At 46.2% G+C, this 72089-nt stretch overlaps 1 protein-coding gene across 1 annotated transcript; it reads left to right on the top strand.

The window, feature by feature from the left end:
- Positions 1–24570: 24570 nt before the first annotated feature.
- SPDYC (speedy/RINGO cell cycle regulator family member C) lies at positions 24571–71816 on the top strand. Its single transcript, XM_068260128.1, has 7 exons — positions 24571–24655; positions 33578–33816; positions 35474–35532; positions 52399–52484; positions 61061–61232; positions 68424–68718; positions 71509–71816. The coding sequence occupies exons 2-7, from the start codon at positions 33612–33614 to the stop codon at positions 71547–71549; spliced, it is 858 nt and encodes a 285-aa protein (XP_068116229.1). The 5' UTR covers positions 24571–24655; positions 33578–33611; the 3' UTR covers positions 71550–71816.
- The last annotated feature ends 273 nt before the right edge of the window (positions 71817–72089 follow it).

Here is a 72089-nt window from a genome sequence, read left to right as displayed (position 1 = left end):
GTCGCAGCTGCCGCTATAATTGTTACAGGATGCATCCTTGAGCGCTGTCAATTATTTGTCTGTTTTGCTTTATGAGATGTTATACACTCTGTAGTCAGGAGGAGCTCCACACCAGAAAGAAGATGAGTGTGCCTCGACCTTCACCTCTGCGTCCACTGAGGTGCTCAAAGCATTCAAGTAGTAAAGAGGTCGGCACCACTCCAAGCATCAGGAAAAGCTCTTTTATTGCATCACCATTGTGGCTTAACAATGACAAACGTTGTTTCGGGCATAGCCCTTTTTCAAATTGCAACAGCCATATACAAACACACATGTGCAGTGCCTTAAATACCCCACCTCCACTAAAATCACCAATCGGTGACTAACTGGGCGGAGACCAGTGGTGGACCTGATGGGGAACTGCAAAGGCTAATATGCAAATCACAATTAACCATTTACCTGCTGACAAAAAGAGTCAATGTAGAGAGTAAACGTGCCTCCATTGATCAAAATGGACAGATCATGTGACATCCAAAACACTTCCTGGCCCTTTCTGGCCAATCAGGAAGAACCACATCATCCAACGGAACAACGCGTCTAAAAAATACGCATGCATGCATGATCATACGCGTAAAACGCCAACCAGCCGCGATGTAACCTCAAAAACGCGAGGAGGGGAAAAAAAAAAAAAAAAAAAAAAAAAGCGCGAAAACGCGAGAAAACGCGAAAAAAACGTGAAAACGCGGGAAAAACGCGAAAACAACGTGAAAAACGCGGGAAAAACGCAAAAAAACGCGAAAAAAACGACGGCAAAACCGCTTCAGAACAGTGCGTCATAAAATACGCATCCCAACATGGCGGTACGCATGGAACACACCCCAAACGCGGAGTGCGCTCCCAAAAGCGTACGACTGATCCACAACGCGTCAAAAAAAAAAAAAAAAAAAAAAACGCGAAACATATGGTTATACGCGTAAAAACCGACAACAGAACACTTCAAAAAAATGCGTCACAAAGTACGCATCCCAACATGGCGGTACGCATGGAGCGCGCCACAAACGCGTACAGCGCACTCCGCGTTTGGGGTGTGTTCCATGCGTACCGCCATGTTGGGATGCGTATTTTATGACGCACTGTTCTGAAGCGGTTTTGCCGTCGTTTTTTCGCGTTTTTTTGCGTTTTTTCCCGCGTTTTTCACGTCGTTTTCGCGTTTTTTCCCGCGTTTTCACGTTTTTTTCGCGTTTTCTCGCGTTTTCGCGCTTTTTTTTTTTTTTTTTTTTTCCCCCTCCTCGCGTTTTTGAGGTTACATCGCGGCTGGTTGGCGTTTTACGCGTATGATCATGCATGCATGCGTATTTTTTAGACGCGTTGTTCCGTTGGATGATGTGGTTCTTCCTGATTGGCCAGAAAGGGCCAGGAAGTGTTTTGGATGTCACATGATCTGTCCATTTTGATCAATGGAGGCACGTTTACTCTCTACATTGACTCTTTTTGTCAGCAGGTAAATGGTTAATTGTGATTTGCATATTAGCCTTTGCAGTTCCCCATCAGGTCCACCACTGGTCTCCGCCCAGTTAGTCACCGATTGGTGATTTTAGTGGAGGTGGGGTATTTAAGGCACTGCACATGTGTGTTTGTATATGGCTGTTGCAATTTGAAAAAGGGCTATGCCCGAAACAACGTTTGTCATTGTTAAGCCACAATGGTGATGCAATAAAAGAGCTTTTCCTGATGCTTGGAGTGGTGCCGACCTCTTTACTACTTGATTGCTTTATGAGATGTTAATATGAAGGAATTTGGACCAGGATAGAAAGGACCAGTGTGATTTGCGTTATTAAACTACATATTTTTCTTATGAAATGTTTATAGTATGCGTGATTGGGCGTGTGGCAGGGCGTGGTTAGAGGTGTGGCAGGGGTGTGACTTAAAGGGATATGTCACGGACGGTTGCGGGGCCGCAGGCGCGTCCTGTAACCGCCCGTGAAGAAAAGCGATCGCACTCGATTCTCTGCGTCGATTGCGCTTCAAATCGATAGAATCTGGATTTATTGTGTAGGAGGTCTGCAGTCCTTTCTTAGCAGAGGAATAGCATCACCTTAACTGCAGGATGGCTCTTTTGATATGCTAATGAGCCTGGGCCCAGAGAGTCCCTGGCTTCAAGCTGTGCTGATGGCCCATCCATCAGGTATAAGGTGACAAACACCATGACAGAACCAATTTAGAGTGAGGAAACTCAGACACTCCGACTCCTTTTCCCAGCAGGGAGCCGACATGTGGCTTGCTGCTGCCAACTTCAAAGAACCTTTGCCTGGGAATGACCTGGTATAAATCCCAGGGGTCTCTCATATTCCATAAATTGCTATATGTATCATATTTTCTGTGTTGCCAGGCTGGCAGACCCTCCAAACTAACAGAGCAGGTAGGGCCCTGCCTGGCGTTGGTTCTGAGAACATTTCAGAACCTTCTGAGGTAAAGACTGCCCGTTAGGCAGTCCAACAGTGCCCTAATGGTACCACAGGGGTCCCACCCCTCATGTTTGGTATCAGACTGCTGGGTACATCGAGGCAGATCTGAAAATATTAGTAAATCTGCCCTGACCTGTACGGTTCTGTGAGATAGAGCCCATATATGGGTAGATATGATTTCTAGCCCCAGTACAAGAGGAGGGCTCATCTCATCTTTGAAGGAGGTGTATAGCTCCCCGCCCTCACTCCCTCCTACTGAAGCAGGGGCATAAGAATGGCTGAGGACCCAAACTCAGGGTCCTCCACACTGAACCATCTTGCACTCATCAGATGCCAGCTTGAGGATATGCTGGTATCCACCTGGTCTGAACTCTGAACTCTGGACTTTGAAACCAAGGACTTTATGATTCTTCCCACAATAAGGACATCTTTCCAGGAACTAAGTATTTTTCTCCCTTCTTTTATTTTTCATACTGGCTATTACTGTTTAATAATTGTCTGTATATATTAATTATTTATATTGCGTGAATAAACGACTTTCTCCAAGTCATTCACTTTCCGCTACCCTGCTTATCAGCACACACAGAAATGATCCCGGGTCTCTGAAGATACGCTACTGTTTGTTTGTTGTTGGCTAGACAGAATATCGTGTGTTTAACCGTTTTATTCGCAGGATTAGTCAGTCAGTTAGTGGGCCCCACGGTCCCATGATAACCGCGGTGGTGGCAGTTTACTCTGAACCAGTGGGTGAAGTGGTAATCACCCGTGTCTCACAGGCTCCCTTCTGAGTTGTCCGCGGCTAATTCTTAACGGTTCCTGCGCATTGACTGCGACCAGAGTTCGCACGATCTGTGCGCTGGCACCGTTTAGAAGGCTAAGTGCGGTCAGCCACTGAGGGCTCCTGTGACAGTGTTAGGCAGCGGTTGGGACCTGTGTTGTGCTGAAAGTATCTGCGATAGCGCTAGCGCTATCGAGAAACGAACTAATTCGTTGGTGTAGCTGGAAGGCAATATATTTTTTATATATACAGAGAGACTGTGTAGCCAGTACCCCTCCCCAAAAGTTTTATTTTATTTGGCATGGAAATGTCCGGGAACTACCAGAACATGTGCCTAGCAGACCTGGAAAATCTTTGCGAAGAGAGGGGCATTGGCATCCTCCGCAAGAACAAACGGGACCTGATAGCAGACTTGTCCAGATGGGATGCCCAGCAACTGCGGGAGCCGGGAGTGTCCGCTGAAGTGGATACCAGCCCATCTGACAGTCTAGGGGAACCAGAGACTGAGACTCCTGACCGTACAGAGGTTGTGCATCCTGAGGGCCCTGCATCAACAGTTACGCAGGAGAATGTCAGTGTGGACCCCAACCCCAGAGTTTCTGAAAGTACTCGCCTGGAACCTGCCAGTACTGGACTGTCCGTTTGTACTGATCCGCTAATGCAGCAGGCATTACAAAAGCTGATGGACACTGACCTGGAAAAGTACATGCAGTACATGGAAGCACGAGAGGAACGGGAGCGCCAATCTGCAGAGGCACGGGAGAGACGACAGCATGAGCTCGACATGGCAAAGGTTCAACAGGCCAGCCGGAGTTCACCGCCCAGCCTCCCTGCTGAAGGAGCTGCAGCACCCGTAAGTGCAAAATTTAAATTTGCTAATATTGAAAAAGACACTGACATTGACTTGTTTTTGCGGTCTTTTGAAAAAGCATGCCGTCAGTATCGTCTGTCCCAAGACCAGTGGGCCAGACATCTGACACCATTGCTGCGCTACAAAGCGCTTGATGCCTTCGCAGAATTGCCTGCGGAGAAGGATAATGATTATGCTGCTATAAAAGACGCTATCATTACTAAGTACCAGCTGACGCCAGAAGCCTATCGGAAAAAGTTCAGGGCCTGGCAGAAAAAGTCTTCTGATTCGTACCGAGATGTGGTCAGCAGCTTGCTCACCACACTCCGCCAGTGGACACTAGGCCTCACCAAAGGGTCTTATGGCGTCCTGGAGGACTTGATAGTCCTGGAACAATTTCTGAACATTTGCCCTGCTGATGTACGACAATTTGTGCTAGAACGCAAGCCGGCTTCAGCAACTGTCGCTGCAGACCTTGCTGAGACTTTTGCAACTACCCGGGTGGCTGATACACGCAGAACTGTCCCATCCAGCTGGAGAGGAGGTCAGCCCAATACCTCGGCAGACTCTCCTGCCCCTGTGAGCCGTCAGCCACAGAGGCCACCCAGCACAGCTTCTGCACCCAGGGCTGCAGCCTCTGGAGAGGTCACCTGTCACTACTGCCACAAGACGGGACACATGAAGTTCACCTGTCCGGAGCGGAGGCAGACCACCCCAGCACCTGGACCACTTGCACCTCGCCCGCGGCAGACACCACCCGCCAGTGTACCCCAACCAGGAGCCGCATCCAACCTGATGTTTGCCAAGGGGGCAGGAAACTCCCCCATCACCAGCAATCACCAGCTGGTTACTGTGAATGACCAGCTTGTCACGGGTTTCCGTGACACCGGAGCAGATGTCACTCTGGTGCGTGCACACCTTGTCCCCGCAGAGGCCATCATTCCTGACCAGTACCTCACCCTCACTGGAGTGGGGGGCACTCTTTCTCACATTCCCCAAGCTCGGGTGTCCATCGACTGGGGGGTGGGGGTCCACGAGAAGGTTGTTGGGATCCTGGACCAACTGCCGGTCCCTGTTTTGCTGGGGACCGACTTGGGCACGCTGGTGTCGTACTATGAACCTGCACCAAGCCCTGTGGAATGCCAGGACAGAGACGGACTCGCTGCCCACACCCAGGTACTTTGCACCCAGGGGCAAGAACAGGGGGGAGGTGGGTTGAACGTGCCTAGTTCACGGGTACCTGTGTCTGATGTACCAACTGTCTGTGATGAAAATGTTCCTGTTACTGTTATTAATGCTTGTGACAATGATGTAGGTAATGCCAATATGTGCCATTCTGAAGGGATACCTGTGCTAGCGGTAACACGCAGCCATACTGCTCAGACCCTGAGCTCAGAACAGGTAGAGGAGGTCCCGGCCTCCTCCCCCTCCTCTGACCACAGGGATGGTACCCTTCAGCCACTAACCTCATACGCCACGGGCCAGCTGGCTGAGAGTGAGAGTGCTGCATTTGTGCAAGCGCTCCAGACTGACCCTAGCCTCGAGGCCCTCAGAAAACAGGCTTCTGAGCCCCTCACAGACGAGGCTACATTCAAGGTATACTGGGAAGGTGGGAAGTTGTACAGTGAGCCTGTACACCCCACCGAAGGTGAAATGGGGATGGGTACCAAGTTGCTTGTGGTACCTAGTGCCTTCCGGGGGCATGTGCTGAAGTCCGCACATGACATTCCCCTGGCCGGGCACTTGGGGATCCACAGGACACTTGATCGTATCCGGGGACATTTCTACTGGCCTCGAATGCGGATAGATGTGACGAACTACTGCCGCTCATGTACCATTTGCCAAAAGGTAAAAAGGGCTGGGAATCCCTGCAAAGCTCCCTTGTGTCCACTGCCAATCATAGGTGAGCCCTTTCACAGAGTGGCAGTCGACATAATTGGACCGTTGCCCACTCCCAGCAGCAGTGGCAAAAGGTACATCCTGACGGTGGTGGATTACGCCACCCGCTATCCTGAGGCCATGGCACTTTCCTCCCTGAGGGCGGACAAGGTAGCCGACGCGCTACTTAACATTTTCTCCCGAGTCGGGTTCCCTGCGGAGATGCTCTCTGATCAGGGAACCCAGTTTATGTCCGGACTCATGGAGGCCCTGTGCAAAAAGATACAGATGACGCACATTGTCTCCAGTCCCTACCACCCGCAGACCAATGGACTGTGTGAAAGGTTCAACGGGTCGCTGAAGCAAATGCTGACCACGTTTGTTGAGTCGCAAGGTGGGGACTGGGAACGATACCTGCCTCATCTGTTGTTTGCCTACAGGGAGGTGCCGCAGGAATCTACCGGGTTCTCCCCGTTCGAGCTCCTGTATGGTAGGAATGTCCGAGGACCACTACAATTGATGCGGGAGACGTGGGAGGGCAAGGGGGACCCCACAGATGTCTCTGTAGTTGATTATGTTCTCAGGTTCAGGGACAAGATGGAGTCCCTCACAGAAATGGTAACGGAAAACATGGCCCAGGCTCAGGCCAAACAAAAACTCTGGTATGACCGCACTGCTGGAGAGAGGTCATTTGAGGTAGGTGACAAAGTGTATGCCCTTCTTCCAGTGAGGCAGAACAAGCTGCAAGCGGCCTGGGAGGGACCCTACACTATAGTGCAACGGTTAAACCCTCTGACATACCTGGTGAACATGGGAGGCAGGAAACAGAAAAGCTTTCATGTCAACATGCTGAAGGCCCACCATGACAGGACCAAGTATGTGCTGCCAGTGTGCAGCCGGTTAGAGCAGGGAGAGGCAGACCCCCTATTAGACCTGCTGGCTGACATACGAGATGTGGACAGCGACCTAAGCGTCAACCCACAACTCTCCTCGTCCCAGCAAGAGCAGTTGCAGGAGGTGCTGGGTCCGTACCAGCACACCTTCTCCGGTGTCCCGGGGCGGACCAGTCTGGCAGTGCATAGGGTAGATACGGGCACCCATCCCCCCATCAGGCAATCCGCTTACCGCGTCTCCCCAGAGGTGCAAGCGGACATGCAGAAAGAGGTGAGGGAGATGCTGGAGCTAGGGGTGGTTCAAAAGTCCTGTAGTGCCTGGGCAGCCCCTGTTGTCCTGGTCCCCAAGAAGGACCAGACAACTCGGTTCTGCCTGGACTACAGGAAGTTGAACGCCATCACCACTACAGACGCCTACCCCATGCCTCGCATCGATGAGTTGTTGGATACGCTGGCGTCCGCCAGGTACCTATCAATCATGGATCTGAGCCGGGGGTACTGGCAGATACCACTTGCACCTGACGCGAGGCAGAAGTCGGCCTTCATCACCCCTTTTGGCCTCTTCGAGTTCACGATGATGCCCTTTGGGATGAAGAACGCTCCTGCCACGTTTCAGCGGGCCGTAAACGACCTGCTGGAGGGGCTGCAAGGGTTCGCTGTAGCGTACTTGGATGACATTGCGGTGTTCAGCCCCACCTGGGAGGAACACCTCAAACACCTGTCCCAGGTACTAGAGAGGCTGGCCGCAGCCAATCTGACAGTTAAGCCGAGTAAGTGTCAGATTGGTATGACCGAGGTGCAGTACTTAGGTCACCGGGTGGGGGGTAACACCCTGAAACCTGACACGGGAAAGGTTGACGCCATCCTGGCATGGCCTCGGCCTATCACGAAAAAGCAGGTCCAGGCATTCCTGGGGACCGCCGGCTACTATAGGAAATTTGTTCCAGCCTATAGTACCCTGGCGAAGCCCCTGACCGATGCCACTAGCAAGAAACACCCCAAGGTCGTTAGCTGGACCCCCGCTTGCGAGAACGCCTTCCAAGCGTTGAAGCAGGCACTCGCGAGTGCCCCTGTGCTTCAGGCCCCGGACTTTAGTCGTCGGTTTGTTGTGCAAACCGATGCCTCTGACTATGGTCTCGGCGCAGTCCTCAGCCAGGTGGATGGAAAAGGAGATGAACACCCTATCCTCTACCTGAGCCGGAAGCTCCTGCCCCGAGAGGTAGCCTACTCCACAACTGAAAAGGAGTGCCTAGCGATCGTGTGGGCCCTACAGAAACTACAATCGTATCTGTACGGCCGCTCCTTCACGATCATTACCGACCATAATCCCCTGAGTTGGCTGAACCGCACTGCTGGGACCAATGGCAAGCTCTTACGTTGGAGCCTGTCATTACAGCAGTATGACTTCACGATTCAACACAAGGCAGGCAGCCGACACCAGAACGCCGACGGGCTATCCCGTTGCAACGGGGAACTAGATCAGATATCGCAGGTTAGCGGCAACGACACACATCTTGCTGATGCATGTCTATCTGCCTTCTCCCCAGGGAGGGCTGTCACGGACGGTTGCGGGGCCGCAGGCGCGTCCTGTAACCGCCCGTGAAGAAAAGCGATCGCACTCGATTCTCTGCGTCGATTGCGCTTCAAATCGATAGAATCTGGATTTATTGTGTAGGAGGTCTGCAGTCCTTTCTTAGCAGAGGAATAGCATCACCTTAACTGCAGGATGGCTCTTTTGATATGCTAATGAGCCTGGGCCCAGAGAGTCCCTGGCTTCAAGCTGTGCTGATGGCCCATCCATCAGGTATAAGGTGACAAACACCATGACAGAACCAATTTAGAGTGAGGAAACTCAGACACTCCGACTCCTTTTCCCAGCAGGGAGCCGACATGTGGCTTGCTGCTGCCAACTTCAAAGAACCTTTGCCTGGGAATGACCTGGTATAAATCCCAGGGGTCTCTCATATTCCATAAATTGCTATATGTATCATATTTTCTGTGTTGCCAGGCTGGCAGACCCTCCAAACTAACAGAGCAGGTAGGGCCCTGCCTGGCGTTGGTTCTGAGAACATTTCAGAACCTTCTGAGGTAAAGACTGCCCGTTAGGCAGTCCAACAGTGCCCTAATGGTACCACAGGGGTCCCACCCCTCATGTTTGGTATCAGACTGCTGGGTACATCGAGGCAGATCTGAAAATATTAGTAAATCTGCCCTGACCTGTACGGTTCTGTGAGATAGAGCCCATATATGGGTAGATATGATTTCTAGCCCCAGTACAAGAGGAGGGCTCATCTCATCTTTGAAGGAGGTGTATAGCTCCCCGCCCTCACTCCCTCCTACTGAAGCAGGGGCATAAGAATGGCTGAGGACCCAAACTCAGGGTCCTCCACACTGAACCATCTTGCACTCATCAGATGCCAGCTTGAGGATATGCTGGTATCCACCTGGTCTGAACTCTGAACTCTGGACTTTGAAACCAAGGACTTTATGATTCTTCCCACAATAAGGACATCTTTCCAGGAACTAAGTATTTTTCTCCCTTCTTTTATTTTTCATACTGGCTATTACTGTTTAATAATTGTCTGTATATATTAATTATTTATATTGCGTGAATAAACGACTTTCTCCAAGTCATTCACTTTCCGCTACCCTGCTTATCAGCACACACAGAAATGATCCCGGGTCTCTGAAGATACGCTACTGTTTGTTTGTTGTTGGCTAGACAGAATATCGTGTGTTTAACCGTTTTATTCGCAGGATTAGTCAGTCAGTTAGTGGGCCCCACGGTCCCATGATAACCGCGGTGGTGGCAGTTTACTCTGAACCAGTGGGTGAAGTGGTAATCACCCGTGTCTCACAGGCTCCCTTCTGAGTTGTCCGCGGCTAATTCTTAACGGTTCCTGCGCATTGACTGCGACCAGAGTTCGCACGATCTGTGCGCTGGCACCGTTTAGAAGGCTAAGTGCGGTCAGCCACTGAGGGCTCCTGTGACAGGATACTTAAGCCAGAAAACAAATAATGAGTTTTGCTCACCTGGGGCTTCTACCAGCCCCCTGCAGCAGTCCAGAGCCCTCGCAGCCACTCACTAATCCTCTGGTCCCCCACTGCCAGCTAGTTTCGTTTTTGCCAACAGGCCCGTCAGGACTGGCCACGCGTAGCTTTCTCTGCATCCCGGACCGCAATTAGCGCTATTGCGGACCGCAACACGTACAAAGATACGCGTTGCTGCATTACCTACGCATAGATATGCGGCAACGCGTATTTTTGTAGGCGTTGCGGCCCGCAATAGCGCTAATTACAGTCGGGAATGAGGACAAAGCTACGCGTGGCCAGTCCTGTCGTGCCTGTCTGCAAAAATAAAAACAAGCTGGCAGCGGGGGACCAGAGGATTAGTGAGTGGCTGCGAGGGCACAGGACTGCTGCAGGGGGCTGGTAGAAGCCCCAGGTGAGCAAAACTCCTTTTTTCTGGCTTAAGTGTCCCTTTAAGTGTCCCTGTTTCTGATCTCAAAATGTTGGGAGGTATGCCCTGAAATCCTCCTGGTCCATCGCCATCATTCCGCACTACTCCCTTCCTTCGCTGTTTCCCTTGGAATGCTGCATGCGCTGCCCCATGCCATGCGCCTCCTCCATCCTGATCCCGTGGAGTGTTATGCGCTTCTGCAATAAGTAAAAATTACTACTCACATGCGCAATACGCTCCAAGCTATGGGAGAACAATTGATGAGGCGTGCAGCCAGCACTAAGCTTGCGCAGTGGCCTGAGACTGGCCTAGTTGGCTGGCTTATAAAGGGGGACGCCGGGGGAAGGGAGAAGTGTGGAATGATGGCGAAGCACCAGGAGGACTTCAGGGGGCTTGAAGAAACCCCAGGTAAATAACTTGCAACATTACTTTTCACTTAACCCGCTTTTATTCAAAGCCTGCATGCAGAGTTAGAATAACGGGCTAGTTATCGGCTGATACCGGCACTGTACAAGCAGCCCCCCCCCCCCCCCATGGAGTCACATCTGAGCATGGCTGCAACTGTGCTCAGACATGACATGGGTTCTTTGCTGCCGGGTAACACCACCACGTGTCAAGCTCTGATACGTGTTGTGTTATAAATGCTGCTAGTCAGCTGCATTTTAAATGCAACTGAATCGCAGTCGTGGGCGGCAGACGTGACATTAAACTGCCCAACAAGCGCACAGTTCAAAGGTGAAAATAAAGTAATGAAATAAACGATCCCGGGACACCGGATCTTCCTTCTCCTAAAAATTACTGTTTATTTTATGTTTAAATCTACTTTTTAAGTTTTAACTGTTTTATTGTTTTTGCTCAATGACACATTCATTGAAGTATGTCGGAGCTAAAATCTATGAACTATTGATCCTTTTTATCTCTTCCCTGCTCTCAGAAGCCATTTTCTGCAAGGAAAGTGTTTTATAGTTGGAATTTCCTATCAGTTAGGGTCACACTGTAGTCACTTCCTGTCTGAGTCAAGACTGAGTCAGCCACTTACATACCTGATATTTAACTCTTTGAGGCAGAGAGAATAAAAAGGAACACAGCATAGTTATTTGTGTGCTTGGCACTGTACATACCCATGTCTATCTCATCATGTCACATGTCATCTCGGGTATCCTTTCAAGGATAGCTGTAACAAGAGGGATATGGAGGCTGCCATATTTATTTCCTTTTACACAATACTAGTTGCCTGGCTATCCTACTGATCCTCTGCCTCTAATACTTTTAGCCATAGTCCCTGACCAAGCATATGCAGATCAGGTGTTTCTGACATTATTGTCAGATCTGACTGGATTAGCTGCATGCTTGTTTCTGGTGTTATTCAGACACGGCTGCAGCCAAATAGATCAGCAGGGCTGCCAGGCAACTGGTATTGTTTAAGACTGGGTGCACACATAACATAACATGAAAGACTGCGTTTTATGTCATGTTTTCATTTTATGTTGTTGTGCATTTTTGGTGCGTTTTTACTGTGTTTTTGGTGCGTTTTTCAAGCATTTGATGCGTTTTTCAAGCATTTTGCCTGCGTTTTAATGTGTTTGGGTTTTAATGTGTTTTTTATGCGTTTTTATATTTTCATCTATGCAAATCACTAGGATGACAACAGGAAGCGGAAATACATCACAAAACAATTTTTGGGGGAAAAACGCATATGAAAACGCATACCTCTGCATTCCCATTGACTTTCATTATATGTGTTTTTGCTGCGTTTTTGGAGAACATGCAACAAAAGCAGCGTTTTTGGAAACGCACGCATCAAAAATGCATATACATTTTTTTATGTGGTCTTTTTCTGCGGCCCATAGACTTCCATTAGCGTTTTCCACAATGCTAGCGTTTCTGCTTTCTGTGCACCTAGCCTAAAAGGAAATAAATATGGCAGCACCCATATACCTCTCATTACATTTGTCTTTTCAGCCTCCAGTTTGAAGGAGGCCTAATTGTTGCTGCATATTGCGCGTACATATGTAATCGCCGCCTTGGGCGCAGGATAAAGATGAGACTTGGGTGCAGGATACAGCCGGTATATGGCTTATCCTGCTTCTGCACAAGTTCCCAGCGACGTTAATTACTATTCCCCCTCTAGGTCCACGTGGATAGTGGGGAATGATATAATTCAGCTTCCAGCTATTGCTGGAGGCCGAATTATTGGCTATCATTCATAAAGCATTCCCGCATGCGAAAATGCTGAAAACAGCTGAATTTACCGAACACTTAGCAAGTGTTTATTCATAAAGGCTGTTTTCACATGAAAAGCTGACATTCCCGAGCAGAGCGATAAATTACCGCCTTGTGCGGTGATTATCTTAACAAATGTAACAAAATGTCAATTCATAAAGATTAGAGCAAGCGGTATGCGGACGCGGAATACCGCACCCTTGGAAGTAGCGATAAGCATGCGCAATACATTTAAGTTAATGGAGACAGACCTCCCAAGCAGCAGCAGTGAGAGCAGCACACGGAAGCTTCTCCTGTTACGCCAGCCTACCGACAGCCTAGTTCGGGAAATGACCACACTGCTATCGCAACTGGCAGCATTTTTATAAATGAGCACCCAGAAGTCTAAAATACCGAAAGCAGTATTTTCCCGCACAGATTTTTGTTACCGAACTTACTTTTATGAATGATAGCCATAGTGTTTTAACATGTAACCTCTGTTCCGTCTTCTGACGACACTGAAGTTACTCAGTGGGCGTCCAAATCTCCTGTGCTGTGATTACAGTGCTCAGCATATTGCTACCATTTTATTACCACTTGTATAAATCTATTGATCTGAAAAACACTTTTTTTTTCAGACATTAGAAATTAGAAGAGGGTCAGAAATGGAACTTTTTTCTTTTTAATATTTGGCCTACAAGTCAAATGTATTTCAATGAAACCATAGGCCACCCACACTTTTTAGTTAGCAGCATAGTCCGCCTCCACGTTCCAGCTGTTCCCTATGTGACTTTGTCAGTGCCATAGTGGCTCTATAAAGTGAGAAGCATTTGGAGAGGGTGGGGTTTTCACCTGGCCGCCCTCTACGTGTTTGGCACCGCCTTGGCTGGCTTCTGCCTTTGCTCAGGTCAGTGTGAATGGCTGCACAGGCTGCTACCAGTGGTGAGTGCTTCCTGCAGTTACATGAGCACATGCTGCTTGTGCTGAACTTTAGGTCTTCAGTTTTTTGAAGTTTAATGTCAGCTATAAGGGCTGGTGCACACCGAGTGGCTTTTTCAGCGTTTCTGCAGCCGCTTGGTCAATGTATCTCAATGGGGTGGTGCACACCAGAGCGGGAGGCGTTTTTTGCAGAAACGAAAAATGCCTGGGTGAGGCATTTTTTGGATTGCGGGTGCGTTTCTGCCTCAATGTTAAGTATAGGAAAAACGCAAACCGCTCTGAAAAACGCCTGTTCAGGCCTGGTGCACACCAAAACCCGCTAGCAGATCCGCAAAATGCTAGCAGATTTTGAAACTCTTTTTCTTATTTTTCTATGGCGTTTTGCTAGCGTTTTGCGGATTGCTGCAGTGGATTTCAGTATAGTACATTTCATATATTGTTACAGTAAAGCTGTTACTGAACAGCTTCTGTAACAAAAACGCCTGCAAAACCGCTCTGAACAGGCGTTTTTCAGAACGGTTTGTGTTTTTCCTATACTTAACATTGAGGCAGAAACGCACCCGCAATCCAAAAAATTCCTCACCCCGGCATTTTTCGTTTCTGCAAAATGCCTCCCGCTCTGGTGTGCACCACCCCATTGAGATACATTGACCAAGCGGATCTGCAGCCGCAAGCGGCTGCAGAAACGCTGAAAAAGCCGCTCGGTGTGCACCAGCCCTTAGAGCGGTTTTGCCGGCGTTTTTGTTACAGAAGCTGTTCAGTAACAGCTTTACTATAACAATATATGCAATCTACTATACTGAAATCCACTGCAGCAATCCGCAAAACGCTAGCAAAACGCCATAGAAAAACAAAAAGCGTTTCTAAATCTGCTAGCATTTTGCGGATCTGCTAGCGGTTTTTGGTGTGCACCAGGCCTCAATGCATACTTGCCCCTGTTGCTTGCTGGTCCCACCGCTAGCTCCTCCTCCTCTGTTGGGACTGTGAGCTGTCTCTGCTGCAGGTATGCAGCCCAGTTTCCAAGCTTCTCTCCTAGAGCGTCATCCACTACTTCCACAAGTCCGTATACCAATTTCAGGCTTTGCTTTTGTGAGAGGCCAATTTGAAAAGTGGGTTTAAAGCAAGCCGTATAGTGCTCAATGTGGCTGCAAACTAGATACCCCTATCAGGTCATAATCTGATCAGAGAGGGATCTATCTGGTCCAATGCTTCCACACACTGTATATCTATCAAACTGTTGCATTGTACAATGCTGAATGATGTCTTTGGATGACTGATTTTATTGATTCTGGCTGAAAACTAATGATCAGGCAGTGCTAGTTTAACTAAGGGACCCAGCAAGAAACCTCATAGGGAAATTTTGTTAACCTGTTTGTGTGGACAGCCTCATCTCAAGGTTTCCGAGTTTGCAGTAAAGCCCACACTGGCCAATCACAATGCTTTGTGTTGTAATTGGAGAATTGTTTCCTATGAGGCTTCCTGCTGGGGCCCCTAAACTAGAATAGTGCCAATCAATTAGGCTGGCATGTTGGGGACATTGATTTCTAGCAAATTTGAACAAATTGTTTGGAAAATGATAGGCAAAATCAATAATTGTAAAACTGTCTTGCATGTATGGGTATGTAGTTGCATTGTGTTATTGGTGTTCTGGGAATTATCTGCAACTTTTTAGTGATGCTTGTTTGTTAATCTCGTTGGTATAAATGTGAAATTTGGTTTCCCAGGTTCTTCACGCTATAATTACTAGAATTGGTGTAAAAAGTTTCAGTTGAGTCTCCACTTTTTCTAGTAATGTGGCAGGGCTAATCAGATGCAGAACACTTCATGGCAGCTTGATTAATCAAGCTGTCAGTCATTTGGTGACAAATCGGATTAATCCTGGGCAAAAATCTATGGGTACATTTTGAGGTCCTAATTGCTTTGCTTTACTATGGTGTGTCTGGGCTGGGAAAAATGGGTAATGCACACTTGGCCTGTGTTGAAAACTGCCAGGTAGTATGGCTGGTTAGTGAAATACAAATAAATCTGAGTTGATTCAGGTTTGTGCAAATCTTTAATGCAAATCTGTGCAACTTGAAAGTGGACAAAGCATATCTTGCTGAGGTGAGATTTGATTGCTCTAATTGCAAGCTGAATAGATTTGCATAATCCTGCATCAGCTCAGAATTATCTGAATGCCAGTGGGCACTCCCGTCTCTTAAAGTGTGTGTGTGTGTGTGTGTGTGTACACAAATTATGTTGAAGAAAAAAGTACTGCAAGCTGTAACTACTGCAGTTTTTTGTTTCCCCCCCCCCCCCCTCCAATTTTAATGAACGCAACTAATGTTCCTATAAAAGATTGTGGTAACATTGTGTTGAGTAAACGGTAAAAGTGTCCAAAAAATCCTATATTTTACATAGTCCTGCAAACTCCGCTCAAAACTCTGTACACTACATCTGATCGTTTGTGATGTGAAAAATTGCGCCAGGTACGAACATGAGGGGGGAAAAAAAAAATCAGTAATAGACGCTAAATCAATGTGTTCTTTTCATTATGAATTTTTTTTATTTGCTATATTTGCCTCTAAAATGGCACTAATTTCGGGTGGAAAATATTGTGGATTTGAGCATACTGCATTCAGTAATTTACCAACCTTCTGTTACTGACTGCAGTAACTCATTGAGAATGGAGGCCATTGTAGCCATATGTGTCCCCTGATGTCTAAACTTGTTGTTGGGCATGCTGGGAAATCATGCTATGCTGCTGATACAGTAGTTGGGCTTGCACCAGCCTTTTTTTCCATCCAGCTAAACCGCACATTTGTATGGCAATCCTTAAGGCTACTTTCACAGTGGGACATTGCGTTTTGATGCGAATGTTAAAGTCGCAACGCAAACTAACGAAACGTCCCAAATATGTCACAATGCAACTCTATGCCCTGGTATTGTCGCATGCAGGCAATGAAAAGTGTGTGCTTCCAGGTCATTACTGAGCATGTGCAAACATTCCAATGCAGCTAATAACGTGTAACGCACTGCATGCAGCACTTTCTAATAATGCTACACGTTACACACAAACGCAACGTGTGCACTGTGAATGTTGCACAGACTTAGTATTGCTGTGCGTTAGTCCACGTTAAAACATTTTCGAACGTGCGACTTTAACGTCTCACTGTGAAAGAGGCCTTAAACCCTAGTTCAATAACTAGGATATAACTAAGATAGTGGGGTCAGTGTGGCACTCGCTATGTTTAAAGGTGAACGAGATAAAGGTTGGAAGAAATCTCATCGTATATAGGCGGCGGCGCTTTCTCCGCTCACTTTACTTGAAATGGTTCATTGTTGTGCTCCAGCCATGTGGGTAGAAGGAAGGCAGAACATAAGATACACAGAAGCAGAATGCGGGCACCATCCAATGCAAAACTATCATTTATTGCAGTGTCAGTCTAGGAAAATTCAGCTAAACCAGACAGTCATACAGTTGCCAACAGAGGCATGTCACTGTGCCTTTAACATCGGTGCGGTGGTGGGGCACTAGGATGGCCTGTTTTTGCATCTCTATGGACGCTTGGTCATGCTGCTTCAAAGGTCCAAGCATCCGTGGAGGTGTGAAACTGCCATCGCCAGTCATCCTAGTGCCCCACCACCCACCTCCGCACCGATGTTAAAGGCACAGTGACTCAAGCACATGCTGCTGCTGGTAACTGTATTACTGTCTGGTTGAGGCCTCATGCACACTACATGCAAAATTTTTGATTATAATTAAAAAAAAAAAGTAGCAGCATGCAGTACTTTTTTTTTTTTTTTTTTCTTTCCTTTTTTTTTTTTTTTAGAGTGGAATCAAAAATCGGATTGTATTTTAAAAAAAAAAAAGAAAAAAAAAAGAAAAGCAGAATTGCATGTAGTGAACAAGAGGCCTAAGCTGGATTTTGCTGGACTGATGCTACAATAAATTATCGTTTTGCATTGGATGGTGCCCGCATTCTGCTTCTGTGTATCTTAAATCCTTTAAACGCTATTGCTTGGAACATTTTTGTAAAAATCCTTTGTGGTCAAGAGCTTTAAAATGTGTGTGCCCTTAATGAGTTAACTTTTCCGAATCCAGCATTGCTTAAAGGGATACTGTAGGGGGGTCGGGGGAAAATGAGCTGAACTTACCCGGGGCTTCTAATGGTCCCCCGCAGACATCCTGTGTTGGCGCAGCCACTCCCCAATGCTCCGGCCCCGCCTCCGGTTCACTTCTGGAATTTCTGACTTTACAGTCAGAAAACCACTGCGCCTGCGTTGCCGTGTCCTCGCTCCTGCTGATGTCACCAGGAGTGTACTGCGCAGACACAGACCATACTGGGCCTGCGCTGTGCGCTCTTGATGACATCAGCGGGATCGAGGACACGGCAATGCAGGCGCAGTGGTTTTCTGACTTTAAAGTCAGAAATTCCAGAAGTGAACCGGAGGCGGGGCCGGAGCATTGGGGAGTGGCTGCGCCAACACAGGATGTCTGCGGGGGACCATTAGAAGCCCCGGGTAAGTTCAGCTCATTTCCCCCCGACCCCCCCCCCCCCCCCCCCCCCCCTACAGTATCCCTTTAAAGGCTGTTTTACACTAGCAGTTAGCTTTTCAGCAATCCAGGTCGATTTTCTGTTTGGGTCAATGCCAAAACAATGTTAACATTTGTTCAATGGGTCATCCCTTCTTCCAAGCCTGTTCTATAAAACGATGGTCATTTCATTTACACATACACCCAGTGATATATGTGCAGGAGCAATTGAGCGCAGCCCATGGGACAGGATTTCTCATACACTGATGGGCATTCTAATAATTTTGGTTGGGCGTAAATGTTTTGTAAAGTTCTAGGCCTACAGGCCCATACATGTTTCCAACCTGGTTCAAGTGAAATGATCATAACTTTCTAGCGCTTTCAGATGTTATGCTGGGAATAAACAATAAGATTTTTGAGCAAATTTACTGTTTGTTTTGCATTCACTTCTATAAAAAAGCGATCAGACCTGTCAAATGATCTATTGAACCATCTATCTGCCAAAAATCTCATGGTGTATTCCCAGCATAAGGAGTCCATCAGTGCTCACAAACTGCTCATTACTTTAGCAACTGGGCATGCTAAATAATCATGCCTGATAGCTATTGTAAACCACTGCAGATGCCAGCAGCTTGCTTCCCTTCCACCATACAGCAGGAAGCTCTGCTCAGGAAATAACTGAAGTTTTTAATAGTGAAATATTGTCTGAAACTATAAAGCACATCTGATGTGTTACTACAACAGTAATAGACTGCAGGGGTCACACTTGCCAAAAATCGCATGCATGTTTTTGCAATGCGAAAAAGCACATAACTCTTCCCAATGCACAATCGCAATGCTGTGGGAGCAATGTCCATTTTCCCAGTGTGGGGAAAAAATACTGGCACTGCTGCTTTTATCCCCACACATTGCGTGCGATTCCGTATTGCCATCAGTCAGCTGCTCTCACGCGTTCTAGTGTTAACAGAACTGAAGACCCAGGCGATTGCCGGCGATCAGCAAAGTGCTGCTACTAATGTATCCCCATGGATGCATTCACACAGCAGCGCTTGCGATTTAGATCAATTGCAAACGCTCTGCATGCAGCATTTTGGGGGTGATTGCGATGCCTTGTTCTAGTAAATGGGAATCACAAGCGCAAATCGTGACGAGATTTTGCCTGAAAATCCTGATTGCTGAGCAAACCATGATCGCGGCCTCCAAGCGCAGAGTGTGAACTGGCCTTTAGGCTTGTTAACATTGCGTTCCATGTGCGTGTCCGTCCGCGTTTGGTGATTTTTCTTTCCGATTCCCGGCAGTTACCTGCACGCTTATTTTTTATTTTTTTTTGTAAACCGCTTTTTTAAACGGTTTTGCCGAGTGATTCCGTTTTTTCCATTTCCTGACGTCAGTCAGGAAATGAACTCTTTGATCTGGAGAAGAATACATTGTATGTATTCTTAAAAAAAGCGAACGCAATCGCTGCACAAGGCGATTTTGTGAGCGTTTGCAGTTTCCTATACCTTCCATTGAGGCAAAATCGCCTCAAAAATGGCCCACGCACCGCTTTTCTGAGTGAATTGGAAACAAACCGCTGAGATGTGAACTGTCTAAAAGAGAATAATGGTGTAAGTACTTTCAGGGCGATTTTTGAAAAAGTAGAAAAATGTCTCAAGTGTGAACAAGCCCTTATGCTGGAGATGCACGGTATGTTTCTGTACCGTGTATTGACCAGCTCAGTCGGCCAGCTGATGATCCGCGCACGCTCGATTCCCGCCGGCGGACAATGGCAGGGAATCGAGCGGCGAATCCATCCGCGGGGACGCGGCGGGGGTCGATCCGGCGGCTAATCGGCCGCTGGATCGACCCGTGTATGCCCAGCATTAGATCTAGAATTTGGAAAACTCTATTTAATCCAGCTATTAACAAGAGGTCCTATATAGTCCAGTTGAATACTGAACACCATTATCTGTGTCAGGCCTTTAGCTCCTTAATAGTGGACCAATTGTGATACTGTCACTTTCAACTGGAATATTGGGCTAACAGTTTTTAACCGTTCATGTCTTTTTTATTTTGTGACTTGATAAGTTATGTTTTAGGACCAATCGGGCCTCTTGTTAGTCACAGGAACAAATAGTGTTTTGTAATTGTTCCCCTAGGTCCATCTGGACTGTTTGTGGATCATCTAGCATTTGGAAAAGCATTGTAGCATAATACTATACTTATCAAGAGTAGAGTGTTTGACTTGGGGCTGGTTCACAATGTAAGGGCTCAAACCCACTAGCAAGCTTTTCTAAGCGCTAGTGATTTGAAAAAGATCCTGCTAATGCAATGCTATGGGGGATTTTTTACAAAATCACATCCCTCAAGTAGGATCACACCCATAGCATTACATTAGCAAGAGCTTTTCAAATCACAAAGCGCTCGTGGAAGTAGTGATTTGAAAAGCTCTTGCTAATGTATTGCTATGGGTGACTTAAAGAAAGAAAAAAAAAAAAAATCACATACCTTAAAGAGAATCTGTATTGTTAAAATCGCACAAAAGTAAACATACCAGTGTGTTAGGGGACATCTCCTATTACCCTCTGTCACAATTTCGCCGCTCCTCGCCGCATTAAAAGTGGTTAAAAACAGTTTTAAAAAGTTTGTTTATAAACAAACAAAATGGCCACCAAAACAGGAAGTAGGTTGATGTACAGTATGTCCACACATAGAAAATACATCCATACACAAGCAGGCTGTATACACCCTTCCTTTTGAATCTCAAGAGATCATTTGTGTGTTTCTTTCTCCGTCTGCTCTCATGCACTGAAGTTTCAGGCTGTTTCTTCCTGCAGAGTGCAGACAGCTGTGCCTGTATGTAATTCCTCAGTATGTGAAAGCCCAGCCAGCTCAGAGGAGGATTTATCCAGCTTGTAAAAGATAAGAGAGAAGAGAGAAGCTGCCCTTATCTAAATAATACACAGGCAGTGTGCATAGAGGGGGGAGATGCATCACAGAACCACAGCACTGAAGAACTTGGCAGCCTTCCAGACACAGGCTGACAAGTCTGACAAGAGAGAGATAAGTTGATTTATTACAGAGATGGTTATAGTAGAACGTGCTGCAGTAAGCCAGAACACATTAGAATAGCTTTTGGAACTTGTAGGATGATAAAAAACAGGATGCAATTTTTGTTACGGAGTCTCTTTAAGTCTGATCATATACATAGCCGTACATTGACAAGATTTTTTTCAAATCTCAAGCGCTTAGAAAAACACTGCTGCTGGGTTCCAGATCTAGGGCTAATTAACACTGCAAGAACTTTCTAAACGCTAGTGATGTGAAAAGCTCTTGCTAATGCAATGCTATAGGCGATTTTTTTTTTTTTTTTTTTTTTTTTTTTTTTTTACAAACATTGCTCCAGTGAGAACACACACTTGCTAGCTAGAGCTTTTAAAATCACAACATGCTTTGAAAAGCTCTTGTAGTATGAACTAGTGCTTTTTCTAAGCGCTTGTTGTTTTAAAAGCTCTTGCTAATGTAATGCTATGTTCTCACTTAAACGATGTTATTTTATAACAATAACCCATTGCGTTAGCAAGAGCTTTTCAGATTACTAGCCCTAAAAAAGCTCTTAGTGTGAACCAAGCCTAAAGTAGAACTGTACTGAAAATAATGTAGTTGATAAAAGAAAATCTTGAGGAAAGTAATATTTATATAGCAAACGCAGGGGGGGAGTGGGGGGGGGGGGGGGGGGGGGAGGAATTACAGCTGCCCAGAATTCCCCCCCCCCCCCCCCCTCAGACCAGGACTGGTGCAGTGTCTGGGGAGAGGCACAAGTTGAGACACCAGAATGTCTGCAGGCATCCTGCAGCTCACAGCACTACCCCCTTTTCTTTCCCTCTTACAGTTGACTTTGGATGTAGCCGGGCCGCCATCGTTAATTTTGGGGCCCCTCACATCAAGCCTGGGCCCACCCACTGGTTGCTGTGCCCGCCCACTAGCCACCCCACCCCTGTGTCCGTGACACTGAAGAAAGCTGCATGCACAGTGTGGTGCAGCACAAAAGTGGGCGTGGCCATGGCATGTTGTGGGTAGAGCCAAATACTAGCAAAATACAGGTAGTCCCTGTTAAAAAATTAGATAGGGACTTGTAGGTCCATTCTTATCCTTCATCCATTCTCTTTTGTCCCCCTCTTTTCTTCCTGTGCCTTTTTGTCCCCCTCTCACCTCAGTTTGTGCCTCTTTTGTGTCCCTCTGTGTGACCTAATTTTCCCCTTTTCTCCCAGTGCCTTTTTTTGTCCGCCTCTGTTCCCCCTGTGCCTATTTTATCCCCCTGTGTTACCTCTTGTCCCCTTCTGTCTTAGCTTGTCCCCCTGCCCTAGCCAGGTATAAGTGCCCCCAGTATAGGTATCTAGGCATAGGTGCCCCAGTATAGGTAGCCAGGTAAAGGTTCCCCCAGTATAAGTAGCCAGCTATAGGTGGTGGCCCAGTATAGAAAGTCAGCTGTAGCGGGCTCACTCACAAGCTCCCCATGTTCAAGCACTGTAACTATTCTCTCAGTGCTGGAATGCGGTGTGCTGATTAGTGAGCCACAGGCCCGCAGCCAGCACATGCGACCCTTTCAGCGCTTGGGGGGGGGTCAGGGCCCCTCACTGCAGTGTCTGTAGACATCCCCCCGATGGCTGCCCTGGATGTAGCAGAAGTGTGTGTACTGTGCCCTTGCTGTGTGAATGCTTCACTTTCCCCTTTATTAGCAATGTCGGCTGTCCTCATTATTATCTTTATCCAAATTGCTTCTGATCAATCCTGTTGTTGATCAGGAGCAGATCGGACATTTAGGAAATAATCGGCAGATCCTGTCAGTCGGCTGTGAACATGCATTATGTGTACAGAGTATGATGTCCTACCATATTATTAGGCCCTGTTCACACCTAAACTCGCAGACCGCTAGCGATTACCGCTAGCGTTTTGCGGGAGTGATTTTTTTTCATGATTAGCGCAGAAAAATCACTGGACACTGTAGCATTTTGTGAGTGATCGCGATTAGCTGTTGTATACATGCTAATCGCGCTTGCTCCAGAATCGTCGCTAAAACGCTGCATGTAACGCGTCTGCAATAAAAGCTGATCTCAAAACTCCTGCGATCACAGCAGTGAGACACTGCCATAGGGAAACATTACCACGCGGTTTACAAAACCGCTAGTGGTTTGCGGTAAGCGGGAATTGCGCAATTTCCGCTCAAGTGTGAACGAGCCCAAATACTGTATTGTGCGTGGCTGAGGGAGACCTTTCAGGAATTCCCCCATCCTAAAAAAATTTTTTAACCACTTCCCGACCGCCGTATAGACAATTGGCGGCCGGGAAGTGGACCCCGCAAGGACCGCCGTATAGACAAATGGCGGCGGTCCTTGTAGGGGCATGGGCGGCGCGATCGCGTCATTCGTGACGCGATCGGCCGCCGGGGACTGGCTCCGCCCACCTCACGTTGTAACCCGCCGGCCGTTCGTCAGCGCCGGCGGGTTACTAGCACCCGGATCGCCGCATACAAAGTGTATAATACACTTTGTAAGGTTTACAAAGTGTATTATACAGGCTGCCTCCTGCCCTGGTGGTCCCAGTGTCCGAGGGACCACCAGGGCAGGCTGCAGCCACCCTATGTCGCACCCAAGCACACTGATTCCCCACTGATTCCGGAAGTGACGTCAGCCGCTAGAGGGAGAAGTCTCCGATGGAACGCACGGAAGCAGGTATGTATCTGCCCGCCGCTCGCTGCCCACCACAGCCCCACAGACACTTACGAGCTGGAGGGGAGCGCAGAGGGGAGAGCCCCGAGGTGAGGGAGAGGGGGGAACTACCCCTCTCCCCGCCGACTGTGGGCAAGGCTTTCCCCTCATGCTGCCACCCCTCCAGCACCCACAAAACGGCCCGAGCGGGCCCCGGGGGGGGGGGGGGGGGGGGCCCGCGGGCGCAGGGGCTGCAGGGCCTATTCCTACGCCCCTGATTTGTGGGGTTCCTATACTGTCCTGGCATTTTAAGGGCCCTAAACCGTGAGGAGTAGTCTTGAAACAAAAATGACCTGTGAAATCCTAAAGGTACTCATTGGACTTTGGGCCCCTTAGCGCAGTTAGGGTGCAAAAAACTGCCACATGTGGTATCGCCGTACTCGGGAGAAGTAGTATAATGTGTTTTGGGGTGTATTTTTACACATACCCATGCTGGGTGGGAGAAAGATCTCTGTAAATGACAATTTTTTCATTTTTTTTTTTTTTACACACAATTGTCCATTTACAGATATATTTCTCCCACCCAGCATGGGTATGTGTAAAAATACACCCCAAAACACATTATGCTACTTCTACTGAGTATGGCAATACACCGGCGTACCTACCGGGGATGCGACCCCATCAGCCGCAGGGGGGCCCGGGGCTGCTCGGGGGCCCGCTCACTGTGCGCGGGGGGAGCGCTGCCACCTGCCCGATTCGGCCCCGCTCCATCAGCCTGCATATTACTCCGGCAGGCAGAGCAGGGCTACGGCAAGATGGCTGCCGAAGCCCTGCCCTAGTGCCCTGGAGACAATTTGTGTCTCCAGTACAGGGCTTCGGCAGCCATCTTGCCGTAGCCCTGCACTCTGCCTGTCAGACTCAGCGCGGGAGATGTGCTGCAGTCACAGTGCACAGGAGGATCGTCGCTGGAGGAGCTGCGCACCAGAGGCCGGGAGAGTCTCCTGACAGGTAAGTGAATTGTTTTTACAGGGGTATTTTTCTTTCTGGTGACTGCTGTACACATTACGATTTTTTGGGTGACTGCTGCCCACATTACCATATTCTGCTAACTGCTGGCCACATTGCGATTTTCTGGTAACTGCTGCCCACATTACGATTTTGTGGTGACTGCTGCCCACATTGCGATTTTCTGGTAACTGCTGCCCACATTACGATTTTCTGGTAACTGCTGCCCACATTGCGATTTTCTGGTGTCTGCTGCCTACATTGCGATTTTCTGGTAACTGCTGCCCACATTACGATTTTCTGGTGTCTGCTGCCCACATTGCGATTTTCTGGTGTCTGCTGCCCACATTGCGATTTTCTGGTGTCTGCTGCCCACATTGCGATTTTCTGGTAACTGCTGCCCACATTACGATTTTCTGGTAACTGCTGCCCACATTGTGATTTTCTGGTGTCTGCTGCCCACATTGCGATTTTCTGGTAACTGCTGCCCACATTACGATTTTCTGGTATCTGCTGCCCACATTGCGATTTTCTGGTGACTGCTGCCCACATTACCATATTCTGCTAACTGCTGGCCACATTGCGATTTTCTGGTAACTGCTGCCCACATTACGATTTTCTGGTAACTGCTGCCCACATTGCGATTTTCAGGTGACTGCTGCCCACGTTGCGATTTTCTGGTGACTGCTGCCCACATTGCGATTTTCTGGTGACTGCTGCCCACATTGCGATTTTCAGGTGTCTGCTGCCCACATTGCGATTTTCTGGTAGCTGCTGCCCACATTGCTATTTTCTGGTGTCTGCTGCCCACATTGCGATTTTCTGGTGTCTGCTGCCCACATTGCGATTTTCTGGTGTCTGCTGCCCACATTGCGATTTTCTGGTGTCTGCTGCCCACATTACGATTTTCTGGTGTCTGCTGCCCACATTGCGATTTTCTGGTAACTGCTGCCCACATTGCGATTTTCTGGTGACTGCTGCCCACATTGCGATTTTCTGGTGACTGCTGCCCACATTGCGATTTTCTGGTGACTGCTGCCCACATTGCGATTTTTCTGGTGTCTGCTGCCCACATTACGATTTTCGGTACTTATCCGTTAGCCGGGCGCATCCGGCAGGTGGCGCTGTTGTAGCGAATTTCATTCATGCTTAGTTAACGTTAGTGCTGTGTGAATGGAAGCGCCGCAGGTGGCGCTAATTACATTGATACGGCACATAACAATAACAGCGTTAATGGGAACTAATATGTATTTCAAGTGGCCGGAACTGTTACTTAATGCAATTAAAATGAAGGCGGCGGCAATTTAACAGATGAAGCCGCCGCCTTCGTCTGTTCTTCGTCTTCTTCTCCCACAGGGAATCCTGTTTGTTTTCTTGCGACGAACGACTCTGGGGGGAGACGCATGTCCCCCCCAGCTGCCAGCATTGTATAAAAGCCAGAGGAGGGCAAAGGGGGAGAAGACGAAGAACAGACGAAGGCGGCGGCTTCATCTGTTACATTGCCGCCGCCTTCATTTTAATTGCATTAAGTAACAGTTCCGGCCACTTGAAATACATATTAGTTCCCATTAACACTGTTATTGTTATGTGCCGTATCAATGTAATTAGCGCCACCTGCGGCGCTTCCATTCACACAGCACTAACGTTAACTAAGCATGAATGAAATTCGCTACAACAGCGCCACCTGCCGGATGCGCCCGGCTAACGGATAAGTACCCGATTTTCTTGTAACTGCTGCCCAGTATTGCGATTTTCTGGTGACTGCTGCCCACGTTACGATTGTCTGGTGAACTCTGCCCACATTACGATTTTCTGGCCCACGTTACGATTGTCTGGTGAAATGCTGCCCACTTTACAATTAATTTACAGTGAAACGCTGCCCCATTACGATTATTTGGCACCTATGGGGGGGGGGCCCCATCCAAATATTCGCAGGGGGGCCCAGTGATTTCTAGTTACGCCCCTGTGGCAATACCACATGTGTGGCACTTGTTTGCACCCTAACTGCGCTAAGTGGCCCAAAGTCCAATGAGCACCTTTAGGCTTTACAGGGGTGCTTACAAATTAGCACCCCCCAAAATGGGAGGACAGTAAACACACCCCACAAATGACCCCATTTTGGAAAGTAGACACTTCAAGGTATTCAGAGAGGGGCATGGGGAGTCCGTGGCAGATTTCATTTTTTTTGTCGCAAGTTAGAAGAAATGGAAACTTTTTTTTTTTTTTTTTGTCAGTGTCATTTTCCGCAAAAAATATCTTCTATGAGCTCACTATGCCTCTCAGTGAATACTTTGGCAAGTCTTTTTTCCAAAATGGGGGGGGGGGGGTGTATTTATACTATCCTGGAATTCTAGCCCCTCATGAAACATGACAGGGGGTCAGAAAAGTCATAGATGCTTGAAAATGGGAAAATTCACTTTATGCACCATAGTTTATAAACGCTATAACTTTTACCCAAACCAATAAATATACACTGAATGGGTTTTTTTTTTATCGAAAACATGGTTGTCCACATTTTTCACGCTGCATGTATACAGAAATTTTACTTTATTTGAAAAATGTCAGCACAGAAAGTTAAAAACATTTTTTTGCCAAAATGTATGTCTTTCCCAGAACGTCATTCGGACAGCACCCCTGGATGAGACCTGTCTCCCTCCCCCACCGTGGACAGGAACTGAAAAAGAAACAATTTGCATAAGCAATAGGCAGCAGTATAAGAGGCAACCACTTACTTCTCTACCTCAGTTTAGTTTCCTGTCCCCGGACGGAGCAGAGGAGAGGTCTCCAGGAGTGCTATCCGTGTCTGAAGGCAGGGGCAACGTGGTCCAGGACTCCCAGAGGAGCTGCGCAGTGAGCAGTGGGGAGTCCTGCAGCGTATGGGAGGCTTCTCCGTAGGTGGCAGCGGACTTATGCGCACATGCGCGCGCATGAAAGAGTTCACTTCCGGGTAACCCGGAAGTAGTCAGAGCGATGGCGTCCCCGCGTGATCTGAGGTCTGCAGCGGCAGGGGCCGCGGCGGAGGAAAGCGATTCAGCGCAAGACGCTGAAGAGATTCAAAGCCAGCATGGGCTGTGATTATGCGGCAGGGGCCGCGGCGGTGAGGACGAATCAGCATGCAGCTGATTCACAAAGGTATGTGCAGCTAATTAGATTAATTAAGCAGCAGGGGCTGCAACAATTGGTTTCAGCTGGGTCGGTTGGAATGTATATAGCTGGATGCTATGTCCATGATTCACTTGCTGTTTGTGATCATGGAGGACGCTTCAGGGTCAGCTCCTTTGCAGTCTAAGTCTGGCCAGGACCCCTCTCTGGCAAGTAGATGTAGTACTGGGATACTCCTGCTTGTTTTGATGTGTGTATATGAGAGCCATCAGTAATGGATTGTTTCTTGTTTGTGTTTTTTTTATAGCCCAAAAAACATGACAAGACTGATAAAACTGATAAAGCTGAAAAGTCTGAGAGATCATCCACTCAAACCAGTCAGCATGGTTCTAGCAAGTCTGAGAGAAAATGTGCTATTTGTAGTAATCGTTTATCTTAATCCTCTTCTAAAAAGTTATGTCAGTACTGCACTGAAAAGGTGGTTAAGGACGAATCACCTGTTATATTTAAAGATTTAATGGGCTGGATGCGGGCGGAAATGTCCACTGCTATAAAGGAGATAAAGGAGTCTGCTATTGCTTCTACTTCAGCTGTTCCTTCTGATTTACAGGGAGCTAGCATTGAAATGGATACAATGACTTCCGTTCCTACTCCTACATCACCAGTATTGACAGTATCTCAGCCGATACCTCCTGGGTCTAAGAGACAAAGGAAGGAGAATAATTTGGAAGATTCAGATTTGTCTGAGGGGGAAATTTCTGACTTTGAGGAAATATCTGAAGGAGAGGATGAATCAATAAGAGCTGATAGACCAAAATTTGCCTTTTCCACAGATTTAATGAAGGATTTATTGATGGAAATGTATGAAACCATGGGCATAAGGAGTGAACAAAAATCTCTGACACCCTTGGATGAGATGTATAATACCTTGGCGGATCCTCAGTCTCAATTTATCCCAGTTCATTCTACCCTAAAGGGTATGATTAAGAAAGAATGGGATAACCCTGAGAAACGGGCCTTCTGGCCGAGATCCTTATCTAAGCGATACCCTTTTTCCCCCGAGGATCAATTATATTGGGGTACTCCGCCTAGGTTGGACCCATCTTTTTCGAGGGTGTCGAGAAAAACAGATCTGTTATTTGAGGATTTTGGAAATTTAAAGGATCCAATTGATAAAAAGATGGACAATCTGTTACGCAGAGCATGGGAATCCTCATCCTTGACCTTTAAGCCAGCGGTGGCCTCTACAGCAGTTAGCAGGTCATTAAAGACATGGTTATTGGAAATGCAAACTAAGATCGCTAATGGGGTTCCACGAGAAGAGATACTCAATGACTTCCCAAAAGTTTTAAATGCCTCAAATTATATGATAGATGCCTCAGACGATACAGTTAAACTTACAGCTAGAACCACTGCTTTGATAAACTCGGCCAGAAGAGGAGTATGGGTGAAGACTTGGAATGGTGATAATTCTTCCAAATCGAAACTGTGTGGTGTCCCATGTGAAGGGGCTCTCCTCTTTGGTTCTAAACTAGATGATACACTGGATAGAACAGCAGATACAAAAAAGAACTTTCCTGTTAAGAGAAGGCAGTTCCAATATAAACGGCCATTTCGTCCCTCTACCAGAACAGAGCAGGATCCAAGGTCATCCAAAGGCAAACGCTGGGCTCCCTACAGGCCTCAGAGGTCAAAGCCTAACTTTACTCCCGCCAAAAGACCAGATAAGCAATGACGCCATGATTCCGGTGGGGGGGAGAATTGCAAATTTTTACGAGGTTTGGCTTCCACACTTCTCAAACCAGTGGTTGCTAAAAATCATTCTAGAGGGTTATCAAATCGACTTCAGTCTTCCTCCTCCTCGAAATTTTTGCATTACTCCCCGCCCACGGGATCAAACAAAGGATCTGGCCTTACAGTCAGAAGTTCTTTCTCTTCTAAAGAAGAGGGTTATACGAGAGGTACCAAGGTGCCAGAAAGAGAAAGGTTACTATTCACCAGTATTTCTGGTAAAGAAACCAGAGGGAAAATTTCGATTTATTCTGAACCTAAAGATTCTAAATCAAAGTGTAAGATACAGACGATTCAGGATGGACAATATAAAATCTGTGGTTCATCTTTTACAGAAAAACGACTTTCTTGCCTCCCTAGATCTAAAGGATGCATACCTCCACTTGCCCATACATCCGACATCACAGCAATACCTGAGATTTGCCGTTCAGATAGAGAAGGAGGTAAGACATTTCCAGTTTATTGCTCTTCCTTTTGGGCTGTCCTCAGCCCCATGGCTCTTTACCAAGGTGATGTCTGAGGTTCTTGTTAAGCTTAGACTAAAGAAGATTAACATAGTTGGTTATTTAGACGATTTTTTGATTTGGGGTCCATCGGCAGATTCAGTAAGACACCAGATGTGTTTAGCCCTAGATTTCCTCCAAGATCTTGGTTGGCTGATAAACTGGGACAAATCTTCCCTGATCCCATCTCAGGTTATAGAATTTTTAGGATTTAACATTGATACTAGACAGGAAAAGCTCTACCTGCCAAGTAGGAAAATGTCTGCAATTCTAAACATTGTTTTTTCATTTCAGAAAGCAAGGACTATGTCTCTCAGAAAGGCCATGGCAGTTCTGGGGATCCTGACGGCCTCATTTCCTGCAGTTCAGTGGGGACAATTCCATGCAAGATTCCTACAATTATGGATACTCAGATCATGGAACAAAAGCCTTGCGGTCTTAGACAAAAAGATCCTCATCCCTCACAACATAAGGGTGTCCCTTTTGTGGTGGTTGAACCAGTCTCATCTAACCCCAGGTCGTCTATGGAATTATCCGCAACAAAAGATAATTACAACAGATGCCAGTGTATGGGGCTGGGGGGCCCACATGGATTCCCTTCCAGCACAAGGACAGTGGTCTGTACAGATGAGTTCAAATTCATCAAACAGCAGAGAACTGGAAGCGGTATGGAGAGCCTTACAACACTTCAGCAGTCAGATCAAAGACTCTCATGTCAGGATAAGATCCGACAACAGGTCTGTGGTGGCTTTTATAAACAAACAGGGAGGCACAAAGAGTCAGAAGTTGTGGAGCCAGACGGCAAGGATTATGTTCTGGTCGGAAAACAACATCAGGTCATTGACAGCAGTTCACCTAAAGGGGACGTCAAACGAGGTAGCGGATTATCTCAGCAGAACAAAACTGGATCAGAACGAATGGTCTCTCAATTCAGAAATATTTCAGACAATTGTTTCGAAGTGGGGAAATCCAGAGTTGGACTTATTCGCAAGGAGAAGGAATACGAAGTGCCCGAACTTTTGTGCCCTATATCCAGTAGATGTCCCTTGGGCGGTAGATGCTTTCACAATAGATTGGGGGAGTTTGAGAATGTATGCGTTTCCTCCAATTCCACTTCTTTCTCGAGTGTTAAAGAAGATTATCCAGGACAGATATTATCCAGGACAGTCATACTAATTGCCCCCTTTTGGCCCAAACGACCATGGTTCACGTTGCTTCAGTCTCTAGCAATATCAGAGCCGATAATCTTGCCGCTTACTCCGGACCTGATATCCCAGGGCCCAGTTTTGCATCCGGATCTGAGTTTACTACACCTCTCAGCTTGGAATCTGAGTGGAAGATCCTAAAGTCCAAGGGTTTCTCAGACGAACTTTCTGAGACTTTACTTAACAGTAGGAAGAAAGTAACTAGGGTAATTTATCAGAAAGCGTGGAGAGTATTTAATAATTGGTGTACTGAGAGATCATGTAATAGAGATTCTCTCAGATCTGTGTTGGAATTTTTACAGTGCGGTTTCAAGAAAGGCCTCAGTATTAGCACACTAAAGGTTCAAGTCTCAGCACTAAGTGTGTTTCTAGAGAGAAAGCTAGCACAGAACGATTTGATTATTCGTTTTTTTCAGGCTTTAAAGAGATTGAAACCTGCAGTAAGACCAAGAATACCTTCCTGGGATCTGAATGTTGTTTTGCAGGGCCTGTGTGACACTCCATTTGAACCCTTATCTCAGGTCTCAAACAAGTTCCTGACGTTGAAGACCGTGTTTCTCCTGGCAATAACTACAGCAAGGAGAATAAGAACTACAGGCATTATCAATAAGGGAACCTTACTGTGTTATCTCAGAAGACAGGATAACATTACGTCCAGACGCAACATTTCTACCTAAGGTGGTTTCTTCATTTCACAGGAACCAGGAGATCTACATTCCCTCTTTTTGTGATAACCCCTCAAATGATAAGGAGAAAAGACTGCATTTTCTGGATGTTAGAAGATGTTTATTAACTTATTTGGAAAGAACCAAGTCCTGGAGAAGATCTGATGCGATCTTTGTTCTATTTTCAGGCAAGACAAGAGGAAATAAAGCCTCAAAGACAACCTTGGCACGTTGGATCAAACAAGCAATTGCTTTATCATATCAGTCACAGGGAAGGACATTAGGTTCTTCCATCAAGGCTCATTCCACAAGAGGCATTTCAACATCATGGGCAGAGAGGGCAGGCGCTTCTATTGATCAGATATGCAGAGCTGCAACTTGGTCAAGTAAAAACACCTTCGTGAAACATTACCGACTGGATGTATCTGCGAGCACAGATTTGTCCTTTGGAAGGAAGGTTTTGCAAGCAGTAGTCCCACCCTAAGCCTGATCTCTAGTATATCGTCTCATCCAGGGGTACTGTCCGAATGACGTTCTGGGAAAGACAACTTTACTTACGGTAACGTCTTTTCCAGTAGTCAAGAGGACAGCACCCCTACAACCCGCCCTTATGGGTGGAAGGATTTAAGGTTTGTATGAGCATTATTTTTATGGTCCGTGTCATCTTGTTTATTAAACTGAGGTAGAGAAGTAAGTGGTTGCCTCTTATACTGCTGCCTATTGCTTATGCAAATTGTTTCTTTTTCAGTTCCTGTCCACGGTGGGGGAGGGAGACAGGTCTCATCCAGGGGTGCTGTCCTCTTGACTACTGGAAAAGACGTTACCGTAAGTAAAGTTGTCTTTTTTGATGAATATAATAAAAGGTAAAAATCGCAGCAATCAAATAGCACCAAAAGAAAGCTTTTAGTGACAAGAAAAGGAGCCAAAATTCATTTAGGTGGTAGGTTGTATGAGCGAGCAATAAACCGTGAAAGCTGCAGTGGTCTGAATGGGGGAAAAAAAGTGCCTGGTCCTTAAGGGGGGTAAAGCCCACGGTCCTCAAGTGGTTAAATCCCTTTCCTCTCCCTGACTGTCACAGGTGGTGACATAGGTGGTGACATATTTAGGCTGAGTTTCCACTGTGGGCATGCGATTATCTAAGCAGCCTAGGCTGTGACATCACTGGGAGGGCAGGGCAGGGCTACATACCAATGTACAGAAATAAATGAATATAGTACCGTAAGTGTTTCTGATACCAGAATAACTTATGTAAAATTGGGTATCATGAATAATTTACTGTTTTACCATGTGGCACTATGGCGCCTTAAAGGGGAACTGAAGAGAGGTATATGGAGGCTGCCATGTTTATTTCCTTTTAAGCAATACCAGTTGCCTGGCAGCCCTGCTGATCCTCTGCCTCTAATACTATTAGCCATAGCCCCTGAACAAGCATGCAGCAGATCAGGTGTTTCAGACTTTAAAGTCAGAGCTGACAAGACTAGCTGCATGCTTATTTCTGGTGTTATTCAGATAGTACTGCAGAGAAATAGACCAGCAGGGCTGCCAGGCAACTGGTATTGATTAAAAGGAAATAAATATGGCAGCCTCCGTATACCTCTTACTTCAGTTCCCCCTTAAGACATGTAACCTGTAAACAAGTCTGACTTTATTATCTTGCAGATCAACCCTCAAGTCTGTCTCTTCCTATTGCAACATGAAACATGTACGCACTTTTCCTCGGGCCACAGCTACTGCTGGCAGCGGGATGAGGAGCTTTGTCAAGGGACATCAGCACTCAAGGGTTGTTGGAGCGCATAAGCAGCGAATCCCTGAGAGAGAGGTTCCAGCAGCCAGATCCAAGGTGGCAAAGAGCATCAACCTCCAGCCTCATGAGTGCAAGGCCTTCTACCAACTCTTGGGTAAGAAACATTGGGCCTCATGCACGCAGCGGGGGTAAACTTGCCATGCACAGGCAATGTATGGCAAATTCACCAGTATGAACACCAGGGAAGCAGCACACAACAATTTTACTGGTATAAAAGACATGGCAGCAGTGTGTGTTATGCTATTAGGTCAAACTGTGTTAACATATGGTACGCATTCAAATAGCATAACACGCCTTACCATAGCAAAACCCACGTCACCCCAGTAGCCATGGCTGGATTCCAGGCAAGGCCACAATGGCCATGGCCTAGGGCACCAGGAAAGCAAGGGGCGGTCTGTGGGCTGGCACACTCATGCAGTCAACCTGACAAATTTCTGAACTTAATCAGTCGGGCAAGAGTCTGGGACTTGGGGATGAAGGGGCAGCAAATGTGGGCAGCTTATTGCATGTGACCTGAGCTATCAATCATTCCAACTCTGCCCTCCTCCCAGCTCCAACCTATCAGAGCGGAAAGCATCAATTTGGCCGCTAAATGGAATATAAATGATGATCATTCCGATCATTTCAGATGTAATCGATCCACAAAACGGGTTGATAAAACAATTGTCAATTGTGGTTGTTTGAAGTCGATTGGCCCCATCAACACTCTCCAATGCAATAAATTGGAAGGTCCAGTATAGGTAGCCAGAATAGTTGCCCCCAGCAAGATTAGATGGGTAGGTGACCCTAGTATAGGTTAGTTAGGTAGGTGCCTCCAATATAAGTAGCCAGTATAGTTGCCACCAGTATAGGTTAGCTAAGTAGGTGCCTGCAGTATAGGTTATATAGGTAGGTGCCCCAGTATAGTTTAGATGGGTAGCTTTCCCCAGTATAGGTTAGGTAGGTGCCCCCCCCCCCCCCCTTCATAATGGAGGGGAAAGCAGCAGCTGCAGGAAGGGCAGCCCAACATCTCCCTCCCTCCCTTCCTCTCCCCTGGCTGCCCTTCGTGCTCCCCCCTCGGACTGCAGCGCTGTATACAGCTACTCCCCTCCCTGATTCCAATCGCCGCTCACTTGCCGCTGGTCTTCTCTTCTCTGCATAGACGCTTATACACACGCTGCGTCCTGCTAAACAGGAAGCCGCGTGTGTATACCCAGCTATGCAGAGAGAAGACCAGCGGCATGTAGCGCTAGCTACATGATAGCCGCTGAGCAGCGACATTCCCCCCGCCCCTTCCGATCGCCTCCAGCGATCAGAGCAAACAGGATTCAGACAGTTCAGAACGGGATTTCCTGTTTGGCTTCCCCTGTCGCCATGGCGACGATCGTGATGACATCGTGACGTCAGAGGGAGTCCCGATCCACCCCTCAGCGCTGCCTGGCACTGATTGGCCAGGCTGTGCAGGGGTCTCGGGTGGGGGTGCGGCCTGTTATGTGTCGAGTAGCGGCGGATCGGCGGTGACCGCATCCAACACGAAGCTAGCAAATTGCTAGCTACGTGTTTAGAAGAAAAAAAAAATTGTGAAAATCGGCCCAGTAGGGCCTCCGAAATCCACCGCGGCAGTAGTGGACGAGCTGAGCTCATCGTTACCGCCAAGGTGGTTAAGGGAACTTTTTAACATAAAACATTAAACATGGGTTTGAGACCAAAAGCTGTACTTGAATTGTTTTGTAGATTGAATAAAAAAAAAATTGCATCTTCTTAATTTGCAGAATGCGACATCATTCAAGAGTTCCTGTCCATGGATTCTTGTCTTCGAATCTCTGATAAGGTGGGTATGAATCGGGGGCATTTTTTAGGCATTACAGGCCACTGCCTGAGGGCCATTGGTCCTGGGGGGCTCCATGCCCCTGATTAAGCCCCCCCCCCCCTGGACTAAGTCATGCCTCCCAAACATACACGGGTGTTTGTGCCTCCTTCGGTCTCCTTGTGCTACCTCTGCCCCCCCCCCCCCCCGGTGTTTCCAGATATGTATTAAAGTGATATGGTGCCAGGATAGCCAGGCAACTAGTATTGCTTAAAAGGAAATACATATGGCAGCCTCCATATCCCTCCTCTTTAGTTGTCATTAAACTAAAACCTGTACTTTTAGCTAGACCAGGGAAGACTTGGTGTTGGCAGGGCTTCAACATTTCTCTTGGAACAGATTTTCCTTCTGAAACTGACAAAACTAAATGCAAATGAAGCTGTTTTATACCTGCTATTTTGCAAAGACGATTAAGGCTGGGTGCACACATGGCTGTGTGTGAAAGGACGTGTTTTCTGCCATGTGCGCCTGTTTTTTGTGTACATGTTTAGTGCGTTGTGTTTTTTTTTTTTTTGGTTTTTTTTGCGCATATGCGTTTTGCAGGCGGTTTTTGTGCGTTTGCGGCTTGCATATATAAATTGCATATGCATTTTCCATGTGATGTGTTCCTAGCCTTAAGCTACGTACACACATGCGTCAACGATCGCTCGTTGTCAACGACGAACGAACTTTTAATTGATGATGAAAGAACGACCTAAGTAAAGTTAGTTTTAAAAGGTGTGTAACGATCAGATCGTTAGAACGAACGTTGCATCACGTAAAAGTAACTATTGCGCCTGCGCATTAAAATGAAAAGTTCCATGGAGAAATAATGAAATGCGCATGTCAAGCCTAGTACGAACGATTGTTTCAAACGATGTACTACTTTTGCAAACGATCGTCGTTGGGAAAAATCCGCCAAGCTAGATCATTCGTTTTGAACGATCTAGCTCATCCGTCGTTAGACTTCATGGTCGTTGGCTGCTTTTTTTCAAACGATCGTCATTTGAAAGGATCAGGGAAAGATCGTTTCAAACGACTATAGTCGCATGTGTGTACGCACCTTTAGTGTGCATACAGCAATTAAGACTGATGCAGTGATCTTTACCTGATCTATTCCTGTGGAAACTTTAAAGTGTACCAGAGCTGAATAATTAACAAAGTCTTTATACATACCTGGGGCTTCGTCCAGCCCCATCCGCTCTGATCGCTCCTACGCCGCCGTCCTCTGCTGCCTGCAGCTTCGGGAGCCGGGTCCCGTAAGAGAAGTGCGCCGTTTGCGTATCTCTCCAGCAGCCGCTGGAGATGCATAGAGGGCGCACTTCTCCTGCGTAGCTGGCTGACTGACGTCATTGACGGGACCTGGTTTCCGAAGGAGTGGAGGATGGCGGCGTGGGAGCGATCAGAGCGGGAGGAGGCACCAGGTATGTAGAAAATCTTTTTAATTATTCAGCTCTGAGGGCTCGTTTCCACTATTGCGTTGCGAAATCGCTGTGGCAAAATTCGCATGCAGATGAGAATTTCGCATGCGTGTGCATGCGAATTTTCATGCGAATTTAACCATGGCAATGCCGGTGTGCTTGTCCATTGATTTCATGCAAATTCGTATGAAAATTCGCATACCAAAACAGCATGCGAATTTCCTATTAAATACATTAGCGGCAATTTGCATGCATTCCACTCGCAGGCGAATTCTGCGGCTCTTTTGTGAGTTTTTCACCGCTGAAAAAAACGCACCTCAACAACGCTACAGTGGAAACAGGCCCATCCACTTGCATTACATGTGCGAATCCGCATGCGTTGGACGCATGGGGATTTGCGATAGTGGAAACGAGCCCTTAGTCCCTTTAAGCAGCAGGGCTCATGCATGCATCTGTTCTCTTCACTAAGGGCCCTTTTTCCACTAGCAATCGCAATCACAAACGCCATCGATTGCGATGTAATTTTGTATTTTTTTTTTTAAATTTGCATTGCATAATCACTCTTAAAATCGCTCCAGAAAGCGATTGCGATTTGCAAATCTAATCACTATAGTGGAAAATACTTCTCATGATTTCTGATAAAATTGCAACCCTAGTGATTTTAAAATCCCCACTAGTGATTTGTGATTCAGCTGTGTAGCCTAAGGGCCCATTCACACCTAATCGGTTTGCCGGCGATCTTGGTCAAACGCTAGCGCTTTTAAAGCACTAGGGTAATAAGTTTATGGGCCCGTTCTCATTTGGCCGATTTGCGCTAATCGCCGCAAATTGCCCAAAAACGCTAAACGCAAACTCATAGCCTGCACCATTTTCCAGGATGTCTCAGAACAGCAACCCTGAGACTTGTCTCCCTCCATATCCAACTGGACAGGATACTAGTTAAAAGAATTAACTTAATTAATTATGCAGGCATACTAAATAAGGCAGCATTCCCTTACCCTCATCAATTTTTTTTTCCTGTCCAGCAGGATGCTGGTTGTGTGGGGAGAGCTGGCCAACCATGATAGATTTCAGAAGCCGCGGCATACAAGTGTCCCCTGTGTCAGCGCTGGTCAGGCGAGCCAGCGCGGGTGCTTGCTGTCTGCATCGGCTTCTCCCCCAGTCTGTGTTACACGCCGGAGCGGCTTCCGCTGGAGGACGCGCGCAGGGGGACATGTGACTTCCACATTATGTGACCAAGGAGGAAGTAGAATGCGTTCCATGGCTCGGCGTGCATCCCAGCGGACAGCTCGCCGCATTTAGCTGCTGGTTGAGCTAGTCTGCTCAGTAATGCGGTGGATTTCTAAGGTAAAACAAACCTTTTCATTATGTTTTGGCGGAAACCTTCAAGATGGCGCTGACCAGCAGCCACGGCACACAGGAGCTCCGAGAGCCTTCGTTTTTCTTTTTGTTTGTTTTGTTAGTTTGTTTCTGTTAGTTAGCGTTATTACTTAGCTTAGTTAGAGTAGATTTGTTAGATATCAGTTAGATTGTTAGATATCCGCACCCACGACTGGATCCAGCCTTACCTCCCACCCGGAACACCTCGCAAGCAGGGTGGCCCTCCAGGTACCAGCCGCACAGCCGTCCTTCTCAGCAGCGGCACACCGCCTCCAGGCCCGCCATCAGCAGACGCATACCCTCTGCCAAGCCCCGCCGGCTGATCCGCACTCCCAGCCTGCCGATCCACGCAGAGGAGCCGGTGTAGTGAAAAATTTTGCTACCCATCATATTTTGCAACTTGCCATAGAGGACAGTGTATGACTGTGTAGGCGTGGCTTCTCTCTGTTAACACGCCTGTAATTTTTTGCAACCACAGATCCCATTGGGCTAGAAGAGGGATTGTTCCCTCCAGGGGGGGTTATTAGTTGAGCAAGAGGGGGGGGGGGGGGTTGTTCCCTGGGGGGGTATTAGTTGAGGAAGAGGGGGGATTGTTCCCTCCAGGGGGGGTTATTAGTTGAGCAAGAGGGGAGGGTTCTGTGTGAGAGTAGGGTTTGGTTGGGTTTCATTTTCTGATACAGTTAGGTTAAAGTCAATGGTTAGGTTGCACTTTCTGATAGCTATACGTATAAATAAATGCAACCGGTTGCAAAATCTGATAGTTGCAAAAAATTTCACCACACCGGCTCCCTACGAGCGCCAACGGACTCTCTCCACCGACGCCGAGCCTTTCCCCGCAGTAGGACCCTCCTATCACCGGCCCGGGCTGCATCCCACTCGGCGGATCTTCACCAGGCCCCAGCGCCTCACTGCCTGCCGGACACCCAGAGGGGTAGTCCGGGATCCATCCACCCGCTGATGACTCGGGCCCTGCTAGGCCACCCACGCAGACAGCATACAAGGACCTGATCTCTCCGCTGCCGCGGCGGCGCACCCCCCCCCCCCCCCCCCCCCCCGCAGGTCTGGCACCAGAAGCCCTGTCCGGCCACCCTGTCCGAGACCCCAGGTATGGTCCCCTGTGTAGTGGTGAAGGAGCAGGTCCGTTGTGCAGTCCGTCTGCTGGGCTATGTTCAAGTCGGCTGCGGGTGGGGGGGCCTCTTGCCTTGCTTGACTGTGGGGTCCTCAGCGGGGGCTCCAGCCTCTGTCTTGTGTCCTGGCGTTGCTGGCGGAGGGAGGACAGAGCGGCTGTGCCCGGCCCGGGCTGCATCCCACTCGGCGGATCTTCACCAGGCCCCAGCGCCTCACTGCCTGCCGGACACCCAGAGGGGTAGTCCGGGATCCATCCACCCGCTGATGACTCGGGCCCTGCTAGGCCACCCATGCAGACAGCATACAAGGACCTGATCTCTCCGCTGCCGCGGCGGCGCACCCCCCCCCCCCCCCGCAGGTCTGGCACCAGCAGCCCTGTCCGGCCACGGCCTCCTGGACATCCCCCTCGGTTACCGGCCAACACACTCCACTCAGGGTAGCTCAGTTCAGCTGCGGCTACGGGGATCCAGAGCAGCTGCTGCCCACGTGCTCTCCACGTGCTCCTCCACTACTGCAGGGCCCACTATTGCATCTCACTGAGAGCCCCTCCAGCATCACAGACTGACCTGCCTGGAGTCCGCAGCCGGCCTGGAGTCCGCAGCAGCCAGCAACCCCGGGATCCACAGCCAGTGGAACCGCTCTGTCCCTCCTCCGCCAGCAACACCGGGACCCACAACCAACGTACCGGCAGCCTGCACAGCCGCTCTGTCCTCCCTCCGCCAGCAACGCCAGGACACAAGACAGGGGCTGGAGCCCCCGCTGAGGACCCCACAGTCAAGCAAGGCAAGAGGCCCCCCCACCCGCAGCCGACTTGAACACAGCCCAGCAGACGGACTGCACAACGGACCTGCTCCTTCACCACTACACAGGGGACCATACCTGGGGTCTCGGCTCACATCGCCAGCCACGATAGGGTAAGAGGATCACTGGGAGTGCACTGGGAAGCATTGTGTTTTTGGACTGCACTGATGCATTGTTTATGGACTGCACTGATGCTGTACTGTAGGAACTGTAATGCTAGGCACAGCTGTTACCCTATCAGTGCACCGGGGTATACTGCTTATGGTCTGTACTGAGGCTAGGCACTACTAGTACTACGGGCCCCACTGCTCTGATACCGGACCCCACTGTTATGCACCATAGTATGGACTGTTTTTCTAGACTGTACTCTGCCCTCACGGGGGCAGAGGCCTGCACATGTCCTCTGACATACTGGTAGTGAATATGCTATGCACGGGTCCTGCTGCTAGGCACTGTTATGCCCCCTATCATGGTTTGTTTCTGCTGCTAGGCACTGCTACGTACTGTATTATGGACTGTTTCTGCTGCCAGGCACTGCTACTTACAGTAGTATAGACTGTTCTGCTGCTTAGCACTGTATGCACAGTATCATAGACTGCCCTGCTGCCAGGCACTGTGATGCACAGTATCAGGAGTGACCTGCTGCGGCGCACTGTTAACTTGTTATCCAGGCCACTGTGGGGGCAGTGCTCCAAGCTCTGTCCTGCTCTGCTGCCCGGACCATGTCTTCTGTGCCACTTCCCCCTCCCCCCCCCCCCCCCCCCCCCCCCCCCCCCCCCCCCCCCCCCCCCACGTACCACCTACACCAGATCACAACTTCTCAGGTGGGAATACACTACAGCCCTGCACCCAGAGGACAGGCTCCTGTCCGATTCTGTCTGGAGACACGTTCAGAAAATTACATGCAAGCGACGGAGGGGCTGCCGGGTGGGTGCCACGCGCGAGGCTGCAGAGGAAAGGCCTGAAGTCGGCCATACCTGCAGTCCTCCTGGCAAACGTTCGCTCCCTCCCCAACAAGCTAGACGAACTGCGGCTCCTCGGGGCAAGGAGGGACCTTGGCAGCAACACCCCAATCTTCTGTTTTACAGAAACGTGGCTACACGACAACATCCCTGACAATGCTCTTCACCTCCCAGGCTACAACCTCATCCGGGCAGATCGCGATAGCACCCTCTCTGGGAAAAAGAAAGGGGGCGGCAATCTGCTTCTAAATCAGCCCCGCTTGGTGCTCCAACACCTCTGTACTCGCAAGAAATGCTCACCAGAGCTTGAACTTCTTCTGATTAACTGCAGGCCTTTCTACTCTCCCAGAGAGTTCTCATCCTACGTCCTTGTCAGAGTGTACATCCCACCTGATTGCCGATGTCAAAGCTGCCCTGCACGCCCTTAGCGACACGGTCACGCACTGGGAGACAACCCTCCCAGATGCATTGTTCATCATCCTGGGAGACTTTAACAGGGCCAACCTCCGCCAAGAGCTCCCACGCTTTCATCAGCACATCGCCTGCCCCACCAGGAACGCAAACACTCTCGACCACTGCTACACGGTCTTGAGAGACGCTTACAAAGCCACCCCATGGCCAGCTCTAGGCTCATCCGATCACTGTCTCATCCACCTGATACCTACCTACAGGAGGCGCCCTAGAAACTGCTAAACCAGCCCTTAAAACAACCAAGGTTTGGTCAAACGAGGCCAAGCTGCAACTTCAAGCCTGCTTTGACTGCACGGACTGGAAGGCTCTGGTAACTCCAAACCTAGACGAATGGGCTGACAACGTGAGCTCGTACATCAGTTTCTGCGAGGACTCTTGCATACCAAAGAAAACGCACAAGGTCTATCCGAACGACAAACCTTGGTTCTCCAAGAAACTCCAGCAACTGCGCAGAAGCAAGGAAGACGCACACAAGTCTGGGAACCATGAGGAATACAGGAAGGCAAGGAACATCCTAGACAAGGAATTGAGAATCGCAAAAAAAGGCTACGCAGACAAGCTGGAGCAGGACCTCTCCTCAAATGACGCACAAGCCGTTTGGCGGGGGCTCAAAGCAGCCACCAACTACAAGCTCCCCCCCCAAAATGCAACCCCCAGCGCTGAACTGGCGGAAAAACTCAGCGGCTTCTACTGTAGGTTCGAGTAGCAGGAGGCCCCGGCGGGGCTTCCAAAACTACAGGTCCCCTTCACTCCACCCCATGTCTCAGCACCACCATGCCAAAACTCGACCACCCTGGCTGTAAGTGAGACAGATGTGGCATGCCAACTATCTAAACTAAATGCCAGAAAATCCTCAGGCCCGGATGGGGTGTCGCCAGCCTGCCTGAAAGCTTGCGCACAGCAGCTTGCCCCCATCCTTTCCTCCATCCTCAACAAGTCTCTTCAGAGTGGCAAAGTACCAACATGCTTCAAGAGGTCCACCATCATTCCTGTCCCCAAAAAACAGGGTGCCTCAGACCTTAACAACTTCAGGCCTGTCGCACTCACATCGGTCATAATGAAAACCTTTGAGAAGGCAGTCCTGCCCCTCCTGAAACACAAAACTGAAGTCCAGCTAGACCCGTTTCAATTTGCTTATAGGGCAAATGGGTCAACCGACGATGCCATTAACATCTGTCTGGAACTTGTCAACAATCACCTTGACAGATCAAATTCATATGCCAGGGTCCTCCTCCTCGACTTCAGCTCGGCGTTTAACACCATTAGGCCCCATATAATACAAGAGAATCTGGCTGAGCTCGGGGTCCACCCCACTCTTCAACTGTGGATGAAAGACTTTCTTACAAACAGATCTCAGGTTGTCAAGCTGGGCTCCATCACCTCGCAGCCAAAGATCACCAACACAGGGGCCCCACAAGGCTGCGTCTTGTCACCATACCTGTTCTCCCTGTACACGAACAATTGCAGATCCTCGGCAAACTCTGTCAAGGTAATAAAATTTGCTGATGACGCCACCATAGTCGGCCTGATCTCCAACAATGACGAGCAGGAATACCGCCAGCAGGTGGACAGGATTTGCCACTGGTGCAGGGAGAACAAGCTGGTCCTCAACAATGCAAAAACCGTTGAGGCTATCATTGACTTTAGGAAGCACGCCCCTACCCCTCCTCCACTGCACACTGGAGGGATGGTGGTGGAAAGAGTGCCTTGTGTACGCCTTCTGGGCACCACCATCTCAAATAACCTGAAGTGGAAGGCAAACACTGTCTCCACCCAGAGAAAAGCCCAGCAGAGGCTCTACTTCGCCAACTGAGGAAGTTCGGCATGTCCCAAAAACTCCTGAGGAACTTCTATACCGCAACCATTGAATCTGTCCTCTGCTCCTCCATCCTTGTCTGGTATGCTGGCTCCACCGATAGCGACAGACGCAAACTACAGAGGGTCATCAGGTCGGCGGAAAGGATCATCGGGAACCAACTTCCTGCCCTGGACGCCCTCTATAAGGCCAGACTACGCTCCAGAGCACTGAAGATTGCAAACGATCCCTCCCACCCTGGCCACCAGTTTTTCAGTCAGCTCCCCGTGGGGCGGAGGTATCGGAGATATCGGTCCATCGCTACAAAGGCCATTAAACACAAAAACAGCTTCTTCCCCTCAGCGGTAAATTTGCTGAACGCGATAAACTCTGCTCATGCTCTCCCTCCTTAGACTGCCCCTGCTCCTCCATGCTGACTTTAGGCATGTAATTCACCCGGTTTTGGTAAACAGTGGTTTATGGTTATGTTTTAGGTGATGAAGTGAGGGAAGCTTGTGGTTTATGGTCACGTTATGTGGTTTATGGGGTATGTTTGTTAAATGGAATATTGTCTACTATGTTCTATGTCCTGTTGTCTCTAATGTTCTATGTATACGCCCTGCATCTGTTGTGCCAAGCCCAATTCCGGGCACGACCCAGTCGGGCTTGGCGAAATAAAAGCGATTCTGAACCTTCAGGTGACATATTCAAGTGTTGTGCATCCTGGTCAGTCCTGTGTATTCTGACCATGGAAGCGTCCGCAGGCTATTGCTCTCAGGGTTCTGAGACAACATGCTCCACTCCCTCTCTGGTATGGGTCTTCTGTTATAATGCCTTTATACCGGCTATTATTTGAGGGTTATCAAGCACCATCCCCTGGTTCCGCAGTTTTAACTTTGCTTCCGTCCTGGAAACATCGGAGTAACAGCTGCTGAGTTTATTTTGACGGATTGGTGTCCTCTTGGCAGCACTGCTCATGCATGAAATCCCTGGGCCACAAGATATGGTCGGGAGGCTGGTGCTGGTGGGGAAGTAAAATTATAGGAACTAGACAGCATAAGAAATGGTACTGTTCCTGAATGGCCTCAATTCACTAAGATCATGCTGGAGATAAGGCAAGAGAAAATTTACCTCCACATAGGCCTCAATTCACTAAGCTTTTCTCCTGTCTTTAATAACTCTTCTAGAGTTGTTACCATGGTGATAAGGCATGTAGTATTCAGGAAACATTATACCTCAGGCAAACCTAAAGTTAACTCTTCAATCCTTAAAATAACTCCAGAGTTAAAGACAGGCTGTTTATTAACTGCATGTGAAAATAACTACAGAGGAGGTAAATTGACTACAGAGGAGGTAAATTGACTGCAGAGGAGGTAACTTAAGGAGTGAAGAGATAAGATAACTCTCTCATGTGGAGGTAAGTTTTCTCTTGCCTTATTATCTCCAGCATGATCTTAGTGAATTGAGGCCTAGTAAGTTATCTTATATCTTCATTCCTTATGTCATCTCTTCTGTAGTTAATTTACCTCCTCTGTAGTTATTTTCTGCACTTAATTTAAGCCTGTCTTTTACTCTGGAGTTAACTCTAGAAGAGTTATTAAATACAGGAGATAAGCTTCATGAATTGAGGCCATTCTCCCCTATGCTGGAGAGATGGGATCACAGACAAGAGCTTCAAAGCTTGTTCCAGCAGCAGGGATATACACTCATAGGCCTGGAACCCACTGAAATCCGCAAACGCAAAACGCAACCGCTAGCGTTTTCTGAGCGGTTTGCAAACGGATTCATGCGCGTTTTCGGTCGCGTTTTGCAACAGTGTGGTTTTTTTTTTTTACTCAGCGGTTGTGTAGTGTTTTGCGTTTCGCGTTTTTATCCTGATTGGTCCTGTGAATTATTTTTAATTTTGTTAGTGTGCTGAACCGCAAAATGCTAGCAAAACCGCTCAGTTTAGGTTTTGCTGAGCGTTTCTGCTAGCGTTTCAATACTTTACATTGAAGCGCTAACGCTCCTAAAATGCTGCAGGTCCTGCATTTGCGTTTCTGGGAAACGCAAACGCTCCTGTGGAAGTTGCCCCATCCATTAACATCAGCTGAGCGTTTTGGCAAACCGCTAGCGTATCGCAGCGCTGCCAAAATGCTCAAACGCTCTTGTGGGTTCCAGCCCATATAGTTCAGATTAGAGTGTTATTTCCCCTGTGTGTTTTACCCTCTCGTTTCCTCTATAATCTAGTAAGCTAATGGAAACTTTCAGGGTAATGATGGTTGCAAGGAGTCATTTGCTTCCCATTTGATTGGTCAGGCCTGCAGTAAACCTATGCTAGCTGTAGAGACTGACAATTGTTGCAGGGATGTACATTCACATGGTTGATTTTAGAGTGATTTTTCCCTGATATAAGTTTATACTTTCTCTTGTCCTCTGTGTCAATGCAATCTAGCAGTTGGTGCAAAGCAGGAGGTGAATTGTTGCCATTGCGGCAATAGGCTTCCTCAGGGTTATAATATTTGTCAAGCCTGAACTGCAGCGATGCTGATCGACAATCTATGGAAATTTTCAGTAAGTGAATCTCTGGGTAGTTTCAAGGAGTTCCTTGTTTCAAACTTGTTTCAGATCTGCATTGCATTTGTTTCAGATCTGCATAGCTTTTGTTTCAGATCTGTTTTGCTTTCGCATTTGTTTCACATCTGTTTTGTATTACTGTACTTTTTGTTTCAAATCCGCATTGCTTTTGTTTCAGATCTGTTTTGTATTACTTTTGTTTCAGATCTGCATAACTTTTGTTTCGGATCAGCATTGCATTTGGTTCAGATCGGCATTGCATTTGTTTCAGGTCTGTTTCGCATTTGTTTTGAATTTTGTTTGATTTGTCAAACCTGCACTTAAACCTTTACTGGCTGTAGAGATTGACAATTTTCCAGTGAGGTACACTCTTAGTATTTAAAGTGTAATTCCCCCTGTATGTTTTATCCCCTCTCTACATTCTGGCAAAGGTGAATGTAAAGCAGAGGGTTTCAAGATTCTGGAATCTTAAGCAATGTGGACAGTAGATTTTTCCAGTATCATAAGTAATTGTCGAATCTGCACAAAGGGCAGTGCTCAGTTGTAAAGCCACATCTACACACGTAGATGCGGCTGCGATGCTCCTTATCAATCGAGCCGCTGATGCGGCTCGATTGATAAGATCCGACAGGACGGATCTTAGCACCGCCGATTCCCTGCTTGCTCCCCGTGAGGGGAGGGGGTATTGATTCCCGCGCACGCGCGCCGAGCGGGGACGCGGCGGGCACGCGGAAGAGGCGATCCGGCGGCTAATCGAGCCGCCGGATCGCCACAATCTCTACCCGTGTAGACGGGGCTTAAGGCAGCTTTATTCTGCATGGAAATTCACTGACCATATAAATCTATAGGTCTGTGCACAGTGCGGGGTTGTACCTGATCGCATTATTCTAAAAAGCGGCATGCAGATTTGTAAAAAGGCCATGTCTGGTCTCCGGTGCAGTTCACACTCATAATGTTGCGTTACTAAGCATTAAGAGCTTAACCACTCTGATCCTAGCCTAGAGCTATCGTAGCGGTGGGTGCTGTCGTTTACTTAAAGAAAAAAAAACTCTCAGTGAAAATTCTTAATTTTTACAATAATTATGTATAAATTTAGTCAGTGTTGCCTATTTTAGAAGCTCTTTCCCACAATGCAACGAGGTTCACAGACAGGAAACTGCCAGGAAAATAGTCCTCAGTCTCCTGTGGGAGGGGCTTCACCACAATATCAGCCATACAGAGCCCCATGGTGATCCATTTGTGAAAAGGAATAGATTCCTCATGTAAAAGGTGGTATCGGCTACTAATTGGGATGAAGTTAAATTCTTGGTCACGGTTTCTCTTTAAAGGAGAAACTGTTAGGAGGCTGTTAAAACTGATTCCAAGAATGGTACATTGGATAAGACTAAAGCTGTCAAACCTGATGAGCATGAAAAGTCTGCAGCCTCTTCTGAAGCTATGTCTAAATCTAGGAAATGTGCTATGTGAAGTGACCGTATGCCTGATTCTGCAGAACACCTGTATCAATTATGCACTGAAAAGGTGGTGAAAGATGAATCTCCTACATAGCTTAAAGATTTCATGGGATGGTTGAGATCAGAGATGTCCTCTGCTATTAAAGAAATTGAAGAATCTGCTTTCAAACTTTCTAATTCAGATGTTACACCTGCATTTACCCCCTCTACTTCTGATGCACCTATTGCTGGTTCTTCTAATCCTCCTAAACAGACCTCCTTAAGAGGAAGAGAGTCAAGGTTGATTCAGATAAATTTGACGTCTGAAGGGGAAGTGGATATCTATTCTTTGGAAGAATTACCACAGTCCGAAGTATTTACATCTGAGGGTAAAGGTGTTAAGGCATTACCAAGGAACAAAAAATGTATTCCTATTGATCAAATGTACAAACGTTTATCTGACCTAAGACTGTATATAAATTCCATAGATCTCAAGAGATCTTTTTACTATCCTTTTGCAGTAATCCATCAAATCGAAAAGAAGGTTGCACTGTCTAGGTGTTAAGGTGTCTAATTGAATATCTTCAGAGATCCAAGAATTGGAGGAAGTCCAATGCTTTGTTGGTTCTTTTTGCCGGAAAGCAGCCATCTAAAGAAACTATTGCAAGATGGATAAGACAAGCTATTGCTTTCTCTTACTTGCACCAGGGAAAGCAGTTATCAGGACTAGCGAAAGGTCATTCAACCAGAGCGGTTTCTACTTCCTGGGCAGAGAGCAGGAGCTACTATTAATAAATCTGTGAAGCTGCAACCTGGTCAAGCCACAATACCTTTGTTAAGCATTATAGACTTGATTTAACCTCTAACTCTGACTTGTTTTGGTAGAAGAGTTCTCCAGGCTGTAAGGCCCCGTTCACACTTGCGGTTCTCTGCCAAACGGATCGGATGACCTGACCGGATCGGAACCGTACGGTTCTGATCCGGATCTGATCCGGTCAGGTTGCATCAGGTGTACATCAGGATGCGATCCGGATCCGTTTGGCAAAAGATAGTAGAAATAAGATAAAAATGTTGGGGTCTGGGAGGTCAGCAGAAGGTGGACCTGTGGAATCAGGCCCTCCGCTGTTTAGAACTCACCTCCACCTCTAAACGTGCTGGAGATGTTGGCAGTATGTCAGAGTCACTGCTGCTCCACTCCAAAATGCTTGCCCATGTGTCCCCATCCAAAATCGCCGCTACAATATGCATAGGAAGTGGGGTAGAACGTCCGGATTTTATAGCCAGTGTGTTGTGCGCTCTCCGTTTCTCATTGGTTTCTATTGGCCGGACCAAAAAAATAGCGCATGTTGGGTCTTACGCCGGAGTCCGGATCCGGTCCGGCTCCGGTCCGGGCGGAACGGACGCATGTGAACGGACGCATAGACTTTCATTGCTATGCCGTGCGTCCGTTCCGTCCGTTCCGCATGCGGTCTGGCTTCGGCACGGCGATTCCGGACGGCGACCGCCAATGTGAACCGGGCCTAATCCCTCCCTAATTATGTCTTGTTTATCCTTTGAGGGTTGCTGTCCTGAGACGTCCTGGAAAGACAAACTTACTTACGGTAAGGTCTTTTCCAGGAGTCGGAAGGACAGCACCCTTACTACCCAGACTGATGTTTTGTTAATTATTAAAATTATTTGAAGCATCATTCTGTGTGGCCTTTTTTATTACTGATGAGGGTAAGGGAATGCTGCCTTATATAGTATGGCTGCCTAATCAATTATGTTAATTCTTTTAACTAGTATCCTGTCCAGTTGGAAATGGAGGGAGACAAGTCTCATGGTTGCTGTCCTTCCGACTCCTGGAAAAGACCTTACCGTAAGTAAGTTAGTCTTTTAGGCGATTGCGTTTTAGTGCTATTGAAGCGCAAAACGCGATCGCTAAAAAATCGCCAGGTGTGAATGGTGTTTTTTTTTTTTTTGGGGGGGGGGGGGGGGGGTTGTTAAATGCCAAAAAACGCCACAGCAAAATCGCTAGTGTTTTGCGATCAGCAAGTGTGAATGAGCCCCAAGGGCCTTTTTTCACAGCACAGCTAAATCGCTAGTGATTTTAAAATGCTAGGGTTGTTACTTTATCATAGACATCATGAGACGTATTTTCCACTACAGTGATTTGATTTGTAAATCTTTCTGGAGCGACTTTTTTTTTTTTTATTATAATAATAATAATAAATAATAATTTGCAATCGCTGGTGTTTGTGATTGCTAGTCGAAAAGGGGTATTTCAAGCTGCGAGGCTGGTAGCTGAGCAACATGTATGTACAGTGCTGTAGCTAGCTGCTGCCTGAAACCTCTCAATCATTTTCGGTAAGGTGTACCAGGCCTTAAGATCAGTGTTTACTAGGTGAGGTGTGCGCAAGTGGAAAGCAGGGGTGGACTGACCATTTGGGCACTCGAGCATGGACCGAGGGCCCGTGGCCGGGGGGGGGGGGGGGCACCAGAGCACCCTGAGCAGGGGGGGGGCACCAGAGCACCCTGAGCAGGAGAGTGCACAGTCAAGGGGGGCGGTGGGCACATTGGTGGGGAAGGGGGGAGGATGTATTCCCCCCCCCCCCTCCCTCACCTTGGGGCTCCCCTTCCTCTCTCTCCCCTCCGGTATTTTTAAGTGTCGGCAGCTAATCCACTGATCTACTCAAGACTAGACTAGCGGCACACAGAACAGAGCTCCCTCCAGTGGCTGGAAGAATGGCGGTAAGTCCTCCCCCGCTGCCAGCCGCCAACACTTAAAAATACCGGAGGGGTGGGCAAGGAAGGGGAGCCTCAAGGTGAGGGGGGGGGGAATGTCCCTCCTTTCCCACCGCTGTGCCCATCACTCCCCTTCACTGCGCTCCGCCCCTCCTGGGGGACACCTATAGATCTGGGGAAACTTATACACCTGATTACATATACTGGGGACACCTATACACCTTGCTACATATACTTGGAAAACCTATACACCTGGCTACGTATACTGGGGACACCTATACACCTTGCTACGCATACTGGGGACACGTGTAGTCCTGGTACCTATTCTGGGGACACCTATAGACCTGGCTACTTATACTGGGGACACATATAGACCTAAATACCTGTACTGGGAACACCTATAGACCTGGTTACTTCCACTGGGGATACCTTTAGACCTGATTACCTATACTGGGGGCACCTAATTTGGGGAACAGCTGCCAGATTATGTGTATTTTTTGGGTAACCGCTGCCAAATTGTGTATGTTGGGGGAACCGCTACTGCTAGATTACGTCTATTTTGCGGAACGACTGCCATATTATCTTGATTTTGGAAGAACTTCTGCATGACTGTATCCTCCTGGTTTCTGTATAGAATAAGTTTGGGTGAAGATGTAGTAAGTTTTGTCCGATATTGAATCTCCATGCAGTTTTGTGCATTTCAGTGGCTCTAGTTCCCCGAAGACAGTGAGCTCTGATAGAGTTCCCAACAGGAATTTTGATTTTGGCATGCACAATTGTAAACCTTAACCACTTAAGTACAAGCAGTCTCTGCCCCTTTTAAGGACCAGACACCGCTGGTACAGAAACGGCGGAATCCCGACGAATCGCTGCACATACCCCCCGCATGTTGGGAACCTGGGCCACCCACTGGGTCTCTGACAGCAGAGTTCTTGTGAGCCGGCCAGGAGCCACTTTCATTGGCTCTTGGCCCTGTCTTTCAATGTAAGCCAATGGGAGTTGCTTACATTGAAAGACTGGGTCAGGAGCCAATGAAAATGGCTCCTAACCTGCTCACAGGAACTATGCCGTCTTAGACGGGGTGAGTGAGTGAGGTGTGACGGGAGACAGCGGGGATTCAGCGGTGAGATCAGCGGGAGCAGCAAAAGCGGCGGATGCGTGCAGCGGCGGTGAATTGAAATCTACACCCTGGCAGCCAGATGACCATCAAAACAAGGCATAGATTTCAATTAGCACGGTCCGTAAGTAGTTAAACTGTAAAGTTAACAAAGTGCATGTAGAGGAATGTACCATCACTTAACTTCCAGGGGGATGGTAGCCCCCAGTACTAGCAGAGATACCCCCTAAAAATACATCAAAAAAGGCGTCTGGAAAAAATGGAGTGGTGTAGCCGAAATGTAATGATTTTAATTACCATATGTTATCGTTTCTTGTTGTAATAAAAATGTAAAAATATAATTTATAACACTGAAAACGATATCTGTATAATCTCGGTTGAACTCGATGGACTTTTTTTTTTTTTTTTTCAATCCAAATAACTATGCAATAATTGTATAATATTGTGTATTACCTTCATTTATAATTTCTTCATGTACATTTCTAACCCTAAGACCCCCCCCCTCCCCCTGTGGTGCAGGGTTCTCCCCAGAAATTTTTTCCAGCCGGGTGGGGAAGGTCATGCTGGATGGTGTGTGTGTGTGTGTGTGTGTGTGTGTGTGTGTGTGTGTGTGTGTGTGTGTGTGTGTGTGTGTGGTGCCATTGCAGTGACACACAGGAAGACTTGCCGAACAGCCCCATAGCAGACAGAAGTGTGTGGAGAGGACTGGTGATGCAGGCAACATGATGCACAGTGTAGTTAGCGTACAGCACACAGGCACAGAAGCTGAACTTCTGCAGCTGCCATTAGAGGAACTCCAGTGAAAATAATGTAATAAAAAGTGCTTCATTTTTACAGTAATTATGTATAAATGATTTATGCATCGTGTGGATCCTGCAGAAGGGTTAACCACTACTGCTGTGCACTCTGCATACCCCATGCTGACACACACCCCTGCCCGCTCCAAGAAACCAACCATAAGGTGTTGGTGTCTGTACCCATGTCTGTCATTCGTGCTACCTGCAGTCCATATTGACACTTATAAATTTGATATGATTTTGATTGTTTAACTTTCTCTCTGCAGTATCTAATTGCAATGGTGTTGGCATACTTCAAAAGGGCAGGCCTACATATCAAAGAATATACACCGATGAACTTCTTCATTGCTCTGTACGTATTGTTCTGCACTACAGAAATTCCAGCTGTACTTGTTGATTTGCCAGTCTTTGTAATATCAGACAGAAATGTCTGAGCTCGATATCTATATACAACACACATTTCAGGTTAAAGGAGGTTGTAACATCCAAAAATAAAGGCAAAAAAAGTATTCTGCTGCACCAAGGCTGGGTAAAAACTTCAACTTTATTGGCACCTCAGTAAACTTGGTCATCATAACCCCGCTCCCGGAGCCTCCTCTCCACCAAATCCAGCTCTTGCCCCAACACGTTAGAATCAGAGCAGTTGCGTGCCACTCTCACCATCTCTCCATAACCATCTTCTCCAGCTCTCCCAGACCAATACCTACCTGGTTGTCCTGTAAAGGTTCTTACAGATGCAGGTACGGCCGTGTCCACAATCAAACGCGGGAGATTTTCTATCTCAAAAGGAGAGAGATTTGAAATAAAACCATATATTAATTGCAATTCTAGTAATGTTGTATATCTTATCACCTGCGTTGCTTGTGGTCTGCAGTATGTGGGGTGTACCACCCGTCCTCTGAGACAACGTATCTTGGAGCATTACAATGGACCTGGTAGGTGTATGAGGAGGGAAACATATGTCACACAGGTTTCTAGCGTATCTAAGCATTTTTTGAGGGAACACCAGGGTGTCATGACTAGTTTTACTTTCCAAGGCATAGAAAGAGTGGCACTCTCACCTAGAGGAGGTGACTTGCGTAGGTTACTGTTAAAATGGGAGGCCTTTTGGATATGGAAATTGGACACACGTTTGCCCACAGGGTTGAATTCTAAAATGGATATCAGCCTAACTTATGATGTAAGAACATAACCTCTTTAGGATAGGAGTATAGTATCTTTTTTGAGGCTTGTTCTCCGCTCTTCCTCCTCCCCTTCCCTCTCCCCCCCCCCCCCTTTTTCCTTCTCCTCTCCCTTTCCACTCTCACTAGCGTCTCTATCTTTATTCATCTTTCTGTCATTTGTACATTATACATTATATACTATGTATTATACAGTTTGAAGAATTTATGTTGACTGTATATTCATTTCTGATGCTTAACCATGTCTGTTTTTTTTTTTAATGTATTGGATGTTCTATACTGGCTTTGCCATATTTTTATATGTGAAATTTGTTTGTCTCAAGAGGGGTAGCCATGCCCCTTGTGGACAGGCACTCGACTACTTAAACTTGTGATTTTGTGTATGCTGGCTATGATTAAGGAGCCCTTCAAAGCTCCGATACGCGTCAGCCTTGTATGTGCTTACTGATGTGCCAATAAAGTTGAAGAAATTTTTACCCAGCCTTGGTGCAGCGGAATACTTTTTTTTTTTTTTTCCCTGTCTCGATCTGTGATTCCTGCTCCCTTGGACTAAACAGCGGTGGTTGTAGCGTTCCTCCTTTTTGCTACTATCCAAAAATAAAGAGCCTAAAAATAGTGTCCCGAATACAGATTATATATTCTTTTTAACTGGTCTGTGCCTTTTCTGAATTGTGCAACGTCAACAGGATTGTGGGAAGATGGATGTTAGATACATACACTGTATGTGTATGTGAAGGGAAAAAAAATTAAACTGTGTTGGCATTGTGGTCTTTGGCATAAATTTACAAATTGAAATGCAATAAATCTGGCTGTGGCTCCACCCCCTTTTCTGGATTTGATCCCCAGTCACCCAATGACCAACTGTACCAGGTTTGAGGCTTGTGCCATTATTAGTGCAAGAATGGCAGCAATTAAATATTCCCCTTGAAAATCAACAAGTGAATTTTGATTGGCTTTTGTAGGCTCAACCCACTTTTCTGAACATTAATCCCAGTCACCCAGTGACCAACTGTGCAAAGTTTGAGAAGCCTACCATTAACCATGTAAGAATGGCTGCAGTGTACATTTTCCCAGTGATATTTGTATTCGACTCCGACTACTTTTTGGTTATTGGGATAAAAAGTATCCTATATGTTTCGAGGAAATGTACTATGCATGCCAAATTTCATTCAAATCAGTTCAGCCATTGTGCATGATTGACTATCAAACATCCAACTTTCGCATTTATAATATTAGGAAGATTAGGTATGTACAGTATGTGTTTTGTGTTTTGTGTATATATATATATATATATATATATATATATATATATATATATATATATATATATATATATATATATATATATATATATATATATATATATATATATATATATATATATATATATATATATATATATATATATATATATATATATATATATATATATATATATATATATATATATATATATATATATATATATATATATATATATATATATATATATATATAAATATATAAAAAAAATTTTTTTAAATCCGAAATTGGAAGTTTGATTGCATTTTGAGATAAGGCCCTAGGCCATGATTGCTGTGTAAGGGACCGTAATCTGTAAAATAAGCAGTAAATGAACACTGAGGGCCCTTTTCCACTAGCAGCCGCTAGCGTTCACGCTGAACGCTAGCGATTGCTGAATCGCAATTACCGGCGATTCCCCGACGTTTGCGGCCGCGATTTTGCTATGCACTGCATAGCAAAATCGCGGCAAATATCGCTTTGCTGCGCGTTCGCGTTCCTGTCAAAAACGAATCGCGGTAGTGGAAATGACCTACCGCGATTCCTATGTTAAAAAGCAAACCGCAGCGATTGTAAAATCGCTAGCGGTTTGCGTCTTTCCGATTCAGCCAGCACAAACGCGCTGGTGGAAAAGGGCCCTGAGCGGGGTTGGAAAGAAGGGCAGAAGTGATGTCACTTTTGACGTCAGACACTGTAAAGATTGATACTTTCAGAAATTTTGTTTTCAGATCACATTTTCTCTTAAATCTGACAGTGAATAAAAATATAGGAAAGCTAAATTTATTAGACTGATTTAAATCTTTTCAGTTATTTTTTATTTATATAGCGCCAACATATTCCGCAGCGCTTTACAAAGCACAATAAGACAAGGGGAACATAGATACACTAACAAAATGTGCAACAGAGTTCCAAGCAGCACAAGTATTGTTACAAAAAACCGTAAACATTAAGAGGATGACCCTGCACTTGCGAGCTTACAATCTAATGGGTAGTGGGGAACGCACTAGGTAAGGGGGAGGAGAATGGATGAGGCAGTGACCCTTTGCCTCTGATTACATTGTGACAGATAAGTAAGGGCTATAGAATGTTATAAGCTTTTCTGAAAAGGTGTTTTTTAAGAGTGCGTTTGAAGATGCCTGAGAAGAAATATTGGATTAGCCCAGCGCACTAAGTAAATTTCCAAAATGCAAGCAGATACAGCAGGGAAAAGGAGTATTCAGCATGTTGTAATTAGGAGGCGATAGGAAGCACCCCTAGATAGGGGAACTCGCTCTACAAGAAAAAAACTATCTCTAGAGTGAATATTTACATGGAGCTGTGACCGCCATATTACATCTACAAGGCTTTGTGGGAACAGTACCTCCCCACATGCTTCTGAGTGGTTGCCTCCCTTGCAACCCAGCCGTGTAAGTATACCTTTACTTGGTTACCCATTCCTTGGTAACCTAATAATACACCAGATTGGGCTGCTGGTGTTCTTCTTTTCTGAACAAGTGCTTATAGTCAACATGCCAATGTTTCCTAGTGACTGTCTTATTGGGCTATTAACACACATTTTACACCAGATGTTGCTGACAGACCAAGTAACCCACACTTGCAAGGAGATCAAAACGAGCCCACAAATTAAGTTGTGTAGTAAAAGGAATGACGCTGGGAATAAGTATTGAACACCCGAAGAAAAGCAGTTGCAAAATCCATGGAAAGCCAATAAACCAGCTGAAATCTGTCAGAATGCCTCAATGCTAATTATCAGTGGGTTTAGTCCTAATTTATGCTTTATTTCAAACAAACAAAACCAAGATATCACATATGAAGCATCTCAAATGGGTAACAAAGGCTTCTGTTTGCAGCTTTATTGTTGCAGAACATGCTGATGGCATTGGTTCCAGACAAATTACTAAGCCTGTGAATGTTAGTGAGAACCAATGGGGGCCATAATCCAAAGTGGAAAGAATTTCGCCATAAACTGGTCATAACTAGGTACTTAGTTGCACAGTGGGTAATAACCACTCGGTGCTTCAGAAAAACCTGGAATTGGCAGGAACTGTAATGCTAAATAAACTAATATGCACTTAACTGACATAGCCTCTGTGCAAACTCGCAAAAAAAGAGAAAAAAAACTCCACTGCTAAAGAAAAGGCATGTTGGAAGCTAGTTTAACATTTTCTACACGAAAGTCAGATGATGTCCCAAGTGCACTCTGGCATTAGTGAGGTTCAAATACTGTCAGCCCACCAAAACACAGGCAGGCTAGATATTTATATTGTGCAGAGACCAGAACACTCAAAGCAAAAATAACTGAAAAAGTAACTTCTTCCAACAAATTTACATGCAAAGTAACAATATTTTTATAGCGCATTTCTCCCTGGGGACTCAGTGCTGTGACCCTGCATTATGCAGTCTCAAGGGCTAGGGAAAAGAGATTTTAGCCTTTTTTTCAAAGCTGTCCAGAGAAGGAGCCTCTCGTACTGATTGTGGAAGTGAGTTCCATAGAGTAGGGTCTGCATAGGAAAAGGCCCGAGCACCAAATGTTAGGTGTATCCTGGGAATAACCAGCTTTATCTTGTTGGCAGAGCGGAGGGTGCGTGGAGGGGCATAAAATTCCAATAGATCCTCTATGTATTTGGGTCCCATATGGTTTAGAGCCTTTAATTTCAGCAGGCAGATCTTAAAATTGATTCTCCATTTGACTGGCAACCAGTGAAGCGTTTGCAGTACTGGGGTGATGTGTGAGCTGTGGGGGGCATTGGCTAGGAGTCTGGCTGCAGCATTCTGTACTAGCTGTAAGGGGCGCAGAACCTTATCTGTAGATCTGATGAACAAGGCGTTGCAGTAGTCTAGGTGGGAGGATACAAATGCATGAACCAGGGCAGGTAGGTCTTCAGCTGGGATAAGGTGTTTGATTTTCGCTATATTAGATGGAAGAAGGAAGACTTGACGATAGTTGATACCTGCTGTATGAGTTTTAGATATCCATCCAGGTTCACCCCAATGTTTCGCACAAAGTCTTTATACTGTACGGTATCTTCCCCCAATTGCTAGTTTGAGGTGGTGAGCGTTTTGAACTTTATCCATGTGTGGACCACCTACCACCAACACCTCTGGTTTGTCAGAGTTCAGCCTCAGCCAGCTGGTGTTCATCCAATTTTGTAAGTAGTGACAATCCAGCAGATTACATGGCAAAAGAATAGTTACTGAACCGATAGCCAAAGTTCAACTGAGCCAACCTTGCTAGATATATTAAGCGATATACTGAGTTTGCTCATGAGTTTGGCAATCTATAATGTCCAATTCATGAGTCCATTAGGTTAAATGGCGAGAGACATCGTACACAAGCTGTTTCAAGCAAATGAGTATATTGCTTAGTAAAGGCCTGAATTTACATCACAGGCGCCTCCTATAGGTAGATGTCCTGGCACCCTAAACTTCGACTTCCAGGAACCCACAAACCCTAGCTGAACCTCACCGCAAGTGTGCTGGCTGTCCCAGCTGTCATTTCTTCCTTACCCATCATAAGTAGCTATAGGTGGCCCTTAGCATTAGGTAGCCAGAGGTAGCCTCCGTATTAAGTAACTAGTGGTGCCCAGACTGAAGGGGGAATCTTGTCGGTGGCCAAGAACCCTGTGACTAAGCTCTCATTTACTCTCTAGACCAAAATTGAACTCTTTGGGGTGATTTGTGGTGTCATTTCTGATGTGTGCAATTACATCCAAAAGCCTCATACCAACAATGAAGTTTGGCAGTGGTAACATGGTATGAAGCTATTTTTTAGCATATGTGGCAGACTTTATACAATTTGAAAGGAGAAATGTATGGGGACATACTTGCTTATGATTTGTCATCTAATAGGATGCTGAAGTTAAACCCAGGATGGATGTTTTCAGCAAGGCAATTCCAAACACCCAGCCAAAGCAGTGCAATTTTGTTTCAGAGAAAGGAAGGGGGGAGGGGGGAGAGCTGCAGCTGCTAGTGGCCCAGTCAATCACCTTCCTTGAATTCAGCTTAAAATTTCCCCATGACAATTAATGGAAACTCAGATGATTTGTTCCACAATCCCAAAACATTTTATAGAAAAAGTATTAAACACAAAACAAAAAAAATGTGGCAGGAGAGGATGGTTATTGTGTATGAAGACTTTAACTAGAACTAAAAATTATTGCCATCTGTTGGCTCCAAAGGTTCACAAGGGGGCCCAGTGATTTCTAGTTACGCCCCTGGGAAGAAGTGATAGTATGGCCCCCACAGAGCCCTGATCTCAACATTGTGTCTGGGATTACATGAAGAGACAGAAGGATGTGAGGAAGCCTACAGTGCTGCCCTTAATTATTCATACTCCTGGCAAATGTTTGACTTGGTTACTTTTATTCAACCAGCAAGTGAAAAACTGCAGCACTCTGCAGTTGGTTTGTGGACAGTCATGGCTAAGACAAAGGAGCTCAGTGAGGACCTGTGGCTGCTCACAAGGCCATTTCTAAATGTTTTCAAGTTCCAGTGGCTACAGTGCAAAGTATTAAAAAATACAAGATGTACCTCACTGTGAAAAATTTTGGAGGATGTGGTTAAAAGCCAAAAGTGACACCTGTGCTGGCCAGGAGGCTAGTGAGAGGTGAAAAAGAATCCAAGGATCACCACCAAGGCCATCCTGGTGAATCTGGGCTCTGCTGGTGGCAATGTCTCAAGGCAGACAATCCAACAGACACTGAACACTGCTGGGTTCCATGGATGCAGACCAAGGAGGACGCCACTTCTCCAGGTAAGGCACACAAAAGCTCGTTTGGCCTTTGTCCGGATGAGCATTTGGCCAAGCAAGGCCGTAGACTAAGACTTCTAGTTCCATATGCAATTCACCTTTTCTCCTGAGTTTTTTCTCCTAGGTGATATTTTCAAAATTGTCAAAATGCATTTTAAACCACCAGCAAGGAAGAAAATACTCAAAATATTTTTTATAGTACTTTCTCACCTACTTTTTGGTACTTTTTCAGTTGCAACGTGTTGAAAAATTATTTTAAATAGAAGATTACGGCACAGATTGTGTGACTAACGGGGCAATCCAAATTGGTTTGGCAGACTGCAGAGCCTTGTCTCTCCTTTTGCTTGTTTAAGGAATACCGTACCTAGGATAATTATGGGAGTTGTATCGTTTGGTTTGTGATGTCTCGCTGAACATTTTGATACCACTATTGAGGGGTGGGTGTACACCACAACCAAGTTATTAAAATTCTCAGGAACTTGACATTATAGGTAAGCATGTTTGATATTCTAAGAATTGTCCTATTCTGGCGATTATGAATCTGCGACTGTTATTTGTGTGTGACGAGCGTGAGAGGAAATATGAAAATGTCATATTTTGTGGACTCAAACGATCCGCCCAAAAGATAAACACCCAATGCAGTCTAGGAGTCATTCAAAAGGACTTGACTGGAGCTACTTCCCAGTCCTCCACCTTACCACCGTCATGAGAGCCTGCTGCTAGCCTGAAGACGTAGCTAGCAGCCATCTTGTATGTACTCTGACCCGGAGCAAAGACTTTCTCAGCTACACTTACTATTCAGCCACACAGAACGAATCCTAGCTTTCTGAAGAGTCACTACTGTCCGTATAGCCAGATTAGGGTGTTTCTAACGGTTTTTATTTACAGGTCTTAGAATCAGTGAGTGTAGGTCCTCTGTCCTACAGAGGTGGTGGCAGCTTTGTACCCTGAAATGGTGTGTAGTTTGTTATTGTAACTCGCAAGCTCCCTTCTAGCCTGTCTGCGGCCAAATTCCAGTGGTTTCAGCTCATCGATTGCGTCCAAGAGGTTGGACAGTCTGTGGGTTGAAATGCATTGGAAGGCTTTAAGTAGTCTGGCCACTAGGGGGCCTCTGATGCCACTGTCAAACATGGTGGTGGTAACCTTATGCTTTGGGGTGTTTTTCAGCCAATGGACCAGGGAACCTAATCACAGTAAACAGCACCATGAAAAAAAAGCAATCAATGCATGAGGATTGCATTTCTCAGTTTGTAGCCGACTGGGTATGTGAGGTTGCATGTAACAAAGCCCTGCTGTAACTGTCATTTTTGTATGTAAGAATTGCTACTATCAGTTTCTGGTTTTCTAGTTGATGTTTCATCCTCCAACCCCCAACCTATTTGAATTCCTGCTATACAAAGTAAAGTAGACTTGTTTTAATGTATGCATGTTGGATTATTATGGCTCTGTACAAATTAACAAGCTGACACATCATTGCATTCCAGCGGTTCTGGAGGTGTGTTTAGCTTCTAAGGGTACAATGGTTAATTTGCATATATTCAGCAGTGATGCACTGGGAGACATCTCAAGCTCACTCCAACCTGAATTATCGCAAATACTTTCTGTTTTAGGAAAGCAAACTTTTGTTTTAATTATCCAAGCCATTTTTATATAGTCCTATGAATTTTCAGGCCAAAACTCAAAGCTGGGTAAATATTTATAATTGTTTTTCCTAAGATATCTTGCAAATGATATGGAGGAGGATGAAGAGGAGTACAAGTATGAGATATTTCCTTGGGCATTAGGTGACACATGGCGCGAGAACTACCTCCAGTTCATACAACTGCGGGACCACTTGTGGGCAAGAATGAAATACAGAGCTGTTGTGAGCAGGAGGTGCTGTGAGGAGGTGAGTTGAGTAATATTAAAATGACTCTCCCCAATATTAGTCATCTACTATTCAAAAAAGTGCAATTTGACATTGGGACTATGACAGCATATAAATAAACCTTAAACACATGAAGCCATTGACACATACTTTAGGGGATGGGAGGAGTGTGAAGGGAAGAGGGGAAGAGAAGGTGGGGTGAGAACATTAGAACATCCTCACGTATGAAAAATCAGAAAATGTTAATGTCACGAGTCAGCTGCAAGCAGCAATGAATCCTCAAGGCGGCATAAATCATAACTGTTTTATATAAGCGGGATTAAGGGCTATTGGGACATATAGGTAGAGCTTTAATATTGTAGGCAGAGTCCCAGGCAGACAGAAGGGGCCTGGGCCCACAAAACCAGAACCTAAGTGAGAGGGGACTATCTCGATGGACAGCAGCACAAAGTTTAGTAAATGTGTTATCCAGGGTGTAACTGTTAGTACGGATGCACATCGCCAAGAGTGGGGACACAGCATAGGGTATGGATCATCAAGCAGATGTACGTTAAGTTAATTCAGGAAAAACCCCAACTGTCCAAAACCATCATGCATAAAATCAAATCAAAATTCTCCAGAGTGGTTGATGTATGGAGAACGCTGAATCCTGGAACTCTGAATTATACATTCTTTTCGCCTGTACATAAATCTTTTAGTAGGATAGATTATCTTTATTGAAAAAGAAACAGAATGGCGTGGCACTTCTGCTTTAAGGGGTGTACTGCATCCAGCTTCTGTGCGAGTATGGTGTGCCCAAAGTGGCCAATTTGTTGCTGACAGGCTGTACACTAAATATAATGCTCATACAAGACGTGTGCTCCGCTCCACGATATGAAGGAAGAAACGTGAACTATGCATAAAAAGAAACAGATAGCGTGCATCTTCCGTCTTAAGCTAACATATTTATTCCCAGTGTTCAACATCAAAGTGGATTCTGTGCATAGTATATTCCATGATTGCATATAAAGACTGCAAATATTGTGGATATGATACCTTTTGAATCCAGGTGTAGGCCTGTCAGCATGGGAGTTGGGAGTGTGGGACAGATGTGGGCCTGGCGACAGCCGTTTCGCGTCCTCCTGGACGCTTGGTCACGCCGTGTTCCTCTGCCAATGGCCAGGAGGACTCGAAACGGCCGTCGCCAGGCCCACATCTGTCCCACACTCCCACCTCCCATGCTGACAGGCCTACACCTGGATTCTAAAGGTATCAGATCCACAATATTTGCAGTCTTTATATGCAATCATGGCAGTACATGGCAGTACAAACTCCTTTTGCAGATGACCTTCTGTTATACAGGTCCTTTTCAAAAAATTAGCATATTGTGATAAAGCTCATTATTTTTTGTACTGTACTGATTAGACTTTCATATTTTAGATTCATTACACACAACTGAAGTAGTTCAAGCCTTTTATTGTTTTTAATATTGATGATTTTGGCATACAGCTCATGAAAACCCAAAATTCCTATCTCAAAAAATTTGCATATTTCATCCGACCAATAGAAGAAAAGTGTTTTTAAAACAAAAAGTCAACCTTCAAATAATTATGTTCAGTTATGAACTCAATACTTGGTCGGGAATCATTTTGCAGAAATGACTGCTTCAATGCGGCGTGGCATGGAGGCAATAAGCCTGTGGCACTGCTCAGGTGGTATGGAGGCTCAGGATGCTTCGATAGCAGCCTTAAGCTCATCCAGAGTGTTGGGTCTTGTGTCTCTCAACTTTCTCTTTGCAATATCCCACAGATTCTCTATGGGGTTCAGGTCAGGAAAGTTGGCAGGCCAATTGAGCACAGTAATACCATGGTCAGTAAACAGTATACCAGTGGTTTTAGCACTGTGAGCAGGTGCCAGGTCATGCTAAAAAATGAAATCTTCATCTCCATAAAGCTTTTCAGCAGATGGAAGCATGAAGTGCTCCCAAATCTCCTGATAGTTAGCTGTATTGACCCTGCCCTTGATAAAACACAGTGGACCAACACCAGCAGCTGACATGGCACCCCAGACCATCACTGACTGTGGGTACGTGACACTGGACTTCAGGCATTTTGGCATTTCCCTCTCCCCAGTCTTCCTCCCTCCAGACTCTGGCACCTTGATTTCCGAATGACATGCCAAAAGTTGCTTTCATCCAAAAAAAGTACTTTGGACCACTGAGCAACAGTCCAGTGCTGCTTCTCTGTAGCCCAGGTCAGGCGCTTCTGCCGCGGTTTCTGCACCTGTAGTCCATTTCCTGCACACGCCTGTACACGGTGGCTCTGGATGTTTGTACTCCAGACTCAGTCCACTGCTTCCGCAGGTCCCCAAGGTCTGGAATGGGTCCTTCTCCACAATCTTCCTCAGGGTCCGGTCACCTCTTCTCGTTGTGCAGCGTTTTCTGCCACACATTTTCCTTCCCACAGATTTCCCACTGAGGTGCCTTGATACAGCACTCTGGGAACAACCTATTCGTTCAGAAATTTCATTCTGTGTCTTACCCTCTTGCTTGAAGGTGTCAATGATGGCCTTCAGGTCGGCAGTCTTAGGCCTGGAACACACCAGAGGAGTTTTTCTGAGCGTTTTGAGTTTTTAAATCTGCTGCTAATGTTATCCTATGTGTCTGTGCACACTGGAGCAATGAGGTTTTGTAAAAAACCCCATAGCATTACATTGGGAAGAGCTTTTGAAACCTCTAAAAGCTCTTCCCAATGTAATGCTATGGGTTTTTTTTTTTTTTTTTTACAAAACCTCATTGCTCCAGTGTGCACAGACACATAGGATAACATTAGCAGCAGATTTAAAAACTCAAAACGCTCAGAAAAACTCCTCTGGTGTGTTCCAGGCCTTTCTCATGATTGCGGTTTTGAGTAATGAACCAGGCTGGGTTTTAAAAGCCTCAGGAATCTTTAGCAGGTGTTTAGAGTTAATTAGTTCATTCAGGTGATTAGGTTAATAGCTCGTTTAGAGAACCTTTTCATGATATGCTAATTTTTTGAGATAGGAATTTTGGGTTTTCATGAGCTGTATGCCAAAATCATCAATATTAAAACAATAAAAGGCTTGAACTACTTCAGTTGTGTGTAATGAATCTAAAATATATGAAAGTCTAATGTTTATCAGTACATTACAGAAAATAATGAGCTTTATCACTATATGCTAATTTTTTGAAAATGACCTGTACATATCCAACCCACATATAGCCCTCCCTAACTTACTTTCTGAATTCAAACTCTTTGGTAACGTCAGCAACTTCAAGGTTAATGTAGGTAAAACCGAAATACTAAATATTACGCTTTCTGAAACCCTCATCTCCTCCCTACAACATTTGTTTCATTTTAAATGGCAGCTAAACAAAATTAAATACCTGGGAGTATACATATCAGGGGACCTCTCAGACCTCTTATTGAATTTCCCCCCATTAATTGAAAAGATCACTAAGGACCTTGACTCGTGGAATGCCCTACACCTATTTTGGATAGGTAGAATCCATGTTATAAAAATGTATATTCTCTTTAGGATCCTCTATACTTTACAGGCAATTCCAATCATATTGACCTCAGAATTCCTCAATAGAATCCAATCATTAATCTTAAAATTTGTCTGGCATCATCGCCCACTTAGAACTAAGTTTAAACTTTTGACAAGGCCTAAATCCACGGTGGGGGGGGGGGGGGGGAGTGGGGGGGGGAGTGATGGGTCTTCCGGATATTACAGCTTATTACCAAGCCACTCTTCTATCTCATATTCTCAGCTAGTCCACAGATCCTCTATTTAACATGGAACCAATTGGTTTGGTTTCACAGATCTATCGCTTCCAGAACAAACCTGGGTAGAAGCTGCACGTGGTTCGGGACTATAAATACCCGAACTCACGTTGTCGACTCCATTTGCTTTTGGGTTTGGCTTTGGTTAGGTAGGAGGGAGTGTCAGCGTAGCGCACTTCCAGCCACAGGTCCCTGGCCCCCAGCCTCACCGCTGACAGTAGCACCCACAGGGCCTCTGCCTCACACAGCACTGCTGCAGCCACATAGGACAGAGCCTCTGCCTCACTGCTGACAGCAGCACCCAGCCACCCACAGAGCCCCTGCCTCACTATTGCCAGCCACAGGGCCCTATCCTCACCGCGGACAGCACCCACAGGGCCTCTGACTCACCGCTACCAGCAGCAGTGTTGCACCAAAAGACAGTACTTTCAGTGGCAGATGGGATCAGTTGTCCCCAAACTTTATTGCAATTAATTTTGTCTTAGTGTTGAACCAAAAAATGTAATTTCAGTGCCAGGTGGGATCACTTGTGGCTCTAAAATAAACACAATTTATTGCTAAATCGTGGATTGGAAATTACTTTGCAACACCCCCCCGACCAAGCACCATGAACATCTGTGCTGGGTTAGCGTGCCATTTTCAGGAATATCTCATTTCTATTACATTTATAACTGCATGGCGACGAAATGCATTGCTTTACGCATGCATTTTGTCCTCATGCCAGGCCTGGGTTGTCTCAAAGCGTGGCCTTGCTCTCCTGTACCTCCTCTTCCATCCTGTGTGCCCAAGCCATTTTGCAGAAGTTTCCCTCATTTTTTTTTTTTTTTTTTGTGGCTTTTCTGGCCACGTTTTGTGGTTATTCGGGTCCCTATTGACTTCCATTATGTTCAGGATTCGGCACGAATATGACGAATATCTCGACCATGTTCGACCAAACCCGAATATCTGGATGTTTGATCAACACTACTCTCCACCTCACAAGATTTCTTTACTTTACACTTACTTAGTATGTGCCTCCAGCGATAACATTTTAACCAATCATGGCAGAGAACTGGGGAAAAAAAATCTTCTCATTAATCCAAAAGACATCGGTTTCCACTGCTTACCAGGAAAGAAATAAGATCTTCATCAGATTGTATCGTTCCCCAATCCAAATAGCCAAATATAACTTAAATACGTCACCGACTTGTTGGAGATGCTCCCAGGCTCCTGGAACCCTTATACATCGCTGGTGGGAGTGCTCTTATTCAACCCATCTGGGCAAAAGTGTTTTTGATCTCTAAGGAGTTATACTGCAGAGCATTGGACTTGTCGGTGGCTACGGCCTTGTTGACCCTGCTGCCTGGTAGAACTTCTTCTATTAAAAAATCCATTACTCCTCCAATTACTGATAGCTGCAAGATTACTTATTGCACAACATTGGAAATAGAATATCATTCCCTCAATGATTGAATTGTTCAAAGAAGTTAATAACCTCATGCGGATGGAAGATTTAAACACTGATGTTCAGGATAATGCTCAATCATTTGAGGCAAAATGGGCAGTATGGGTTGACTTCTGTGAATCCGACAAGGCTAGAGAATTGCTTGATGATGATCCCTAAACAGACATCCTACCACACCCATGAGAAGATTTAGAACGGACTAAGTTGGGTCTGTGGGATGTTGGTGCACTGTTCCTTTCTGCTTCTTTCTTTCTTACTCACCTCTCTTCTTCTCTACTTCTTACATAATTCCTCCCTTTTATTTCTGTTTTCCTCTTCCTCTCAAATGAGTCTTCAGATTATAGATAATAGCATTTTAACGTAATACTCAGGTTGAGGATAATGTCCTTTAAATATTCCTCTAGATTGCAAGACCTAAAATGTCACTTAGATCAGAAGGAATGATAGAATGAGGAACACATTTTGTCATTTTATAACGTTCTACTTGTTGTCGTCATACTAATAACCACCGTAATGAGTTTTAACGTCACTTATAGATCAATGTGCTTTTTACGCATGAACCCCTTATGAGACTGTCCTTTATTTTCCTGTTCAATATTTCCTGTTATGCTTAAACTTTAAAAAAACTATTTCACAAAGCTAATTCAGGAACCTATGAAGTGAGTCAGAATCGCAGAACTCAACCAAACCGCCCATCTCAGGACAAACCCATTAAACTTAAGGTGGCCCCCTAATGATACAATTTGCCGAACAATAGTTTATAAACTATTCTTCATATGAACAATCGGAAATGATCTTTTGGGACCATTAAGGGCCTTTTTCCACTAGCAATCGCAAGCGTTCGTGCTAAACGCTAGCGATTGTGATTCAGCAAAGTTCCAAATTTTCCCGGCGATTGCGATCGCGATTTTGCTATGCAATACACTGCGTAGCAAAATCGTGGCGAAAATCACTCGGCGGCGCGATCGCGCTTATGTAAATGAAATTGCCTACCACAATTCCTATGTTATTAGGCAAACTTGGCGATTTAAACATTGCTAGCGATTCGGCATCGCAATCGCTGCTAGGCAAAAATCTCCTATCCAATCAGATTAATGAAATCGATCCACTTTTCTCATAGGTTAATAAAATCTGAGAATATGAGAAGTGGATCGATTTTCATTAATCTGATCAGATTGTGTTTTTTTTTTTTTTGTTTTTTTTTTTTTGGTCCATTCGTTGTTCCAAAAGATATAATTTCTGATTCTTCTTATGAAGAATGGATCATAAACCATCATTCGGCAAATTGTATCATTAGTGGTGAAGGGTAAAGTGTGAAACACTAGAAGGAAAAAAAAATCAGACACCGGGAGCCCAAATGGTATCAAAAATAGAGCAAGAATACTCAAAGGTAGTTTGCACAAGGGGGCAACTGACCGCTTCAGATAGGTGCAGATCTATAACACCAACTCGGTGGCACTTTATTTGGCCTGAGGAAGTGGGCAAGCACCCACGAAACGCGTTGCCAGTGCTTTTGTATTAATAAATATTTCATCTTGTGTGAAAGTGTCAGCGTTGAGGTAAGCCACCTCCATACTATATTTTATTGGTTTTAGTATATTTTATTCCCATTGGGTGCCTCTTTCCTCCTTACTGTATCATTAGTGGCCACCTTTATTCTGAGCTGTCAGTAGGAAGTCATCTATTCTTTTGAGGTGGTTGAACTGAGAAACAGTCAACTAGAGAAGGAGTAGCCTGTCAAGAAGGTGAGCACTGATGAGGAAACCTCTAAATATGGATTTATTTATTTTTTTGGCAGCTGACAGGAATGATGGATAGAAGCCCCATTTCAGGAGTGCAAGGCATGGGTTTACAGTAATTTATAATTGCGTTCTTGGGCCTTGATAGAAGGCGACATTTTGTGGGAAAGTATAAAAGATTTGTAACCTAGTTACTTCTAAGGATGACTTTAGTAACTGGCTGAGGTTGCTTTTTTATTTACAGGTTATGTCTAAAGACCCATGTCACTGGGCATGGCTTCGTGATCGTCCAGCCCACCACAGTGAGGCTATCAGGAGCTATCTTAGAAATGAAGATTTCTACCCTAGAGGGCCAGGTTTGACTCCACCCAGCTGTGCTCTGTGCCGAAGATCCAGCACTGATGAATCTGACAGAGTGTCTAGTGGTAGCTCCTCTCCGGAGCCTGATGTAGTTTCCTTCCCAGATATAGGGTGGTCCCAGGACCAACTCATCCTGCCTCCTCAAATGCTTCTGGATCCAGAGCCTGCCTATATAAGCAGTAAGTCCATCTTGTCTTAGCTTTAACTACTTTCCTTAACCACTTCCTAACCGCGCTGATTGAAATCTACACCCTGGCAGAGATAACCGATGCAAAACAGGGAGTAGATTTCAATCTGACCCCCCCGCAGGCTACCGCCGATCTTGCCTCTGCATTCAACTCGCTCTGCTGTCAGTATGACTGCAGAGCTTCCTGAGGCGGTCAGGAGCTGATATTTTACTATGAGAATCACAATGACCGGGTCAGGAGCCAATGAAATTTGCTCATGGCAGGCTCTGAGAGCTCTGCAGTCATAAGGATGGCAGAGCAAGGAGCTACAGCGACAGGACATCGGCACGAATGGCGGGTGAGTGCGGCGTGATGTTGGTAAACTGTTTTGTTTTTATCAGCAGTCTCTAGTCCTTAAAGGGCCAGACACTACTGGTAAGGAAGGGGTTAAAATGAGGGCTAAAATGACCTCTGGACCAACAATAGGCTTCCCACTACTTGGATAACTGTTCTCTTTTTTTTTTTTTTTTAGTTTTTCACACCACCTACAGGTTTGCTTTAATATTTGCAGTGGTTGAGGCAGAAACCTCAAGAGGTTTAGAGATGTGGTGATGGATATTGCCTTTAACAATCTGTAACCAGGGCCGGATTTACCTTAAGGCACTGTAGGCACATGCCCATAGGCACCTGATGATGGAAAGGCTGCTCACTCCCCTCCCCTAGCGCCTCCCTCTCTCCTTCCCTAGGCAGAGTCCCTAGTGGAGTGTAATGAGGTCTCAGCATTCCACTGACGAGACCTCTCTTCAGCTGGAGGCACCACTAGCTACTTATTAGGGAGCCAGAGGTATTCTCAGTATTAAGGGACACCTGTAGCTACCTATGATGAGCAAGGGTAGTAAGGGAGAAGTGAACGCTGGGCCAGCCAGCACACTTGCGGTGCAGTTTGGAGAGTTTGTAGGTTAATGGAGGGTGAAGTTTAGGGTGCCAGGACATCTGTCTATAGCAGTGATGGCTAACCTTGGCGCTCCAACTGTGGTGGAACTACAAGTCCCATGAAGCATTGCAATACTCTGACAGCTCTAAGCATAACTCGGGGAGGCAGAGGCATGATGGGATTTGTAGTTTTGTCACAGCTGGAGTGCCAGGTTAGCCATCACTTGTTAATAGGCTCCTGTGATTTTTTTTTTTTTTTTTTTTTTTTTTTTTTTTTTGACTACCCTCTACCTTGCTGTTTGGCTGTCTTGGATCTAGTCTGGTTTATTCACTTTTCTAAAGCCTTGTACACATGCTACACAGCTCTTGGTAGAGGCCATCTTGGTAAAAAATCTAGTACAGATGTCTGCTGAGGTTGCTTAATGATTCTTCATACTGGATCTTTTTAACCACTTTACCCCCACACGTACGAATTTCTCCGTCCCTTTTTCCATCCTTTCACCCCCAGGGTCGGAGAAATCAGTACTTTCCGCGCTCCCACCGCTGCCCGCGCTCCCACTCGCTCTAGTGCGCACTCCCGCTCGCAAACACGCAGCCGGCCACTCGCCCGGAGATCAACGAACGGGAAAATCATTCCTGTTCAGTGATCTAAGCCCCGCAATGATCCGCTGCTTCTCCGCTAAGCAGCGCGATCATTGTGAGGAAAAAAAAACTCAGCCTCCTAGTACTTCCTGCAAGCATCCGGAAGGACACTTGCAGGTTGCATTAAACAAAAAGTTACTGTTGCCATCTTGTGGCCAAATAGTAAAACTACACCCTAAAGCATTTTTTACATACAAATAAATTAGTTTTGCACTAAAAATTAACTCCTTACCTCCCACACTCCCCAATTTTTTTTTTGTAATTAAAAAAAAATTACAATTAAAAAAAAATACATAAATGGTTACCTTAGGGACTGAACTTTTAAAATATTTGTCGAGAGGGTATAACACTGTTACTTTATAAACTATGGGCTTGTAATTAGGGATGGACGCAAAACTGAAAAAATGCACCTTTATTTCCAATTAAAATATTGGCGCCAAACATTGTGATAGGGACATAATTTAAACGGTTTTATAACCGGGAGAAATGGGCAAATACATTTCATGGGTTTTAATTACAGTAGCATGCATTATTTGAAAACTATAAAGGCCGAAAACTGAAAAATAATAATAAAACAAAATCCCACATTTTTCCTATTTTCCCATTAGAATAAAAAAATTCTTGGCATAATGTCCCACCTAAAGAAAGCCTAATTGGTGGCGAAAAAAACAAGTTCTAGTTCATTTCATTGTGATAAGTAATGATAAAGTTATAGACGAATGAATGGAAGGAGCGCTGAAAGGTGAAAATTGCTCTGGTGGTCAAGGGGTAAAACCCCTCAGTTGGGAAGTGGTTAAAGCAAACTTTATTTTATTTTTTTATTTTTTTTTTACACATCGGAAAAGGGAAGACTCTGGATCCTACAGAGGCTTCACCAATCCTCCCAACACCTCTGCTGCTAGCTGGAACCCTCTTTATCTTTGGCTGTGCTTTCATTTGTCAACGGTCACACTGGTGATGACCTGCAGAGCCGCTCTTACACACAAGTGGTTTCATGCTACTCCACAGATGTGGACTGTTTTGCACCTGCACTGTGCAGTCTTGCTTGTTCATGGATGTGATAGTGGCTGTCTGAATTTATTTGAGAAGCCCATATTTAAGCAATACCAGTTGCCTGGCTGCCCTGCTGATCCTCTGCCTCAAATGCCCTTTAGCCATAGACCCTGAACAAACATGCAGATACGTTTCAACATCCACATTTATTTCTAACTTTTTTTTTTCCTGTAGGACCCACTTGTCGAACTGGAGCCTGCTGGGATGGGCCTTGACTGAGCGGTGCACTAAATCTACTGTAAATGACTATCTCCTTAAACAAACTCTTCAGCACGTTTCTTGGACTCTGGCTGTCTTGTCTGTTTTTGTTTGTTTAAACTAACCCTCAAATAAATTAAGTTTGGAACTGTACGGCCTTGGTTAGATTAAGACTTTAAGTTATTATAAGGGTTGGCCACTAATAAAAATCACCCACCAAGGGTGTTTGTTTGTATCTGCTACTGGATGGGATTGCAAAATACTCCATATTCACAGATTTAAAACTTGAGCGCAAAATCTGTTATTTTGCACTAGTTACAAATGTCACAAATGTCCTTATGGTGGTTGCTCTGTAAAGCCTCCATGCTGAGGTGGAACAAGTATTGCAGGACCCACTGATTGGTCGCTTGCTCCATCTCCCACATCCTGCCTTCAGCCATCTTTCTGCGCTGTCACTTCTGGGGTGTGGGAAATTGAAAGGGCACTATTAGGCCACGAATTTGGTTTAAACTGCACTGCATATTCAATGATTGCAACAGATACTGGATACTGCTGCA

This window comes from Hyperolius riggenbachi, chromosome 11 (genome assembly GCF_040937935.1).
Source record: "Hyperolius riggenbachi isolate aHypRig1 chromosome 11, aHypRig1.pri, whole genome shotgun sequence".
Taxonomy (NCBI): Eukaryota; Metazoa; Chordata; class Amphibia; order Anura; family Hyperoliidae; genus Hyperolius; species Hyperolius riggenbachi.
This window is presented reverse-complemented; position numbering and strand designations above follow the sequence as displayed.

Excerpts from the sequence above, each read along its gene's own strand:
- SPDYC (XM_068260128.1), top strand. The coding sequence starts at position 33,612 with ATGAAACATGTACGCACTTTTCCTCGGGCCACAGCTACTGCTGGCAGC. Across the intron at positions 33,817-35,473 it reads GGCCTTCTACCAACTCTTGG|AATGCGACATCATTCAAGAG; the intron begins GTAAGAAACATT and ends CTTAATTTGCAG. Across the intron at positions 52,485-61,060 it reads ATGAACTTCTTCATTGCTCT|ATATCTTGCAAATGATATGG; the intron begins GTACGTATTGTT and ends GTTTTTCCTAAG.